Below are 72,089 nucleotides of genomic sequence, written 5' to 3' on the forward strand. Positions count from 1 at the left end.
GGACCTAATGCAACTCAAAACTAACATGTAATTCATAAAATTTATAAAATAAATGTTATTGTTACTCTTTGTTGTATGCTACTATTGTATATGCGTAGTTAATAATTCAAGGCAATCATAACTAAAAAGAGTTAAGGGCTCAAAGGGGCTTTTTGGTTTTCAAACCTAGGCCTATGCCAAATGGCATCAAGAAGTTAAAAAAGACATTCTGATGCTACGTACGTTTGCCATCTCTGTCACCGCTGCCGAACCCGCCGCCGTTACTCGCACTGTTTTAATTTTTCATAGCCTTGATGCTATTTAATGTAAAAATATATCACTATTAAGTATCAAATTTTAAAATTTATAACCATGGACGAATGAATATACTTGTAATCAGATTAGGAAAGAAATATTTATAACAAGAGATGGAAATATACTGCAAAATTAAAGATTTAGATTATTTTATATTCCTTTAAGAATAGATCGGAAATAAAAATTCCACTGAGACTATGATATAAGTTTTAATTCAATCGCAGAAATGACATTTATTGTTGCATATCGATGATTAATATTCGGAGGCTGTTCTAATGAAATTTAATGATATTTCGTGTCCAGTAATAACGAAATAATTTATATTGATAAGTTTCCTGCTGGTTTTGACAGTTTTCCGTACAAACACAATTTGTTGAATATTAAGGAAAGGTCATCCATGTTATTAGTACCAGGCTAATATGAAGATGTAGGGAGGTTTGACAGGACTTCGATGGAATAGATTCATTTATGAATAAACGTATGTGTCCAAGAATAATATCAGTTTTTACATTTATCGTCAACTTAATTTTCCGTACAGGAAATTGTTTCATGTACTTTGAAAAAGATTAGTGTAAACAACACTTTATAATAGTAATTCGCCATATAAATGTTCAAACTTTCAACCTATATCGTTGATTGTAACATTCTCTTGGGAAATAAGAAAATATTATGAATGAATAGTAAATGTCTTGGGTGGAATATATTTATTTTTAAATAACAAATATGTATGTAGTGTAGAAGTATATACTGGAATAGCATTTATGAATTTGATTATAAAAGAACTAATAAATTTAATTAAGTTGGCTGCTCTTGATTGTATAGTAAACGTTTCATAACGTCAATCATGCTATATTTCTGGGAAAGTTATGTTTTAATATAATTTACTTTTGGTCTATGTGAATGATTTTTGCAATGGTAGGCTAAAATAATCGTGAAATTGCAGCATTTTCAGACGATACAGCCCTTTGCTATGTATGCGATTCAAGGGGAAAATCTGAAAAAAAAATCTTTTGTCTGATCTGTTAGTTTTAAAATGGTACCAATAAAAACACTGTTCCTAAATTATCAAACGAAACTTGCATCAACTTTATTGTAAGAGGTTATGTTGACTATGGAAATAAAATAACATATCAATTCTTTTTTAGGCAAGCAAAACTGCTCTAAAATTGACAAAATATCTAGGTATAATTTTGAACAACGGACCTAGTTGTTATATTCATGTCATGTCCCAGTCTCATATTCTCAAAATTAAAGCAAATCTCTTGTCAGGAATTGGATTATTCTATTATTTATGGAACATATGCCCTCTCAAGGTCATGTTATCTTTATTCTGCGTTAGTAAATAGTATGCTAGAATATGCAATTGTCTTGGGTCGGGGTGTATATTATAAAACCGAAAATGATTCTTTAGAAAATGATTCTAAAGCGGTACATTAGAACTATGTTAAACAAGTTTACGTGATCCAACAAAACCAGTAAAACGTATTTATGTGTCCTATATAGCTAATTTGGTTTTATATGTATATATGTGGACTATGGAACGCATGTGACTTTAGAGTCCCTGAAACATATTTAACCTTTTATACAAAGACATTTAATTATATGGCACCTAAAGTATACAAAAACTTAGCAATGCATTAAATATATTAAACAATTAGTAATATTCCTTTAACATATTAAATATAATTTTTTTAGTATGTAAAGAGATAGTTTACGTTGGAAAACACTCTCTTAGCAATGTAAATTTTTTCCTTTCCTCCCCCAAAACCTAAGAACCACAAAAACCTTACTAAGAATGAACTCTGGACTGTATGAATTCTCACGAAATATTATACTGTAAAAACCTTAGATGACGGCAAAAGTAAGTATACTTTACTTTTTTGTTTCATCAGTACCCGAACGCTACATTTAGCAAGATTCTTCACCATCAAGAACGAAATATATTCATTTTGCTTATTTTAGCTTAGAGAACGTATGCATTTAGACATGGCCAATGCATTCTTCTTTAAATATTTCCTTATTCTCATAAGGCTTTGAATCAAACACACTTACGCACACACACACACCTCCTATTAAGCCAACAGTCTCTGTTAACTATGTACTGGACTTTACATTAGTCCTCGGACCTGTAGAAAGATTTTACTGCGCTTGTACTCCCATTGTTAAGAATAGATCGGAGGTACTGCACGTTTGTATGTGAAGTGGTATATGGGATGAATTTCTATGGTTATATTATTAGAGTCAGGTACAGCTATAGAGTATAACAGTACAGAATACGAGTGTACAGGAGACAACAACAACGTTGTTATCAGACTAAACAATGGGCTACTTGGTAGCATCAAATCGTTACATAATCAATAGCAATGTGAATCACGGTTATAAGATTTGTCTGAACCGTTTTATTCTGAGGATATCTACATTTAGCGCTTGGACCACTATCGTTAGTGAAAACTATACGGATATCATAAATAACTTTGAAAACTAAAGTTTTAACTTTATTTGTAACTGTTTATTACATATTTGAATACAATGATTGAGACATTTTCTGGGTACTGTGACATTACAAAATGGTATTTTCAATGCAATTTGTTTTGCTTGAGAAGCAATAAAAATAGATTACTGATATTATCACGGGAATAAAGGTCGTAACCCTTGTAAAGTTCAACTACTCTGGCACCACCTCGTGTGATCAAGTTCCCAGGGTGACAAAGTGACACTTCCCACCTTGCCATTAAAAAATAATTAATGTTCGTTATCATCTTGCAGATAATGTACTAACGGTTAGTTAATTCTTTAAGGAGAACTCAACTGAGCACCATGCATGAGAATATAATGTGATTATGAAAATTTAATCGGCCCCTTTCTTCAAAACACAAAGTTTTATTAAACAATTTCGTATATAACATCTTCCAACAATACACTTATTTCCCTTTTATTATATGTTTACTAATTATTAATCACTTTCTTATAATAAAGAGCTGTTGGCAATGTGGCGTGTGAAACATACTAATTAGCTTATCTCATCTAATATAATTGATAATAAATTCCAATCAAATTGAATCCAACGAATTTGAATTGATGGTTTTAATTCATTATCCCTCGGAGTAATATTAATAATGTTACAATGATTATCATGTACCCATTTGGTACTAAATTTCTCATATTTACCCAAATAATTACTCTCAGATCCCACTAAAGTATTTACACACTAATTAAAACACGAACAATATGAATGTACAAATGATCCAAACCGTTAATAACCGGCAAATAATTAATAACTGATCTTTTCTTTGATAACATAGCTATAGCCTATTTTATGTGGTAATATGAGTTGGAATATTTTTTTAAAAATTACTATTTCAACCCCACTGTTTTTAAGCACGGACCGTTTTAAAATAAAAAATGTATTACCCACCAAAATTTTGATAACGTTGAAATCCTCGTGTAATTCACACGTTAATAATAGGTACATTTAAATGTCCACAGCAAGCCTTTATCCCTGTATTTATATATGTATTTTTATTCAAAACCTAGAATAATCTATTATGGACTACGTAAAATCTATCAGTGCTTCTTCGCGGTCAGTATGTTTTACAAATCAGTGTGTCAGGCCTGAGAGTAGTAAAAGTTTAATTGATGACCTCACATACTGAAACATGTATTCCGCATATGGTCAGGGTGTTTTCTGAAAAATTATTTCCGTGAAAAAGAGCTATACATTTTTATTTTCTTATAATTGATTACTTCTTATTTTTCTCATTCTAATGGCCTTAATAATTTGCTCATAAATATATGGAAATTGTCACATGGTTTGTAAAATGTAATAACTTGATGATAGTTTATTTTTAGACTTCGGGGGGAGGTGGATGAGTGAATAGGATGAGTGATCCTTCGCTCCTGGATGCAGTTTTGATTTCATAACCATAATATGTTGGTTGTAAGATTAAAAGATTATTTCAATCTGTCCCAGCTCCATTAATTTCATAAATGTTCTAAGCTTTATTCCTGTGAACTATTATCAAGCCGACTTATGGTCTGACATCGGTGCACTTGTGAGTAGAGACAGGGGTCATCATCCTATTGAGATCTCTATTTACTGTGTCAGATGCATGAGGAATTATATTAACTTAGAATATTGCAACTATCCACCAGGTAATCCTTTGGATTTATATTACCAGTTTTTATCTTATAAATAAACTAATATCTTTCATGTCGTTTTAATCAACATTATAGTTAAGGCTCATCGTTTATTAATTGTATGATTAATGAAATATCCATATAATAAATTATTAATATTTTCTCTGAAAGGTTTGAATTTTCTTTTATTGATGTACATAAAAGAAAATTGTCCCTTGTACTTCAGTATATACTGGGTGAGGCAGACAACCCGTGCAGTATGTATATCGGGAGAACGGTTTGGTGTATTGACATAAAACAAAGTTTTAGCTTTCCCCATAACACGCTCATGGGGAGTCTATTGAAAATATTTCAATCAGAAGCTATCTACAGGGTGTTCCAAAGCAAGAATCAAGTGTTAGAATCAAAACAGTTTTTAATGCGATCATAGGGCACACTTTATTTTCTTATCTATTTGAGGTTTGTTTATTCTCCATGTTCTTGCTCATAAGAAACTCACTTTCATTATGATATGCAACACTACTGTTAAGAGAATTTGAGTGTAGACCTCCCCCCACTCAAATTTTGAAATATTCAAAATTCATTTAAGACAAAATTTGTAAATAGCAACATGCACAATGCTCCTGAGAATATAAAGCCGCTGCCGCTGCTTGGAGGGGTACGCTTTTCAAACATTGTAGAAAAGACAGTGTCTAGTCTTGATCAGATCAGATAAGGGGTCTCAAGCTTCCCATCAGCACACAGGCCTCACTGGCTATTAATGGCAAGTTGGATTGACATGCTGGAGGCATTAGAGAAACATTTCAGGATGCGTAACTGCTCAGCATATTAGAAAAATACTATACAGACCGGCAGGTGGTCTTTAGGACATCAGATGGAGAACGCAGGAGGGAGGTCACAAGTGTGACTGCTCAGTGTCTTGTCTTGTGCGAATTTTGGAACGTTTTCTACGATTAAATTTTGCTTTTATAGATGCCCGCGCAGGTTTTTCTGGTGGTATATGTATATGACATCAGTTGAATGAATGAAAATGGTTTATTTCTCAAAAATAGTACAATACAAACACATATACCTGTACATATATATCTAAATACGTATTGCAACAAACGTAAGCACATACATACAATGTTATCCCTTGTTTAAACAACTAAAAATCTTGCCATTGAGGTATATGTACGCTTTTAAGGTACTGAAAATATTCTTTATGAGAAGTAAACATTTCAAGCTAACGAATGAATATAAATTGAGATTACGAAATTCAGAAGACTTACCTGTGCCAAAGCCATCAAATACTTTTATTACCAAAATGTTTTTTTATTTGGCACCACGAATGTTCAATGTATTGCCTTCGAACGTAAGGAATCAAAATTCAACCGAAGTTTTCTCAAAATACCTGAAGGATTGGCTTTTTTCAATAGAAAATATAGAAAATATGCTGTTTAAGTTTAACGACTAAAGGAAAGAATTGTTATTACTATGTTTGTTATTGCTTGCTATTGATACGTTTGTTATTGTGTGTTATTATTAGGTTTTGTTATTACTTGTTATTGTTATTACTTGTAAGTTTAAGTTTTGTTATTACTTGATATTATATTGTTATGTGTTATTAGTTTTGTGTACACAGTACTATATGTATTTATAGATATATTGTTCACCATTCAGTTATGTATATGAGATTGTGAGAGTGAGTGGTATTTAATTGTTTAAAAAACGACTTGCTCATTTAATTTGCTAATTTGTTTGTACAGATGCGATGTAAACATAAAATCAGTTTTGATTCGGAATATTAAGGGAATGGCTCCAAAGTGCAACATTTAATGTATCAACTTTAATTGTAGTATGTATTGTGGTAATCTGTAGGGAAAGGATTCAACACGCGGAGATTTACATCTAAATATATAAAAGTGTATTTAAATTATATAAATCCCTTTCTGTATTTAATTATGTACAGTTTGAAAAGCCGTTTTTATTCAGAAATTTACAATAAATATATCTCCAAACAGGCGATGCCTTGGAGGTTTTATTTGTTTCTCCTAAATGTTTTAGCAGATAATGACATTAGTGAAAATAGTGTGTACCAAGTATCAGGTCAAGCCCGTGCATCCGAGACTCTCAATAGTGTTTACTTATGTTTAATATTATGTAGTAATATATTGTTAAAATTTTTGTTGGTAATGCTGGTGTAAATGTAGTTGGAGAAATAAAGTTTCTTCCTTTCTTTTTTATGTCTGAAACCATGTATCAGAGCGCAACAATACGGTACTAATACATAGTTATTGTTTATTATATTAAACTTGTAGTAATTATATTTAATGCCTCTAAAATTCGAAAAAAGAGTGATATAATTGGGAAGAGCCTACACGGGCCGAGGGCCTGTGCGAAGTCTCTGGTCGTAAATATTGGAACTCAAAATTTATGATAGGTCGAATGTCATTATAAGTAAAAGAAAATAACTGTAGTTTTGTAATTTTTGAGATTATTATAGGGTTATAGAATTTATTTTTAACCCAACTGGATGGAAATTATAACGGTGAGCACCCTGGCAATTGATAAGTCACATTCATAATGATACACAAACGAGTGTAAATCTAGCTTTGCTGTACTGACGTATAAAGTATTAATTATGGTAATTATAGTGAAGGACAGACCGAATAACAATAAAAGTGAAGAAGGGTTAGAAGTTCAGCGATAACAAGGGACAATTAGTCTACTTCTTCGCCATCTAACGAATGCAACCAATCCTTCACGCGTTTTTTAAACCAGTTAAGATTAGGTAATTGAAACACATCATCGAAAGTTTCAAAAACTTTTCCCCACATATAGCTCTATCCAGACTTATTATACAATAAAAGAAATAAAAGTGGCATTACCAAGAGGTTCATCTTCCTTTTTCTAGATAATCTTTACTTTTTGAAGAAATTTTGGTTTCAGAACCTACATCTAACGAAGAACTTTAAGGAAGAACTAAGGAAATGAACGACCCAGTGAACTTAAAATAAATAATGTTCTGCTTGCATTACGCCACAAATATTTTCCTTGTATGGATAGTTTGGGAAGTGTAATTTATTTTACAAGTTTATTTTGTTTTGAAATTAATCTAATCATCACTTAAATGAGATGTTTCTATTTTGTACTGTGTGGAAAAATACTGTAGTATTATAATTAAACTTAACTTTAGGTTATTCAAAATAATTTATTTATATTTATACTTATTTGACATTGGTTGAATAACCTGATGAAGAGAAAAGATGTCAGTATTTTTTAATATGAGCGTTTATAACATTTATTAATGAAAAATAGTGTTACATATAATCTGAGCATCAAAATCAAAAATAACTTTCAAGTACAAAAGCATATGTGCTTAAAATAAGCTTGAATCTGAGCTTATTTTATACATTAAACTATACACATAATGAATATACAGACAGAATTTATATACTATGAAGAGAACAGGATAGCTTTTTGGCAACAAGGAACAGATTTCCTTGGCAAGTAGTAATATTTCTGGATGTCTGGAAATGTTTCCCTGGCAATGTCCAACCCCTTCTCTATGCACGACTTGCTTTCACGGAACCTGCTGGATACAACGATGACATCAGCTCTGGTGAAATCAGTGAGACACCCTGAACAAAAGACATAATGTTAGTATGTTTTATCAGTAAATGCTTAAGCATATGGGACATATGATGCCAGGCAACAACTCACTAATCACACAAGATTGCTGTAATTAAACATTTTATGTTAACCCCACTCCGTAAGGCTGCACAGTAACTTTGACGAAGCAGTTGAATTTGATAGTAAATATGGGACATTTACTGTTCTAAGGTATTTATAGAGTATTCGTTTCAGTGGCAGTTTTTATTGAAGGACTAATTGATTCACATAAAAAATCCCTCAATCTCAGTGCATGACAAATTTTAATAATTTTTCACATTAATTTAATAAAAGAAATCTGTACACATTCCTCAACATTTTGTGGGGAAATGTGATTTTAAATATGTGTGTTAACAATTTGATTTTATATAGTGCTATTAATTGGTTTTTGTTCACCTAACATTAGATAATTCTTTTGCATTTTTATATATCCAATTGTTCAATAATAAGGTAAAATTTGTATCGGTCAACCTATGTACTGAAATATTATATTTAAAGTCTCTTAGTTCAAACAGTAGGTTACTTTAATAATATTTTCCCATGTATGAAATTTTGAGTTTCTGTAAAATTTGTAAAGTATTCGTGAATTAAAAGCTGTGCTAAATACGTTTGTCTAACACGTCTACAGTGCTAATTATCAAATGCAATGGGATAATTCCATAAATAAAAAATCTTGGACATGTCTTAAAAACGAAGTTATAAATAAAAAAAAGGTAATGGTTAGGGTATTAGGAATAAGTCAAAGAAACTCAACATAAAACGCCTATTCGTTGTTCCAAATTAAAAAAATGTTCCGTACAATAAAAAATATTAATGTTATTTTTATGTTTTCAATGCCTTATCTGTATTTTTAGTTTAATTACCTAAATGTGTAACGGGGTTTTTGGGCTGTTAATACATTTACAACCTGTCAAAACCTGGTTGCGCAAGCCGAGCTATTCCAGTGTCCTATGTAAAGTAGCTATAAAAATTAACCACTATAGGTCTACAGGTAAAACAAAAAATTATCCAAAAGACCTTCAGTTTATCATAGCCACTTACCTACGTACCTAAATGCTTGAGGACTAATTGTGTATTCATAAATGCCCAATCTGGCCCTGTTCGTGTACGCTATCCGAGTAGCACATTTATCTAGATTAAACTACCGCAAACCATAAATATCACCGTTGAGGCTCACCATCCCAAAACTCAGTGTACAGTGCCGTTTCTATAAAATCCAAAACTTAGGGCCTTATTCTTCTGCTGAACGCCTTATGGGACTAATAAACAAATAAGGAACGTGTAAGTTTCAGAGTATGTCTCTATTAACAAACCTCAGTGGTCCCAGAACTAAACTGTCATAGAATTACTCTCTTTGTAAATATTGGTGGGTAAATCCGTTCCTAGCTCTCTATCATAGTATTAATCTTTTTGCAACTATCAGTTTAGTACACCAATATTAGTACTGAAAGTGTTGCGAGAAACTGTTATTTTGGCTACGTGATAAAAACGAATAATCCATTAATTTCGTTGCTACCAACAAACAATCTTTTTTATTATTTCTTTCTAATTAACTATTTTAATACGTACTGCAAATCCATACTGATAGTTTTTAATTGTGTCATTATTTCTCAACGATAAAATTATGTGAATGATTAACCAGCCATATAACATAACCATAGATGACAGATTTATAACATTTTTCAATATTTTATTGGTCCAATAATATTAAGTGTTAAAAATATTATTTTACCCTAAATAATTATAATCATGAAGATTTGTAAAATAATGTGACATTAATTTTAAAATTTTTTATACTTTTAGCTGTCTCAAAATAAATTATAGTAACGATAATAAGTAGATTTAAAGACTAACATTTAAATAAATCATAATAGTAACAAATTCCGTGTTTTTATTGTAATTCCGCGTAATTTATTGTAGATTCTATTAGCAACAGTCACTGTAAAACGTTGCCCAAAGAACGTTGTGCAATGCACAGTCGGCAACAGTTACTGAAATAACACGTTACCGCAACCTGTTGTCGGCAAGCATAATAATGTCGCAACGCGTTTCCGCTTAAAAAAGACAATCCCATCTCTAATCCTGGTGAGCCAGGCTCTGTCCTCCCTTCACCCCTCAGGATCTTCTCCATAGTGAGGTAGGAGTCCCAGCGCCGGCCGTCACCAGCGACCGACATACGAGTATAGCTGCCCGTTATTGGTAGATAATAGAACATTCTATTATACATCGATGCTGGCCGCACACTTATTGACGCATGTACTTTAATGTACGTGCTCGGTCGTTTTGCCGTCTCATCAACAACATCCTCCAAAATTCTAAATAACATATTTTTTTGGGAAAATAAATTTATGTGTTCCTTTTATCTATTAACAACTAAAAAGTAGGATTAATATTAAAAAACTCTTCAAAAATTGTCATTGTATATTTTTAACAGTTACAAATGTTTCGAAATAAAAGAAATTTTGGATTCTTCTTACTGAAACAACAACTTGATACTGAAGTAAAAATAAAATGAAATTATTGGCAAAGTTCAAAGGTATAATATTAGAAAAGCACATCAGGTCTCGTATATTTAGCGTAAACAATATAATGTGAACATTGCAAACTAGTTTTAGCATACTTTGGCTTAGATAAACTTCAATATTTAAATCAAAAATATTTATCATAAAATATCATTATTTAAGCCAATTCTTATTTTTAAGGGCTTAAAAAGCACTAATAACAATTAAACGAGAACATAAAGGTCCATTTTTACTTGATATAAAATAACCAGTACACTTACTGCCAGTCTGGACGCAGCGATATATGACATATGTTTGTGGACAGGGATTTCCGATGATGAAATCTTTATATGTACGTGCAGGACCTGTGGAACAAATATATACTCGGTTATCAAATTTGTATCTTTTTTCCTGGAAAATAAATATACACGAGTATGCTGCACTTTATATGAAAAGCCATACTGGTCGTGGTCATTATACAGTGATTCTTATATTTATTTTATATATTCGATTGTGAAACGTATAAAATTTGAAATACAAACTAAACATTTAACAATATTTACCAGCGATGAGAAACTGCCCTGGTTCGATTGGTTTCTGTATGCTTGCTCTCTGAACAACTGTCGAATTAGAACTGTAAATACAGTAAAGGAAAATTAATGGTTTGAACACATGTATTGAAAGTTTCCATTCTAAAAATCTCAACTCCAAACAATATTAAGAAATCAAGATGTACAACAATATCTCATTCTATAAAATAGTTTGTAAAATTATGTTATTGTATTTAAAATACTGGTTTTATTACATTGTATTATTACACATAAAATACTGATTGTATTTTCACTGTTACTAAGTAATAAATATAACTAATTGCAATTCTTTTATGAAAATCGGAATATTATCTCATATTAAGACAACCTTTTCCTTAAAATATGTCCATGTAGAAGAGATTTCTGAAAGCGGTTTATATCCTACACTCTCCGTATAATTATGAAGGGAAAATAAATGAAAAAAGAACGTTCAAATAAGAAACTTAGTTGTCAGGTAGTTGTTACAAATAAACAAAGGAAATGTAGGAAAACAGAAAAAAAAAATATATATCTACAGGACATCATGTGAAAAGAAACGCACTTGTTTTGTTCATAATATGGGACTAGCTATCTTCTTAGATTTTGGATGAGGAATAATGTAAAAAAACAGAAAATAAGGTGTTAATTAGCAAATTATCGTATAGGGACTACCGTAACTTTTATACTGGACAAACTGCCTCCTCATTTGAGGAAACCTAGAACAATATCCTAAACAATAACAAAGTCACATTTATAATAAAAATAAATAATATTTATTTTAGACAGAAATAACAGTTCATCTAAAAGGCAAAACTCCAAAGAAACCATTACATTTATAATAAAAATAAATAATATTTATTTTAGACAGAAATAACAGTTCATCTAAAAGGCAAAATTCCAAAGAAACCATTTTATTCCTGGAACATCATAATATGAATTCATCGTCAAAGTTATCTAGATAAAATATTGGTATTGATAAAAAGAGTCATATGTTTTAATGTTATTTTCTAAGGCCGTTACTTTGCTCTACTTTTCAACACTACAAATTTAAATTTAATGCTGGTTAAATACTAATATGATAAATAAATTAAAGTTACATAATATATTTATATTAATATCCACTTACTAAATGATAACCATCTCCACAAGGGCGTTGTCAGGGGTATTGACAGCTGTTAGAGTAATACAGATGGAGTTGAGATTGGTGACGTTGGAAGCAGCTTGTGAGTATAATGGACTGTCTCTTATTAGCTAAAACATAACATGTAATTATTTTATCGATTGATACTTATGGTTCATTTCTATAATATAATTAATATTTATATAGTCCTATAAATCTAAAAAATTGCATCTAATGGAGCATATATATTAGATGTAATTTTTCCTTTATACTGCCGAGAAGAATGCAGTATTTTTGCAGTAAGAATGCAGAATGATTAGTATTTTTTTTTTTGCAGTACGAGTTTTTCTTATTACTTCCAACGGAATAAGTAATTTTACATTGATAAATAACAATATATCAGTTAACAAATAACAACCAATACGTAAAATATATAAACAATGAGATAATGTAACAAAACAATACATATACAGTGGTAATGTATAGTGTACGAGTATTTCTAGAGATGGTGCAGATTAGCATTCTGTTTGTGTGTGTGTGTGTGTGTGTGTGTGTGTGTGTGTGTGTGTGTGTGTGTGTGTGTGTGTGTGTGTGTGCGCGTGTGCGTGTGGGAATACGCATGTAATGATTAACTTGTAGTCAAGAAAGGTGAATCAGGTGGCGCAGAGTAAATAAATAAAAAGGCCTTTATTTATGAGCGATTTTCAACATTGATGTTGTTTTACAAAATAACTCGGGTCATGTATAAACTAAACATACAGTATACAACCAAACAATAAAAATAACTTCACAACATCCCTTAAACTAACATTTTTTTAAATTTGTCTTTAAACGCCCTCATACTTAATTATTTCATTTCAGGCGGCAGGCCGTTGTACCGCTGGGGACCGAAGTGAGAAAAGCCCTTTTTCCCTCTTTCAAGGCGCACGCGCGGCACCGCCAGCAGGGCATCCTGTCTCGTCTTACGCTCCTTAATTATTGACCGGCCAACTAATTTATTTTTTAGATATGTTGGCCTATTGGTTGTCAGTACCTTGTGGACAAGAGACACAGTTTGAATTTTGCAAGTGTCCTGTATTGATGGAATTTGAGCCAATTTACGATAAGAACTGATATGGTCATATTTCCTCAAACCATACACAAATCTTTTGGCTCTGTTTTCTAACTTTGTTAAAATTAATAATTTTTCTTTGGTCAAACTATTTCCAAATGCAGGGAGAGCATAATATATTAAAGGTAATATCAATGACTTGACAATCTGGAGCTTAGCTGACACCGGCAGGAACGACCTCAGCCTGCAAACAATCCTCAATCTACAAATGACCTTCTGATATATATATTTTACATGACTTGTAAACTCTAGTTGTGAGTCTATTTTAACACCCAGGATCTTAACAGTTTTACTGAGAGACAGGGGCGAGTTGTTCAACATGACGTCACCGGGAAGAGATTGGCCTGCATTATTAAATCTCAGATTTAAAATTGTACATTTATCTGGGTTTAACTCCAACCCATTACTTTCCGACCACATAAGCACTTTTGACAAATCATTGTTAATTTTTGTTAGTGCCGTTTTTGCTAAAATTGCTAAAATGGAAGAGTACGATGTTACATCTTGAAGGAGTGGAGGAGAGAGTTGAAGAAGTCAATGCAGCTGCATAAAAGATTTCCAGAGCGCTGCAGACAGAGGAACATGCTTGAGAAACCACAGAGTGTGTAGAACAGTCTCCTGCCAAAGAGTTCAGAAGATCTGGTGCTCCGAGGAACCCTTCGATCCACTTCGGCAAGCAACTCAAGACATTCGATGAATCCATTGATGATCTTGAAAAGGAAAGTTACAACCATGTCTCTCCTTCTTGATTCAAGAATGAATAATCCCAAGATCTGCACCTCACTTACAGAAACGGAAGAATAACACTGAAACCCAGCCGAATTCCAATAAATCTAACGAATTTGCGTTGGGATCTTTCCAAGGCCTCGCAGAGGTTCCTCTAGTATAAAGACCGCACAACAGACGCAACAGACCGCACTCCAAATGTTATCTAACATTTGAGGTGTGAAGTGTCTTGATCCCTACACAAGAAGTAAGAAATTTGTTTCATTGCGATCAGCCAGAAATATAACACCCCACATATTTCTATAGGAGAAGATTGATAATTGATAATTAAGATAGACTCTCCTTTCCCATTACTTTTGGGTTTGAAATGAATTATGTTGGTGTTTCAGTATTGAAATATATAATTTAAAGATAACCATGAACTGATAATTTTCCAAGTTAAAGATAGGTCATTTTTTAAGAATGTCAGATGATTCCACTAGGATAACGACGCTAGTTTTGTCAGCGTATTGAACTAAGAGACACTTAATTGAATTTTTCAAGTCATTTACGTATACGATAAGAAAAACAGCTTCAAATATTGAACCTTGGAGAACACCAACCAGGACAGGTAAACAGCTAGATTTATTGTTTCACTGTCAATATTTACAAAATGAGAACGACCTGCAAGATAAGAATTGAAATTTAAATGAGAGTACAGTTCAATTTTTGTATGAGTGGTTTGGACTGGTTTTAATAAAACCAAAGGTGATAGTGAAAAGGTTTTCCCAGAAGAATTCTGTCATGGAATAATCGCTCAAATATTCAAATTTTTTGCTTAACATAAGAAGTATTGAAATAGGTAAATATTTTCTAATTAAAATCTGTCTCATATCTTAAAGACTGCAGAATATTTGGAAAATTTTAAATTTAAGTAAAAATACATTAAGAGATTTAGTTATTGTAAAAAATTGGTGAAGTGTAAGAGATAATGATAAATTAGAAGCTGAGCTACCTTTTATAAACTGCAGTTTTAATTCTTACCCCAAGTGGAGAGGCTATAGCGAGAATAAAACTAGAGGTGCAAACAATTTCGGAGAGAGAAGATACGGATGATCTTGTGCTCTGGGGTTTACTTGATTACATACACCTTCAAGCTATATGATATGGCTCAGACAAAACAAAACCATTACATTCCAATCCTTCTATATATTTATTACTCTTATTCTGACCTGAATAATCAACAACAACTATGCCAAACTTCTTTTCTAGTGTTGCTGTTCTTTTCAACATTAGAAATCACCCCTAAATTATTTCCAAATAAAATTACCTATCTATACTCAATTTTCTTGTTTATATACTAGTCTTTGTACAAAGGTGACGAAAAATCTAGCTGAAGCAAATATAGCAACCGTTCCTTCTCAATGATAGTTTTCGAGCCACCGTGTTCTAGATCCACATACTTCTATACTTTTAAAAAGGAGGCATACAGCTTTTTTAAAAGAAAAGCTCAGTTGGCTATTGATAAAAATGTTCATGATAAAAGAAAATTGTTTATAAATAACCCCCGCACTTGAATAGATAGCCTGGTCCGAATAAATATATTGTAGGCGCTCAGAGAAATTATAAAAATATGAGTAATTGATAAACTGGCCCCATTAATCCTGTAGTCGATTATCCCATTATCATATAATATTGAAGATAACGGTCCCTCGTGGTTAGAAAAAAACAGCAGAAAGTGTTTCAGAGGATATACTATATTTAGTTATAATACCTCTTGAAAGGTAATTAATAATTAATAACATTTCTCATGGAGGTGTGTAAATCGATAGTATTACCTAATAGAGTACCGATCACAATCAGAGTGAACTCTAAATGCAGTTCACTGTTACGAGGAGAAACAAACTGACGTTTATTAACTAGATGAGAAAAGTTCTCTGTACAAGAGTACATACACAAGCCCTTGCAACTTTCGGTCTGAAATGTACAGTATCTACTCAATATCCTTGGCCACACAGGCCAGACCTAGTTACGGGCTATTTCCGCCTCACTACTATGAAGAACTGCTTCAAATAGGCCCAATGTTTTAATTAATGGACTGTTTAATTTAATAAATCATTTTTAGGACATTAGTACTAAAATTGCCAGATAAGTCTTGGCAAATTCATAAAAAACAGCCTGAAAACGGCTCTCTTCAGCCTGGACAACAGCTGCGTATTAAAAGCCCAACCATGCAAATGCGTGCACAGTAATCTTGTACCAAAAACATTCATGTATTACTTTTATATTGTTATTAAACTTTCCAAAGAAATATTGATCATTATAAATTATAGTATACGACTGACTGTGTGTTACAAAATAAAATAGCACAATTTTATTTATCCCTATTCGATTGATCTTTAGTTTTCTCTGGACTTGACGAATATGTCACAGCGTAATTTTTGAATTTTTATCTGGAGCACGTACCACTAGAAGATGCTTGCTCTATAATTTTCTTGTAAGTGGCTGACGGACTGTTGAATTCTTCAGCAGCAAACAGCAGATTACCATTCTTCTTGAACAGTTTGGTAAGTGTGACGTTTCTCATGCAGAATGCTGCTGATGTGGTATCGCATTCTGCGAAAGCGAGGACGAGCAGAATGTCTTAGCCAAACTTCTGTAACTCAGCGGTAGAATACTGACTGGTTGACACCTCCACTTGGTCCCGTGTCATCATTATGATGTTTTTGTATTTGTTGGTTAGGGAAATCAGGAGACCACGTGGGTTCTCAGAAGAATCAGAATTGGCTCCTCCTCACAAAAGCTCTATGACAATGTCAAACGCCGTGATTACTCCGGACGTGAGTACTTCCAAGCTATGTTGTCACGTATTTTTCACTTCATTTTATCTTCACACTCATTTGTGACTTTTTATACTTACCCTTCATTTAGATTTTCCTTCTTTCTCCCCAAACCTCAAAAACCTAACCAACAATCACCCTTTTCTGATTATGATCAAATATAAGTACTATTATGTAAATGACGTTGAAAGAGTGTAAACAATATTTTTCACTTAGTGCTAGTTCCTGCAGAAATCGATCATTCCAGAAAAGTATCTTTGGAACTAATTTTTTATTACATACATATAAAACACATAAACATAAAAGCAAAAACTCATGTTTAGTTATATTTAATCCTTTAAAACTCACCTTTTGACAATCTTTCTGCAGAATGATAACTTGAAGTACTAGAGACAGAAGTTGAAATATTTGATGCCATAGGGGGTTTTCCGAAAACTGCCAATTTGTGAAAGATTAATTGTCATTTCGGTAAAAGATAACAAAAAAACTATTTAAAAAGATGTAAAATTTTATCACATACAATTTTTTATACATGTAAATTTACTGTCAAACCCACCCCAATAAGATATACTCGTAGGTGGAAAATAAAAACGGACCTTTGAACCCTTCCCTTCCCTCATCCAAAATCCCTAAGGTCCTGAGGACCTATAATATGTTATACTACCAGGTACCCCGATAAAGTCTCATAATTGGGTTTTCCGCTTATTGATTTTACTTCTACAATCAATCGTTGACTGGGCTACAGTATTTGTGGTACCATCCAGGAGAATCAGGGTCCCGCTCCTGTACCTCAGACTGTTATGAGAGAATCTAACTCATGCGTGTTGGGAGCACGAGAGTAACGTTATGAATTTATGATTGGGCAAACATCTATTATTTTATTTTTAACTTTTTGAAGCAATTGGGATGATCTTATGTGAATCCTTTAACACTCCTAATTTGTTATGAGGTGATAAGGTTGATGAATTATGTTATTTGAATAATTTTTGAGTTTTATAATTAATTGTGTTTTCCTGTTTTATGTTTGTTCTAAGTGTATCCTTTTTAGATATAGGGTGTTTCAATATGCACTTTCATCAAAAAATTCATATAAATTCATTAACAAAAGTATAGTGTTTTCCATTGTTTTCTGATAGCTTCGAGTTTAGAACTGTAGTACCGTGGCTGGGACCTACCGTGTTTATAAGTCAATATCCGCAGTGAACAACCGTCTGATGGTTTTTTGTTTTGTTTAAAAATAAACTTATAAAACCTTAAAACTTACTAATTTTCAATTCATAACACTTACAATCTCAAAGATTGAGACCGGTTAGGGAGTTCATATTAAATTATTTCTGGTTAATAATAGTAATAAATACTAGACTCCAGTGAGTTTCTTCAGTTTAAACATAATTTATGATCCATTATAGTATTGTTTTGTAAATCAACGTGTGATCAAATGTTATAACGAGGCATTGGGTAGGACTATCACACATTAACAGTTAATTTCGCTAAGCCCCATCCCCTCCCCCTCACCAGAGAGCTTATGTTTATTACGTTTCAAATTGCTAATATAACCACCAAAATCATCATCAATCAACTGAAAAACACTTTTACTGATGATGGTGTACCCGTAATGGTGTTTCTACAGCGGTCAACTCATTCTAAGCGTAAACATCGCTCCCATGTGCAACACTGCCATTTGAAGGGCAAAAATCCTTTTTAGAACGTTCGATTAACAAGCAACCTTCACTTTAGTCTAATCCACTCAGAGGCCTACACAAGGAAGCAACAGTTGTAGATTTTAGTTCAACACGTTAAGCCCCCAGCTTGCTCCATCAAGTTCTAAGATTAAAAACTTGATCTTATCAACTAAGGATGATTGTTTTCAAATCAGCGTGTAGGAGTGCCTAGCGTGTGTCTTAAATATGACATGACATGTTATGTGTGTGTGTGTGTGTGTGTGTGTGTGTGTGTGTGTGTGTGTGTGTGTGTGTGTGTGTGTGTGTGTGTGTGTGTGTGTGTGTGTGCGCGCGCGCGCGTGTGGGAATACGCATGTAATGATTAACTTGTAGTCAAGAAAGGTGAATCAGGTTGCGCAGAGTACGATGTTACATCTTGAAGGAGTGGAGGAGAGAGTTAAAGAAGTCAATGCAGTTGCATAAAAGATTTCCAGAGCGTTGCAGACAGAGGAACATGCTTGAGAAACCACAGAGTGTGTAGAACAGTCTCCTGCCAAACAGTTCAGAAGATCTGGTGCTCCGAGGAACCCTTCGATCCACTTCGGTGTGTGTGTGTGTGATCCCCGGTATGCTATACATTCAGCGAGGGGGGTTAGTGGCGAGGGGATACGATTGACAATGGCCATCGTTGCTGGGTGGCTGTCTGTGTGAATATCTTGGTGTCGGTAAATTTGTCATTTGCTCATTAGTTCTGACTGACGAGCCACAATTACTTGCGAGACAAAGCGATGTAACAACTCCATTCTTTGCGATGTATACCTCCCTTTACTTCTATCTTCCAAGCAATATACAAGGGTTTCCTCTATTAGGGTTTTCAAGTACAAAAACCGTCGTTCAAAAATAAGCCTCAATATAATATTTAAAGAAGAAATACATGTTGATGTAGTACAGAATGAACACCCACAAACACAAAGCCATGCTCATCTTTTTCATTCTTATATCCATCCCATATATCCTTATTCATCCTACATTAATTTAAAAGTCTTCTTTCAGCAGATAATTATTGTTCATTACTAAGTGAAGTAATCATTTTAATACCTTTTGTATTTATTACACATATACATAATAATAATAAGTAATAAGTAAGTAATAGTAAGTAGTAATAGTAAGTATATAATAATTATGAGGTTTCCAACACACTTTGGAAGCCAACAGAAAATCTATGTAATATATATTTTTTATCTCCATAAATGAATTTATGTTAATCAACAGAAAATCTTACTGTTTAGTAATAATTTTGATAAATTTATTAAAGTAATATTACATAATGCATGTAAAATTTGTAAAAATTTAATGCTATATATATTAAAAAACAAACGTAAAATCCATAACAAAATGTAAAATATGTAAAAACTTAAAGTATAATCTTAAAAACTGGCACAAATAGCCTAAATGAAAATTCTTTATATATAAAATAAAACTTAGTCATTGCGTTAAAATTTAAACAAGATCGTTTCAAAACAAAAAGTACACAAAAACTAATGGTAATTCTTCGTTGAAAAAAATTATCTTAACATTTCTTTGTAACGACCTTTAAATCCGGAAATTCTGTGGAACCCTAAGTCTCGAATAGCTTTCTAGCAAACTGTAAAAATCATATCACGTATGTAAGGAATATTTTTCTTTTGTTTCCTATACATAAATACACACACACACACACACACACACACACACACACACACACATGTATATATATATATATATATATATATATATATATATATATATATATTTAAGTAAATAATATAATGACACTCGTAGTCCGCTTCCGGCGTCATTAACAATTCAAATATACATGTTGACTAAAACACTATATAGAAACATGGTCTGTATACACAACTCTAAAATACAGAACAAGGATCTATAAGAAATTTGATCGTTAATACCACATTATAACTGTTAAAAAATTCAAAATGTAATATACGTAAGATTTATATACTTTTACAGCTTAATCAACTGTATTGTAAATGCGGTTTGAATGTGGTTGAATTTTTACTCAACCACGTATAAAGAAGCATTGTAAATGCACATATAATTATTAATAAACACAAATTGTATACAACATTTTTAACAAGATATTTTGAGACCAAATTATTCTAATTGAATAGCATTTTTGTTTTTCTTACTTGGTTTCTGAACGCCATAATTTAAATGATGAAGTATATATATATATAACATACGAGGAAACAGAAATCGTAAAATTCAATTAATTAGTTAAACATGTCCACATATGCTTTGCATGAGCCGTTTACATGTACCTATTCTCCTAAAAACAATATACACACTTTTTTCAAATTACAAGTTTTACCTTGAATTGAAAAATTAAAATAATCGAGAAAAAATGTGTTTATTCGAATCTTAGACAGAATGGAAACACTCGTTCGTACTTTAGTCGTGTCACGCACAGACATGCAGCGTCAACCGTGAAGAAAAAGTCATGTCGGATCGATTATTTATATTGTTATGTTCTAGTACGAACGTCTTTATTTTGATTAAAATTTGAATACATACCAAGCGACACTTTATACGCAAACCTTAAATGAAAATTCATAGGATTTTAACATAACACTCAAAATGCACCTTTTAAGGCGCATGCGATTACTTAATGCATATACTACTTGTTTGGTCATTGCAACCTACTTAGTTAATTAAATATTAATACTCTTAGGCAGCTAATTTACTAGTCCTCTTCATACACAAGCAGCAAACTATAGATGAGTATAAATTAATAAAAATATCACATTGTAAAAACAAATGTATAAAACAGATACGTACGGCTACATTACATCAAACAATTAACCACAAAACACATCAGTCTAGTCCAGATAGTAAAAATATCATACAAACTAATATTATGATAACATAATTTAACATCTGTTAAAGTTGAATCTACTCCGTCAGTTCCACATTCTTAGCCTGTTACATTCTATTTTGTATAACGATTATTCCCCTTCCTATCTGTCTGAACGCTTTTCTTTCATTTCTGAAACAAGCAATTGGAATACTCGCCGTGGAGCCTCTCTGTTATCTATTCCTGTTCATAAATCCTCTATTTACAGTAAATCATTCACAGTCTCTGCTTGCCGACTCTGGAATAATCTCCCGGATCATATCAGAGGTATTTGTAGTCGGGAACGGTTTCGGGGGGTGCTTAGGGACCATCTGTTTTGGGCCTCGTCGGGTTGACGATATCGTTGCACAGGATATGGGACGATGGCTTCGTATGAATGGTGATGGATGAATGTCTGTTAATTTCCTTGAAAGTTTTATTTTATTTATTTATTTTTAGTTTCATAGAGAATCTTTAGTTCATTTTATTACTTTATATAAATAGAGATTATAATTTTTTAATGTAAAATAGTAATGTAAACTGTATTGTGGCTCTTGTTTTACAGTAATAGTATAGTTTATTAATTTATGGTTAGGTGTAAGAGAGGACTTAATAGAATGTCAATTGAATATGTTTTACGTTGTATTCAATAAAGACATTTTTCATTTCATTTCATACGTTCTATTGATACCAAGATAATAATCTAAGTAAATCATACCAGAGCGTTGTACACGCATAAGTAAGGAACCACAACAAACGTAATGTGTGTCAACTAATGTATACTATCTCTAAAATAGGCACTTGATAAAAACAAAACACTAATTAACTAAATAATACAGGTCTGAAATGATCGACCTAGCACTGAAAACTGACCAGAGGCGAATAGTAAATTGATCATATCGTCAGAAAAAAAAAATTATATTCAATTTTGGCTTTTTCTGTCAGCCCCTTTTTCATGTTTTCTTCATATCTCTTATATAAAATTTAGTTATCTTCTTGTATTGATTATGTAACCTCTATTAAAATTATATTTAAGGGGAGTTCACTGGCAAAAACACTAAAAATCAACATTTTATAAATTTATTTTTTTCTTATTCTCCGTGTTTTTACGAACACGGTGATGTATAATACATGACCAAAAACATTTTTTTTCTACTCATAATAAAATAATTAGTGCGGCACTACACCGCTAAATTTTGCCACTTTGAGCGTTACCTCTAGTGCCTCGCGAAGGCAACTCCCAATTTATTAGATAACATGCATTTATGGTGAGTACATGACTTATAGTATGTATTCTATAATTCTTTTGTAAATTATTTATACTAATAGAATCGTTGGGATATGATTTCTGCAAGTCTGCCTGCAGACAGTTGTGATGTGTCTTCTGCAAGATCAACAAGTGATTCATACTACCATCTGATTGTATTTACAAAACAGTTTTGTTATTAGTTCTCATAAACAACATTACAGTGATCTGTGTGTATTGCAATAACATTTAGTGATTATTCAGTTTTATTTATTGCTTATTTAGTTTCATTCGTTCTAGTAAGTGTTGGTTTCGTGTATTGGTTAGTAAGTATTGTAGAGTAGCCAAACTAGGCTAGTTTCAGCTGGAAAATGCCTCGAATGAAAAATAGTTTCAAAAGTGAAATAAGATAGAGCTAGGTTAGCTTATTCAAAAGAGATGGGAATTGGACAAAAATCTAGAATCAAAAAATGAAATCCTGAGTGGGGATATTCTAAGTGGCAATAGTTCAATAGGCAGTCCAAATATGCCTGAGCCTATTCCTAACATAGAGCAAATAAGTCTAATACCTAGGACCAAGTATGTCTACTCAACCTAATGTACCAGAACCAAATGAATATAGATGATTTGTACACGAACGTCAGAAAAAAGGACTTTGTAGACAGTGACATCCAGGTAGGCCTACAAGATTTAGACGCTGCGCCTGAATATTTGTTCGTGGACAAAAAAGTGTTCTGAGCAATTTGGTGACAAATTTGTTATGCCCCGATTGTTTTTTAGGTCAAGCCTGAAGCTATCTATTACAAATAGAGTAGGGTTTAACGCTCAGCTTTCTGTGGAATGTAGTGATTGTGTGCCCGGAAACATAATGTCCATGTCTAGTTCAAGGCAAATAGAATCCGAAAACTGAGTACGACATAAACAAAAGAGTTGCTAAAGCTTTTAGTACTATAAGCAAGGGATATGCCGCTATAGAGCAGTTATTGCTTTAGTAATGAACATGAACATTATGAGCAAGGGATATTATAGCAAGTGTATGAAAAGCGTAAAACAAATCCACAAAAATGGCCGGTATTGCTAGTCTTTCAAAAGCACGAGCACGTGTGCGTGAACATTGTCAAAAAGAAAACAGCGCCTTAGAAGCTAATAGTGCCATAGACTTAGCGGTCAGTTTCGATGGATCGTGGCACAAAAGGGGTTTACGTCAAACTATGGAGTAGGCTCTATTATTCATATAGATACGGGACTAGTAATTGACTATTGCGTTCTCTCCGAAATTTTGTCGCAACTGTGCCTCAGCAGAACATGATTTGGGGAGAGGAAGCCCAGAGTTTGACATTTGGTATGCAGGCCATGCTATAGATTGCGATAAGAATTATGAAGGATCTCTCCAGGTATGGAAGTCCGCCGCCGCTGAAATTCTTTGGAAACGCTCACTAAGCTACAAATTTCGCTACACAACATTAGTGAGCGATGGAGATTCAAAGGTGTTCACTCATTTAAAAGACCTCAACATCTATGTGAGAAGATGTTTTAAAAAAAGAGGCGTGTATAAATCACGTTTCTAAAAGACTGGGCACTGCTCTCCGCAACCAAGTAAAAGTGTGCAAAGCTCAAAAAAATCACTCTTGGAGGAAAATCCCATGGCAGTCTAAAGGACTCAACCATCAAAAAGCTTACCAGGTATTACCACAATGCTGTATTTAGTAGTATCAACAAAGATGCACCCACTGTTAGAAACTCTATCTTAGCTACTCTTCACCACTGCACATCGACCGATGAAAAACCTAGTCATACCAAGTGTCCAACCGATACAAATTCATGGTGTTTTTACAACCGTGCGATTGCTAATAATGAAATTCCTGGAAGCCATAGTGACAACATAAAAACACCTCTCAATCCAACTGTTCTCAAACATATTGCTCCAATATATAAGAGACTCACAGAAACTAGCCTGTTAGAAAGATGTCTCAAAGGTCAAACTCAGAATGCCAATGAAAGCTTACATAGCTTCATTTGGCGGAAATGTGACAAAGCGAGAAGTGTATCAAGAAGGATAGTTGAAGCTGCTGTAGCTGAGGGTGTGAGTGAATTTAACTTTGGAATGCCTCAGCTATCAACATTCTTCAAAGAACAAAATTTCACCTGGAAAAAAAAAGCATCATGATTGCAAGAGTGCGAGATCGACGTCGAAAACTTAAAATCCATCGAGCGAAGTCGGAGAGAGTCAAAAGAAGAAGGAACTATTTGAGAATGAAAAAAAAATCTGCAAGAAGAGGAAAAGAGGAAGGAGCTAGAGGGCATAATGTATGGTGCTGGAGAATTTTAATAAAAGGTAGGCCTATTCATCAACTAGTCTATTTTTTCCTTACTATTTTTAGTTTTTTTTACGTTTTTCCGAAAGTTTGTTTTTATATAACAAACATTTGAATAACTCAGGTTGTAAAAGAGATAGAGCCCTAATTTTTTTTTTTTTTATTTTGTTTCATAATTAAATTGTCTACAAAGTGGAGTAATGGATTTGCTGTTAAAATAATGAGAAGTGTTTAAAAATCATTTTTTTAACTAAAAAAGTTGGTTTTATTTATTTCTGAGTTTGAAAAAAAAGTTTTCTCTACCTAATTTTTAATACTAAGTACAAACCCCATAACTCCACATTTTAAAAGACCAGTATTCATGACAAAATAAAAAAAAAAAATAGCTGAAAATGTTTATTAGTTTTTGAGCCTTAGTAATTTTACTAAACAGCTAAAATTCGGCAAAAACCCTCCCCCCTAGAGGGGGGGGAGAATTTTCAAGGTTTAAAAAATACAATTTCTTTCTTAAACTGTCCTCTATCCAATTAAAAGGGTTTGAAAACATAATAATAAACAAATAAAAAAATTGTCCTTTTTCATGAACTCCCCCCTTAATACTGCAAAACACTGTTCTTGAAATCCTGTGTGCCATTGTTTGATTTTACGTCTTTGTCAAGAAATTGCTTGGGTTTCAAACGCAATTCTAATGTACTTTATACCTACTATTTTAGTTATCTCCGATAATAATGGCTCACAAAGGGTTGAAATAAATAGAAATTTATCATTATTCCGATTTACGCAGTTAGGAATCATTCTTATGTTTAGTTTGCTCTTGTTTGTTACTAACTGATGATATCCACTCAGTCTAAGATCGGATTTAACACTTTCTTGATTTTTTTACTTTTTCATTCGAATTAAATTTTAAATTGAAGTATCTAAAGGTTAGGCAGTTATATATGATAAGCATCGCCCATAATATTAAATTTTAATAACTAGACATTAATTTCATTTCCAGTTAGACTGAATAGCTTGAAACTGAATTGTATTATTTTGTACTAAAAGTTTGTTCGTTCAGTTGGTAATACTATTTCAATTACCAGCAATAATTAACTGCCAATAGAAAAAAGCTTTGTTAAATCTTTCCCCAAGACAAGACTTGAAATAGAGAAAACGTGTGTATACGTGTTTTTCGGGGAATTATATTGAATAAATTAATGCTTTTAGTACAGGATTTTCAATTTCTGTTTCCGAGTATATTATATAACGTTACGTTTTCATATGTACGTTTGTATGTAAATATTTACTACTTCATAATTTAAGTTTCAACGTTAACTAAGTAAGAAAAGAAAAATAGTAGTCAGTTTTATGACATTAATCAGAAAATATTATATTATAATTTATAATTATATTTAATATTATAATTATGATTACTACAATTTTTTATACGATTTCTGTGTAAATAATTAACTCTACATATATTTAGAATGCAATTTTACACGTAGTTTAGTACAAGTGTAAGCATATGCTGACATAATAGACAATGCAGTTGATTCCCTTGGTAAAATACATATAAACCATATGTATACGTAGTTTTAATGGCTATTTTAATATGATATTATAATATTCTTTCCTATAGAGCCTACTTCTGTATTTCAGAGTTATGTATTGATTAAACGTCACTATCGAGGGTAACACGTATTCTAGGTTTCTGAGAAGTATGTTATAACCGTTTATTTGAGGAAAATACAGTTGGTATTCAGTTTTCACAAACCTTTTTACACAAATCTTATATTTTCGTATACCATTTTCATTTGTTTGAACCCAGTATTCATATTATTGAAAAAAATGTTATTATTCCCTTATTAGGTGGTGTAAGTTTTCTGATTCCTGCATACTAATTCAATCATAATGAAGTGCAAACAATATTTTAATAAAAGTAAGTCGCAAGTTCATATTTTTGTGGTTAAACCTTCATCTGCATTTGTTGAATATTTTTCCTCTACCGTGGCCATTACAAACCATGCCTTATTCCGTTTTTTTAAGGAGAAGCTTATCCGCGTTTAGGCCTTATTCTGCCTATCAAGCACCACTTTTATACCATCCTGGACTGTCTGTGCCAAGATGTTATAAAACAGAATAAAAAGAGAGTCGATACATCACAGGGTCAAAAATAGTAATAAGAAGTGCTACGGTCAAATAAAGGATTTGAACCTGCAATATATATATAACTCAGATAATCTATAAATCAGATAGTATCTCCAAGATAGTCGATGTACCCTACAGTACTTGTAGCATTTCATAGCAACTGCTGTTTTATATTATATATAGAACAAGTTGATATGAACATATGTCCTATCACGCATCGTTTAGTGTCTGTTTGTTCGCATGTGTCTTTTATTTTTTAAATCGTATCTCAGAAGCCGTTGGTGCAAATAAACTTGAAACTTTTTAGCAGTTATGTAAAGCTAATGAAAAAAATTAAACAGTTAAATACCTATTATTACTTTCCGTTTCAAAAGGACGGTATTTAAGTTGCGTTGATATCTCAAAAACTGTAAATCATACGTAAACATTGCAAGAATAATTATTTATTGAAACTTTAATAAAAATAATATTAATACGAAATCTGTGAGAAAGAAAACACTTATATCTATTTTTAATGGTAAATGTTCATGCTTTCTTAGATGTGGAACGTATATTCTTAAGTACAACTCCTAATTGTTTTTTATTTATCAGTCTTTGCATTACAACAGTTTTTTTTAATAAAATAAATCATGTATATGAATAAGAAGTTTTATTTTTACATATAATTTACATTAAGATTTAAAGCTAGAAATTCAGCTCTATGTATGCTTCAGGTCGGCGGTTTAAGGAATTTATTGCTCTTTCAAAGATTCCAGGAGTAGGCTTGATGCTGTTACATCCTCCTTGCACATGGAGCAATATTCTTGTATATCAGGAATCTTTGTTTCGTTCCTCTTTGTTAGTAATTGAGTGTACCTATGATTAAATAATGTAGCATTAATTTGTAAAATAATAGTTTATAAATTACTTTTGAAATACCATTTTTTAAATATTTGATTTTAATATGTATATATATATATATGTGTGTGTGTGTGTGTGTGTGTGTGTGTGTGTGTGTGTGTTCAGGTTATAAAAAAGTCAAGCACGGGCTTGATAATTACCGAACGATTACAGGTAAAGCAATAAAATTTGCTACATCATTACTGCATCTATAAATATACTTTTTTAAGTAACTGCCATTGTTTTCATATCAGGGGGTGGCCTGCAGGGGATCGGAAGAAAATCTTAAATAATTGCATGGGTCGAGTAGTGCATCAAATTAAAGATCTCTAATTAGTACAATATAATGCCGTAAATCCGACCTAAAAAGGATCAATCTTTAAAATACTATGGTGATTTAAAGTTTGAAACATATACAATGTAAGCAATGTTCTAGATGGTTTAATATTTTTTTTATTCCCTCAAGTTGTGAAAGTTAATATTGTTTTAATATTTGACTTAAGAAACAGTTTTTTTTAAGTAGTAATTTGACTCTTCACATTCTTATGGAGGGTTGCCTACAATCTGCCGAGTTCTGCAAAAAATTTTAATATACGCATATCCCAATATGTACGTTATTTTAAAAGAACAATATTTGCATCTATAAGTGTTTGATCATGCAACAGAAAACACTTATTTTTATTTGGAAACCTTTACAACTAGGCGTAAAATTCATATATCTCTAGAAAGATACGGCAATTCAGTTTCACTGCTCTAGATATATTATTCAAAGCAATCTCTGCATAGGCTCTTATTTTTTATTTGCTTGTTTGAGCCTTGTTATACACTGTAAAATAAACTATCTAAATCATTGTTTAACCGTTATAATATGGTTCATATCGTATTGGAACATAGATATGACAAAAATTGTATTATATATGTAAATGAATACAAATGTTATTTTGGCAAACTGAGTTTCAGATACAACCACGTTAACTAGTTATTGTATTGTTTGTCCACTAATAATCGGAAAAGTACTATCAAGACTGTGTCCTGAAAAGTTTCCTCCTCTGTTATCTTCTGTTCTGTGTAACTACTCCAACAAAGTTAACTGCTATCAAGGATTACATACTAATTTATTCATATAGTTAATTTTTAAATCATACAGGAATATTTTTCCAGCACGATTAATACAATCTATCCCATTATAAATTCAATTCGGCTATTGTAATTTATACAAATTTAATAATAAGTAAATAAGTTATTTTGACAGGTATTTGGTCTTCCGATCATATGTTGGTTTGGTTATTTAAACGCATATGTGACAGATACGGCTAAATACAAAATAATTGAATCGTAAAAGGTAAGGGCTCTGTGGTGTAATGTAGCACATTCACCCGGCAAGTGAGAGATCCGGGTTCGAGTCCCGGCGGAGCAAGTACTTTTTGTGATTCAATGTTTATTGGAATTAAATTCGGCTATCCCATTATAATTTAGGTTCATAGTTTTTAGTGTTAGTGATTAGTCTTAGTTTGGTACTTGCATTGAATTATGACCTCAAATACAAATGGGCCTAGTACAGACAAAATATATGTTTGTTTACGATCCGGATATCAAGTTTATGACTTCTTTCAAAATTTCCATCACTATTTTTATGTTTTACCTACTTAGATTTATTCACTACCTATGTATATTTATGTTTATATACATAATACAAATATGTTTCCATTTTAATTTTTGCTATTTGCTGGTTCGTTGAGGTTTGGCTAAAGCTGACAGCAAATTTAGTAACCTTCTGACCAGTCTTACTGACAGATAACTGTTTTTTTTCAAATATGATTAAATACATAGAAACAAAGTATTTTATAAAAATTAAAATATAATCAAAACCTAAAAATTTAGTTATTTATATTTGCATACCAACAACTATCACACATACCGAAGTAACATAGTTGTTAGACTAACGGGTGGTTTAAAGACAACAATTATATATAAAAACGACAATGCTACTCTACTAGCTCAACACGGTAGAGGGAATATTTTAAAATTGTTAAAAAGTGTGTTTTGGAAATAAAAAAGTAGTACATATATGGAAAATATATGATCAGTTAAATTGTCATTGTTGTGCAATTTCAAATTTTCTATCGACTTTAGACTGAATGATATTATTTTGAACTTAGTAAAGTATAGATTGGCTATTGCCGAAAACATATAATTTTGAACTACGCCATAAACTACCCTATAAAAATTCAAATATTCTCACAGATAAATGGCCAATATAAAATTATAAATTCTAGTATTATATGATAATAGGAGAGGATGAAGTAGAATATATTAACATAGTTTTCTTATGAAGGTAAGTTGAACTGTGTATACAAACTAAACCACTAAAAATACTCTGGCTGCATTATATTGAGAAAGCTTAACTAATGTTATGGGAAAATATTTTTTTATGAAAATACACGTATTTGCAAAGATACATTTTCTTCATTCAGCTATACATACCCAAAATTGGAATAAATTAAAAACATGTCTGCTCAGAATCGATGTAATTAGTAATCCACATAAAGCGAAAATTCTGATACAAAGGGTTATTAATAAAAAGGACTTATGAAAAATATTGTTGACTTCTTAAGCATATATTTGCAATTAATAATCTAAAAAGTAACTTATGGTAATGTCCAAAATAGACCATAATTAAAAAGTTCCTAGGAGAGACCTTGTGATAAAAAATCTAGAACCGATTTAAACTAAAAGACCTGTCATGCCAGCGAGTTAAAAATTGTTATCCTACGAAACATGCACGTAGTTACGTATCACACAACTGTGACTTTTAACAAATACCGAAAACATCTGTAAAATTATGAAGATTGTAGATTAAATCCATAAACTGGGCATATGAGATGTGCTTAGATTCACATTCTAAGCAGGGCCCTACACTCATATTATGTTGTTTGTCATATAAATAAGTAAATATTAATAATAATTGTATTGTTACAATTTAGGACGTTGAATATAGTAAAAGTTTTTATTTCTTCTATAATTATGAAACACTTTCATTTATTCATTTCGGAAAACATGAACCAAGAATAAATAAATAATAACAATTATAGTAACTATTTACTCACATCATTCAAATCCGTATTAGTTGTTTTAACAGGGAAGCAATCACAGCCATCTTGTGCAACACAACTACTAACCCAGCTTAAGAACAATACAAAAGCACAAACCCGCATTATTGAGGAAATTACTTGTATCGCTGCTTGCTCGCCAGATGTCGTTCTCTCGTTGGCAAGCACAAAGGAAATGGTAACATTATATTATCTTTGTCTCCCACTACTTCATTTACAACCTGGTGCTGCTGTTTGATTAGTTCTTGTAACCTAACATTTGTTTCACAATCACAATGTACCTGACAAACACATGCACTACTTCGTAATCATAACTTGAACTTATCTTTTTATACTTGTCTCATTTTAAGTATTGTATTTACATTAATTTTTTAACTTATTGTTTAGTATTATTATTTCACTACATAGTCTAGTTATAATACAGTTAGAATATTCATGGTATAATTTGTAGAATATATTGCATATATGTATTTCTGCATGTATTTGTAATTTTCACTTTTCAAAGTAATTTAGACTGAAAAGTCCAAACAACATTTATATACTTACATATTCTCAATTGCTTAACTTTATCTTAAGGTTTAGGCCTTGACACCCACTGAAAGTGTTAATATATAAAAACGGTATAGGTTCAGTGTTAAAAACAATTTATACTGAACAGTGCAAAAATAAAGTATAATCATGATACTGCAAGCAAAATTTGCCTGAAAAATATTTCCTACTAAGAGACTATCCTGCTGTTGAAGGCCTCCAAGAACTCTTATGGCACGTTTTTGTTTTAGTGTGACGTCTTCTTTCACAGTGGGCTACGAACTCCTTGCTGCTGTACACGGGGTCTTCTAGCAGCCAGCTCTGAAGTCTACTCTTGAGTGTCCTCTGATTGCCTTATTTAATGTCTAATGGATGAAAGTAAAAAAGATGCCTTCAGCATAATTCTTAGAAAATCTGGAGGTTCTGTGGACAGGGAGATTGAAATTAGGACGGTTTGTGGCGTTGTGTTCATATAGATTTAAATGTCTTAGCAGGATTAGTTTATTTAAAAAGGCAACGAGCTCAGGGATGTAAATTAATGGGAGGATTTTAAGAGTTTTTAAGACGTCCCCGCAACTATTTTGCTGTTGAAGGCCCCTAAGAGCATGTCATTGAAGAACAAAAACTCGCTGAGTGTTTTCCTTTTAAACATTTCCTCATAAGATTATCCTGTACCTGAGGTTGGATTCAACGAGAGCATGGTATGCTTGGAAGTTATGATCCTGGATTATTCCAAGTTGTTTAGTTTATACTTAGTAGCTTAAATGCCTAGAGGACAGGTGATGCCATTCTTAACACTTTCCAATGGATACCTGCTGAAATTTACTCTCGTTGAAATCCAGGTCAATTTATGTCACTTGATCGTAACATGTTGACATGTATGACCAAAATTAGTTTCAAATGTGTTACTTAAGTGCTCTCACAAGAAGTAATTCTTCTTATTTTCAAGTATCGTACAATACTAGAATCAAATTTCAATAATCAAATTTGAATATATGTTAGTACAATTATATACTTACTATCCAGACCAATACGTTTAATTTCATATTATTAAATACCTTCACAATATGTGTTATTTATTTATAGAGATTACAGTTTGTTAGGTTGGTACTAAGAAGCAAATAATATGGAATGAATTTTTAATAAGCAGTGTAATATAGATTACACTTTGCAAGTATGACATACAGATTCCAGAAAATTTTATAGCTGAGAAAGACACATTTAGCCTCTTCATGACATTTTTGTTATCGCTCATGACATAGATAAGATAAATCTATTGTTTGATAATAACATTAATTATGCTCTTTTAGATAGATCTAAATAATTGACGTAACAATAATAATTTTCTTATAGCTTCAAAAACAACCGTGCCATTTGCAATAAATATGTGAATATATATATATATATATATATATATATATATATATATATATTATATATATATATATATATAAAACTTTTAAAAATGATACTAAACTTCGTTCATCATTTTGTGTCTCCCTGGTTTCAAACGTTAAACAAGTGCCGGGTATCAAGTGTCAGAACTCGTATCAATCGTAGTAAATCTGCTGGCAATAAAAAAGCTATAAAGTGACATGTTACTTACCAGGATTCCTGGATGCATTGTGTGCAACATCTAACAGTCCTGTTTACACTGTATAATAAACTTTAGTTTATGTACCATTCCAAGGTTAGTAACAGTGTCATTAATAAAAAGTTAGAATTGGATATAATGTAAAATAAACATAACCTCCCCACTCAAAGAATGTATTATATATAATTGGTGTTTCAAGTGGAGAGTATTATTTTAATGAATGGTGGTAAATACTTGGTTCTTCGAGGACATTAAACTACTTTATATCAGACATGCTGACATCAGTCATACAAGTAAGTTAGATACATTACAAAGTAAGTATGATTGCTTTGATCTGTAAGTTTTCAATTTAAATAGTAATAAGTTTAAATTCATTGAGGACTCTGAAGAGGCAATAAATATTTATATTTTTTTAACCTGACTGATATTTATGTTTCGAAATTGGAATCGGAATTAAGCATACAGTAATAAAACAGAAAATGATAAGTCAATATATTGATCATTTGATTTAAGCAATTCAGAGGATAATAAAAGCGGATAATGCTTGAAAATGCATTTATTTGGACTCACTAACGTTCACAATGAAAGGCTTTTCCTCATATGCAGTGGTGCCATTCTCTTGATCGCAAAATTTCCGTTATTGTTCTGGAAAATTAAATTAAACTAAAAATTACTTTATTTTAGGCGGGGTTACGGCTGTTTCAGCTCTCTCTTCCACTGGACCTCGCCTGGGGTTTGGTCGCAATGTCTGGGGTTTGTTGAACGTGGTACTGAACCATGGATAGTTAACTCCATAGGATGGCTCTGTGCTTCTAGTCAGAACCCTACTAAATACTATTTTATGTCCATGCTGAAATCATATGATAGGACCGCAGAGTATTTTCTATGATTATTCCTGCTATCAGTACCCCAGAACCCTTGAGAAAATTAAATATCAACATTTAACACAAAAGTACTTTGAGTAAACTGTTTTGTGTTGCAATACCTGGTATCTTGTTGAGTAGTTATTTAGTGTGCCGAATTGAAGAATGACAAGTGTGCACTTTATAGCTACTACAGTTTAGTTACAGTAGTTTGTAGCAGTTACTTGCAGTACAAGAGTACTCTCAGTATGTAACAATGAAAATATTTTTTTAAGAACTTTTTGAGTTCGTTAATTTCATAAAATCCCTTTGATTGTACATAAATCTTCCTAAAATATAAGGTAGTGGATAAATAACTAAAGGACAACGAGTATATTCCCAAGCAGGATATATGAGGAGGAGTACAATGGCGATATTGAGAGTTAATGTGGTTTAGAGACATCAAAGGTGACCTCTAGTTTAATCCTGAGCCCGCATCTGTTTGATCTTACATATAGAGCTTTGTACATTAGATACAACATAATTTTCATTACTCTATAAAGACAAGTCTTCATCATAATGCATTATTCCAATTTACTCCTGAATAAATATTAATGTAGCAGTCCATCCTATTATAGATGTACTTCACTAAAAAGCATCCCATTTCAGTGAGTCAAATAATTTAAAGACTAATATAAAAACTTCCTGTCTAAATCTCATTATACGTTGAAGAAAACATTCACTCAAGCCTAAATAATAATGAATTTAAGTTTAAGATTGCCTTTTTAAGCATTTCCAAACAAAACAAATAATTTAATCCATATAATATACATGTACCCAATTTTATGAAAGATTAAGTTGGCACTATAATTGAAACAATAAACTGTATTACATCAAATAAAGCACCTGGTTGGTTGGCTCTGTGTTTTACAGCTTTAACAAAACTCTGTCCAATGTTTTCTGCTATTTGGAATACATGAAATAATTGATTACTTAAGATTATCATAATAATATTAATATTATTCGGCATTTACTAGATTAAGTTTTACTATTCAAATTGTCCATTACTACTTTTTTACTAGCATATTTACTATTATAAACGGAAATAGTTAGATACATACATTTTAAACTTTTCACTACTGCTCAATTCAAATATCATTATATGCATTTTTCAAGCAAATCAATGATACAATTACGGCATACTGTTTTGCTGATATAAAAAATACAAGTTACTAGATAAGAGGCAGAGATTCGAACCTTGACTTATTACAAATAGAACTTATAAACACAATAAAATAATTAAGAAGAACAATAAATTAACATGTGGATTATTCTTAAATACTCAGATTAATTTTTAATCACAGTTATATCTTTAACAACACCTTTTATGTTTAATTTTTATCAAACAGAAACAAAATAATCATGTTTAAATACCTAATTTAATTGATTAAAGTCTTCTGTCTTAAATAAATATTTATAACTTAAAATATTTTAAGTTTTAAAATGTATTGCTTAAGCAAGAATTTTCGTAAAATTAATTCACTGAAGGCTATACTAGTATAATAGATTTGGAAAAGAAATATAGTTCCTAATTCATACAAAACGATGAAAGAAGGAAGCAAAATAGTTATAAAATAAAAAAATTTGAAAAGTTGCTTTACATCTTCATATTAAAAATGTAAAACTCCTCAACGAGTAAGAGGGTTGAAACACCATATCTTGCACACAGCACCAAGTTTCAAATAAAATTATCCAGTCACTAAAATATCAGAAAACAAGTCTTTGTTCTGAATTCTAACAGTCACCAACAGAGTTAATCCTGTCATATCAGATTAGGCAATATCTGGAAAAGCCAAGCCCCTAAATGGTACTGGTCCACTTCAAGCATGCTCTGCAGAAGATACAATATTTGTTGGAGTGATCAGACCAAAAATTCCCAATTAAAATAAATACAGGTAACTTGACCACTTATAAAGAATGGTTAATTGCTAATCACAGTTGTTAATACAGATTTATAATAAATGTAGATAAACATTGTTTTGAATAATTTTTGGTTGCATTTTATTACAAGAAGGGACTTTATTTTTTAGAGATTGTCAGACTCTTTATTTTGTGTATTGTGTGTGAGTTGATTTCATATTAAAAAAAATTGTAAACACTTTGTATCTTTCGTTTTCTAATAAGTCTGAACATAGAATAACTGTACGTGTTTTCAAGTAACTTAAAAGTTTATCTCTTTCAACCATTGGACATCAATAAAATACTTTTTAGTTCATTTCAAATTACAGTTAATTGTAATTACTTAATAATACAGTAAATAAATGCACAATCATACAATAATACAATCAAATAAATGCTTGTGGTTTTGATACTCTGGAATGTGTAATGCACGTAGTATTTTGAGCAGGCCTCTTCAAGAACATTCTTTTAAAAGGAATTTCGCAATAATTTTGTATTACCACCAGTTTTGTATGGACACGTTTACATGAGTATATTTGACATGTGGTGCATAAATATTGAATATCGACTAATATTAAGTATTGAAGAAAGTCCTAATATTAATAATTCCTCAAGGAAACATTAATTTACCACACGTCGAATTATTCTGAATAAAGAATTATTTTGGAAATTGGAAGAAGAGGTGTAATAATCGATAACATCAATGTAATAGTATACTAGAGAAAAGATTTCAGATCATTACCCAAATGTAAAGGTTAATGGAGAATTTGGAAAAGCCTGCACAAGAGCTCAAAGACATGGGTATTGGTATGGAGTATTGTCAATTGGGTTATAAGGCCTTAATGAATTTTAAAGAATGGAGTAAAATGTAAGTATGAACATCTAACCTTGCGAGTAAAAGTTTTGGAGTTTTACAAATGGAAGGGATCTTCTGCTACTTTAATTTCAAATATGCAAACCACCTTGAATGGTTTTAAGGTAAAAATTCAAAGTTAGTGGAGGTAGAATAAGTTCCGCTAGAGCAAATCTTTATGAATACAATTGTGGAGGAAGAAGCCTCCGAGGTTCGGATGGCAAATTTATCTTCAACCAGATTAAATGAATTAGTTGGGGTGTCAGGTTTTCCCTGAAAGTGTCAACTTTTGCAAAGATTCCAAACCAAGTAGAACAGTACCTATAACTGTCCAGGCCTACCTACATATGGAATGAAGGGAGGTGAATTGTTTAGATATTTGGATGTTATGATGAAAATGATGGATAAGACTGCATTGAGCTTGGGTAAAATTGTACAATTAAATTCATTGGTTGAAATTTCAATCCAATTTAAAATATAGAATACACATAAATGAAATGTGTAACTTTGCAGTGTTGTAACTTTTATTCATATAATAACCATTTTATTCATATTATTTGTTATAGTCAAATCACGACTACTGGTTCAATCTGCTGTAATGTAATATTTATCGTTCATGATTTCACCGAATTGGAAATTATTTTCACTGAACTACGCACTTGACTTTTGAATGTGGATACAATAAAAGTGTAATGATTTATCAACAAACATGTTTTGCAATCAAATATTTTTCAGGTGAGTAAATATTACAACTGCGTTAGTTAAAACATTTTATGTTACATTTTATGATTTATCGTGTCAACAGTTGTGTTTAATGACAACAGTTATCTACCTAAGTGGTCTATTTATTGTAAACTGTATTGTAATGGAATGTCCGTTGGTAAATAAATACAATGTGAGTTCTTTTACATATATACAAAAGTAAAAACCAAGTTTTTCTAAATTTAATTTTATGAAACTCTCAATAGCCCTGACGCGATTTGACTGTAGAACATATTTTGGTATCATATTGCTACTCTGAAAGTTACTAACTAATATCTAACACAATTTTGGATTTTCTGTTCATTAGACCGTTGACACAGACAAATAATGGTGTTGTAATTAGCTCTAATTTTGAGTAAACTCTTGTTAATATTTTCTACCTTAGCAATACGATGTACAAGTGCAATGGAAGTATCACTATAAATAAAAAAAGTTCAGGTAGTAACACTAATGTACAGCCAGGTCAGTTTTGCAGTCAGAAAGTAGGATCGGTAGTCCACGGGTTGTCACCGTGGACACACTGCCCCATGCTGTGAAAATGTATCGACAGTAACCTCGTCAAAATTAGGTATGGACCTACAGTCCTACAATCTTTGGACAGACAGGCAGGTAAAAATTAATGCGACAGACCTTTAGGATAGGCCGTCAAAGTTCAGGTGAACTTTTCAATGAGAAATCTCTTTCAAAAGGGATATAGCAAAACATGTTTTCGATTACTTTACAGGAATCATAGACCTTTAAATTAGAAAATGTAGGCAATTGTGCTGCAAATTCGTTTTTTTAGGATGAATGGGAATTAAACCTTAGATTGTATTTCACAGTATGTATTTTGGGTTTTACACTCAAGGAGGAAAGTAGAACTCAGGGTAGATCCTCGAAACATTGTCGTCGATTTTTGTAAAATATGACGATTGCAGAACCCCAAAATTGTATTATCATTTTTAGTCATCCACTTCCAATAGACAAACTTTAAACAAAGAATAGCAATGTGGGTATAGGCCTAAAAATAAAGTACGTTTGCACTGCCTAAGATGTGGTATCATTGATTTGAGTTCATCGGGAAAACCGAGGGGCTGCATGGTAAGAACATTGCATCCAGTAGTTCAAAAATTACATCTTCCTTCAATTATTTAGAGGTAAAAGATGAATAAATGAATAGGTTTCCAGTCTTGTGATGTGGCTTTCTAAGAACTCAGATTCTTTTGTAATAAGAAAATCTTTCGACTTCAAAGAACACGGATTAAATAAGTTGTCTTAATTGTGGCAGTGTAATTATTGAAAGTCCCACTAAAGATTTGTATAACACAAATTTTAAAATAACATGCAGGAAATCTTATCTGATTACAGAAATGATGGCTCGTTCACACGCACAGACAGGTTTACCCAACTAAAAGTATTTACAATTTTGTTGTAATGAATTACTTTTAAAACATATCTTTATTTTTATAAATCAAATACTTCTTTTGATTGTACATGATATCACATATAATAAATAGTTTTTATATGATAGATTTTACGTTCTTATCCAATAATTACATTATCAACGTGGCATTATCTTTTCAATATTACGTGTTTCACAATGTAAAGCTTTCTCTAACAAATAAAATTATTTAGTTTTTATTAAAATAATGTTCAGAGTTCTCGTGTGCATCCTTAATTTCCTCCCAAGGAAGAAATTTTTCGAGAAAATAATATTAACAAACTTTAATATCAGTTACCTTACATGAATTCAAAATATTACTACGTATATGTTTAGAATGGTATTGCTTCATTTTACATTTATGATATTAACGAAAATGTCGTGTCATAAAAAATTTCAGGTAATAAATACTAAGCTGACTAAACTAAATATGAATAATGAATACACAAAATTACGTTTAAGCATTAATTAAATATCGGGGAAGTTCCGGGAATTGTAATAAACGCTATCCATTTCTTTTAAGTAATGCGTTTTATTAAATCCGAACGAGCTAAAACGGTGTAATTCAAAGAAACCAACCACCATTTACAGTATCAGCAAGTGCTTAGCAATTTAACATTAATATTTTAATTAGTGTAAGTCACTGTATTTCTATAAAACATGATTTTATTTTAACGAGAATTTATCCATTAAATATTCTTATGTTTCATAAATATGTATCACTAACGTTAAAGAACAGGTACAGTAGAACCTCGGTTAACCGAGGTAATTGGGACCGAGGGTACCTCGGATACGGCGAACCTCGGATAACACGGAACGTAACCTAAAAATCGTTACCGGGGCTAAAAATAGCTCAAGATATACTAAAAACATGAACAAAAGTTATTAACTGAACTGTTGTTTAGTTTATTATAGTACAAGAAATTGTTATTAGTACGCAATAAAACGTGAGAGGAAACGGTAACACTCACAATACTAAACACTGTTTTAATATAACACTCAATTTATTGCACAACTGAATACTTATGATATAGGCTACACAATGTACAGAAGTTTAGTTACAGTACAGTATTCCTGTTTACAAAATTAAATCAAAGAAATGAAAATTAATTTACTGTACATTGTACAAAATAAACAAAGTAAGCTAATCTTTTTTCCCAAAGAAATCAGTTATTGTTTTTTTGACTTAGATTAGAGGAATCTATAGGCTAGCCGCCCTGTTGCGCCAGCGTCGCAGCCAAACTAAATCGTTTGTTGTTGCGGTTTCTTGTTGTTCAATGTATGCCAGTGCTCCCTCGATCGTTCTTAGACCTTCTGTATGTGATATTTTCTCAGTCGCCCCATCAGGTTCATCGCTGTAAAAAAAAACTTTTGTTTTTACGTAACCGTAACGCAATCAAAAGGCAGCAGTTTTGGAATTGGAGTATGAAATTAGTTTTTGGATTGATGACATGGGCAACATTTAACTAAAGTGTAACAAATATACTGTAGTTGTGTTAAAAAATTGATGTTGGATTATGTTTTTATGTTAAAATTTTGCATAAATAAAAAATCAAAAACTTACTTGTCATCATCTTCTGGTTGGTTGAGCATCTGGATAATCACGTCATCAGTTAGGGCCTGATCCTCATCTCCATTGATCCATTCACTGATGTCCTCTGCACTGATGGGCTCAGCCACTGGAAGGTGGTTACAAAGATTCACAAGCTCTTCATTTTCAGGAGGACATGCTCTTGGCTGGTTTTCAGGAGCAGCAGCTGTCTCTTGGCGGCTTGCCTTTTCAATTCCGAAAAGTTTGCGCCATGACCTTCTTATAGTGTCCTCCCTAACGTTTATCCCAAGCTTCTGACACCCAGTAGACAACATCTTTCATTGTGATTAACTTGAGAGCATCAGTGACACCCACCCGTCCTCTAGCTTCTCCAGTAGATTTCTAAGCAGCCTCTTTTTGTAGTTTCGCTTAAAAGTTTCTAGAACTCCCCTGGTCTAGAGGCTGGATGAGGGCAGTAACGTTTGGAGGCAAAAATAAGGCTCTAATGCCATCGCTGACTAGCTCATCAGCATCTGGATGGGACGAAGCGTTGTCAAGAATAAGAAGGGGCCTTGCGAGGGAGTTTTTTTGTTCTCCAAGAAAGCTTCAACGACTGGAACGAATTCCTCAAAAAACCATTGTTTGAAAATCCGCGAGTCCATCCATGCGTTTTTCTGGTTTGTGTATGTGCTGGGAAATGTGTCCACATTAGTATTTTTAAAAGCACGTGGCTTTTTATACTTGCCTATTACAACTGTTTGAGTTTCAAACTTCCTGCAGCATTGGCACATCCTAAAACTGTAACTCGATCTTTAGATTTCTTATACCCAGGAGCTGATGTTTCCTGCTGACTGGCTAAAGTTTTTGAGGGCAACATTCTGAAGTTAAGGCCTGTCTCATCACAGTTTGAATATTTGATCGGATGTAAGACCCCTCACTCAAAATCAATTTTCTTATTTTTTCTTCAAAAACTGTCACATCAGTTTCATTACCTGAAAGTTTTTCCCCAGATATATTAAGTTGCCGCACTCCATAACGGTTCTTCCATCGCATTAACCACCCGGAACTAGCGGTAAAAGGTTCATCGCCATCGCCAAAAGATTTATGGAAATCTAGCGCTTTTGCCTGCAAAATAGGCCCACTTATTGGACTTCCCCTTGCTCTCATTTCCGAAAACCATAAGAATAAAGCCTCGGAAGTTTTTTCATACTCACACTTTTTAAACGTTTTTTTCTCTCTGAATTGCAATTGGAATTTAAGCTCTGAGCACCCCATTTTTCTAACTCAGCCCTCTTCCTCCTCCAATCTCCGACGGTAACCTCACCAACACCCAAGTCTTTAGCGACTGTTTCTTATTGACTCACCATTGTCCAGACGACGAATCGCATTTAGTTTAGTCTCTAAGGACACAACGACACGTTTGCGTTTAGCACTCATTTACACCTACTGTAACTGCACTGCACTTAAACACACAATAAAAAAAACAGTGATAGACACTTGACTTGTAAAAGTAAACAAAGGACTGCCACTGAGACGAAATGGCGTCTTCGGGCAGACCGATGATTGCACGAACACATCCGAGCTGAAGCTGTACACCAGGACAGCCCACTAGATGCGCAAATAAGCTACGGAGTCGAATCGGGGTGGGTGGGGGAAGAGCGAGTGGCTCAGTCGCGTCTCGGCATTGAAACAGTTCGCATTGGTCCGGCGGCGAGCGGTGTCGGGTTACAACACCTGCAGCTGCTCTGGCGAGCGGTGTCGGGTGACAGTGCCGTATGCATTCGGCAAAGATAAGCGCTAAGCTACGCAAAATATTTGGCCGAGGAACACAACAGTTGCCAACAATTTACTGTACAGTAGTTTTAAACGCATTGCAGGCTAGCGTGCGTATTGCGATAAAAGGAGCACCCAAACGCTCATTACTGTACGTAGTTTGTGCGTGTTTCTTTTGCTTTTTAAATAAAAAAAATCGTCCGAGGACGGCCCTCGTTAACCCGGAGTCTCGGTTAAGCGAGGCTCGGTTAACCGAGGTTCTACTGTAATATGCAATTGTTTAAGTGGTTACAATTCCTAATGTATAAGGAAGTTTATTAAACAATTATTAAGTCCTTTCTCGTTTAATCACAAAGTAACAGTATTATCATGATTATACTAACTGACAATATTGCCCAATGGTATTAAGTCGCAGTATCGTTCTTGGGTTCACTAGAAAACTATACATTGGTACTGTGCTTTATATAAATATAATCACCAAGCCATGAGAACAAGACATTGGCTTCCATGCCATTTTCGTTTGACTTAAGGGTTAACTACATTATACGTTAGTTTAGAGATGTTTTAATATTATTATAAAACATATAAATATGAATATCTATATAAATATATATCTAAAATGTTGTAAAGCTATTATAGTTTTTTTAGGTATTCCATGCATAACAATTCTAATTAAATCCGTTTAACAATTTGTCTAATATCATACTTATTTGCAACCAAATTATTCTCGGTAAAATCTAAACAAAACTCTTAGTTTAAAACTGTTATAAACATTTATACAAGGGAAAACTGATACAATCAAAAATATTCAAACAGTAAACGTAGTCACCGAAGACTCCTGAAAGAATTACCGAATGTAATAATTCCACCGACAATAATTATTGAAAGTAATTTCAATGTTATGTGATCTATACTTGTATATATACTTTGAAACAATGCAAACTACCATTAGCTCAACAAGAACAGAATTGGTGCTTCATTACATGTTTTTCCAACCATTTTTTAGTAAAGAATTTTTTGTACGTATAAAAACACTTATTATTGAAATCTGTGAAAACAGTGGTATTCGTTACGCTTCTTTCCAAATGTAAATTTTTAAAACCTGTTAACTAGAAAGCTTAGTTGTTCCTTCTCCTCGAATGTTTTTGTTCTCAGTAAACATCGATAATAGTTTACGTTGTTAAAAACAACAAATTATATAGGACACACGAGATGTGCTGTAGTTAAAATATATCTTTAAGATTCGTTAAGTACCTAACGAATTTTAAAGCTGATTATAAGATACTGTTAGTTGGTAATTGTAAATAATGGCATTACTTTATATTTATTTTGTTTTTGGAGAAGGGAATCCCTCTATTATCTAATAGTTTTATTATACATTGTGTTAATAAAGTCCAGCACGGGCTTGATACTTCCTGAAAGATTACAGATCAAGCAATAAAACTTGGTGCATCATTAGCGCTCCAAAAAACGATCATAATGGCTCCCACTAAGTGCAATGAGAAGTTTCTTCAGCTTCTTACCTTAAGTGAATAATCTTTTTACATAAGTATATGCTGGGAACAATGTGCCGCATACGGTTCTGCCAAGGTGTTATTTAAAACAGATGGTACAAGATAAAGCAAACTTTCTTGCATCTCACAATAGTCACCAAACCAGAAATAAAATAATAAAACAGTTTTTCTTGTTACTAAGATTTAATTTATATTTTTTAAATTTTTACATACACTAAAAAATTACAAACCTTCGATATGAGCGCCTTTAGTTAATCTGCAAATATGTAGGCGATATTGAAAAATGGTGCATTTTTAATACTGTGTTCTAAAAATATAAAAACATTTGAAAATCCAATATTAATAGGTTGTTTAATTGAGAGGGGCAATGCTATCTGCTCAACTACATTCTATTGTGTATACATGTAAAATTACATTACAGGGAATGCAGCTGTGTACCTCGTAACTTCCTGCCAGGCCACAATGTATTGTCAAATGACAGTGTACGTTATTCAAATAGTTACAACGTAGTAATGTGCCTAGCTATTAACAGCATGTTGGTCAGTTAACTGTCCATCGGCATTTAGGCCCCATAAATATAATGTGTTGTTAAACTACAATACAGGTAATTTAATTTGTTCCAGCAGACCACTGTAATTTTAATATACAGAGTGCATTGATATTTCACTGCTTATGCATGTTGTAAAGCTATAAATATGCATTGTAAATTCAGTGCAGGATATTCAACTGGATGTAGCATGACGATCTGTTTAACCGTACCATGGATACACTATATTGATGGGCTAGTTAATGTATGCCAATAGTTTATTGGTATTGCAACCTAATAAACATAAGATTTTGTTAGGTCAAATTATACTCTTAAGTTGGATTATCAAATAATGCGATCATTTGTGTGACAATAAAACCTATTCTATATAAGCAATGAAACATAGAAATGATAAAATACGAGAGATTTCACTACCATAATATGCAATATGGTGTGAATATAACGTATGCAATATAACGTATTATTCTTACGAATCCCAAAATATAACATATAATATCCGACTTCAATTGACCAATTACGGTAATGGGTTTTCAACTGACTGTAAAAAGGGGCTCTGCCGAGTAGATACTTTAAACTGGAATGTATATAAGCCAATGACATGGTTAGATTAAACATTACGGCTAATTGATAATACAGTCTGATAAACATTAAATATTACCAATTTTAAGTACAAACTATTCAACGTTGTACAGTGCATCTTCCAGTCAGCTCACGTGAAAACAGGACTTAAATTCTGAAATTATCTTGAAGAAAAATGGTTATAATCATTATAAAGATGGGAAAATACTTTCCATTTTAAACTCTATACGTTATGTTTGTGCATGTTGAATGCATGTGACATAAAAACCAACAAATTTACTATATTTGTTCCCAAAACATAAAATTAGTCATAAAACTCAAACCAAACAATTATTTAACAATCTAAACTGTTCCGAAATGAAACGCTAATAAAACGCTGTGAATTTGTTGAAGGAAGGATCCTTATCAGATCTCTGTTTGAGGACTACCAAAAATGCTTACGAACATGATTGATTCCTTGTTTACTATTTATTTCCGTGGTCTACAACCCACACAGTTACTGTTAACATATTGCGTGATAAGTACTGTCCAACTTGGATCTATTGTAATGAACAATATTTTGAAAGAAATAACAATCTCTTTGACCGTTGGAGGTAGTATGGTAGATTTTAGTTCTTAAATCTTTCATATAACTTTATTCCTGAAAATAATGAAAAAATATATATGTCTGCAGAGTTTCGTAAAGCATGCATGGCTTGTCGTGGAAATTAATCCGTATATCTCCACATCTGTTTTGATATCAGTCATTTTCAAAAGAACCATGATTAGTAAGAATAATAATTAATTGACATATCCTGCATCATAACATATTTGCCCAGAGCTATTAAAACCTTATTTGGAAAAAGGTTTCAGAACGTTCCTAATGCTTTATTAAATTGTAATGTTTACAGTGATATTGAATTTTATTTGTAAAGAGCCAGTAATTTCAGCTCGGTTGATGTTTTGTTTTAATATAACATTAAAAAGGAATCAAAGATCCTTTGCTTAATTAAAAACATATATGCTTGGAAAACCAAACAGATTTACAAAATCAAGAAATAGAGTTTAACACTTTACATCCACGTTCTGATAAATATAAACCTAAGCGTAGATATACCTCGTGTTTAATAAGGAGTAAGACCTAAACCTCGTTGAGGAGTTGATATAATATTTGCTGGAACTGTAACCCTTCTAGTGTATTGCTGGCCATACTAGGTAAAAGCTCCATTATACGTCACAGTTTCATGACGAGTCAGTCATATTTATGCTGTAACATATTTTAGATATTTACTTTGTTTAAAATAAACCTGAAATACCATTATGCTGTCAAAGAAAATTTTTATATTTCATTTCTAATAATATTATAATAATGGGAGTGTGTGTAGGAAAGTATGGAAAAGAAGTATTCTTAAATTTGTTTTTGTATTTTGGCTCAGAAAACATTGCCTTTGTGACACAATTTACATGATAAGTTTTCATTATTTGTATTTGTATAGGTCGAATAGTAATTTATACTCTCTTCAAGTATTTTTAGTATAAAGTATAAGTATTTTTCAATATAGGTCAACATGACAAGCATCAGTTCCATAGTTAACTAATATTGTTTCTGGTTTGTACCGTCACTGACTAGTCACTCATTGTTACCCTCACTGGCACCACAAACTTATATAGACCGAACTAAACTAGGAGACAATTTACTTACATTAACCGGAAAGACTTTTTTAATTATACATGTGTATAATCTTGCTAATAAATTGTATAAAGTTATAAATACTTTGCTATAAAATTCTACAAGGGTCCTGAAAATTAGTAAAAATATAATATACTAAATCCGTGGATATCATTAGATTTAATTCTTTCGATACGAAACAGAGATAAATTTAGTTAATTAATGAAAAATAAACCAATTCATGATGTAATAAGAGCAAATTATTTATCATGTAGATATATCTCACAAAAAACAAGCAAAAGTTTATTATTATAAATCTAAATCTATTGACTCAAAGGTAATTTGTTATACCGTCAACTTTCACTATCGTTTTGGATCATATATTCAGAATAATTGATATTCGTATCAGTATTTAGCTGTAAGCACATTATGTAAATAAATAGTATTTATAAGCATTTTTTATATACGAACTTCTGTTGAATGCACAGTAAGATAGTTTGGTTAACTACGAACAGTAACTTCCGATCATCCAACAAGCCCTAAAAAGTTAGTTTAATACAATTTGTATAATGCGATTTTTATAAATACATTCGTACCTTATATAACCAATACCGTAAGTGTCAACGGTGAGGGTGGAGCGCATTGCTAATCTTGCTCTTGGCGTTGAGCTAACTAAATGGCCCTGTCAAAACACGCTCTGACACCTAACGGACACAACTAAAACTACAACAATTCGCCTCTAAGAGTCCCCAGACGATGGCAGGATAGTTCACTGACAAAAATAAGTAGATGGTAACACATGCGCTTACACAGATTTAAGATGATTACGAAAACGTAACAGTGTCGTCGTTACAGCGGTGGCTTTTAGTGTGGCTACGTCACTGCTTTATAGTTACTGTGCAAAGGGTTAATCAAGCATTGCCAATCAGCTGATCTCAACATACGTTTTAGACCTTGAATCTGGCTGGCAGGTCAGTCATTGTTGAAAACGTTTCGTTATAGTGCATGGCCCGTGACACACTCTCTTGTCGTAATACTCAATACTCAGTTTAAATACTTGGCACAATTCAAAAACACGTGTTTGGCATACAACATTATATTGTAGCTGAAATCAATACTTAAGTCCCCTACAGTTAAGATATTATTATAAATTGGTAAAAAATCGGACATTATAGTTCAGAAAACTTCTTGAATATATAGCCATTACCCTCTCTCCTTATCATCTCTATCGTGCAAAATAGTACAGTAGCCTTGTAATTAATAAGGATGGGAAAATATTTCTGGTTTCAAGAAACTTTTATCCTAACACCTATTATGTCATGCAAATTATATTTAAAGTTCTCATATGTCCTAAATAAAGTTAACATTTGGGACTTTTAAAAACTTGGTTAAACTAGCTCGTCCATGACTATTATCAATAACAACAGTTTGACATTGTTGAAAATAATAATTTATAAATCATGTGTAGGGAAAATACCAAAACTATTACAAATACTTTCAAGAAACAAAACAGGTTGAATTATAATATTATCATAATACTTAAACAAAAATAATAAACATATTCATGTTAGAGATTTGATAGTTGGAGATATTTTTCAAAAATGAAATAATAAGGTTTAATTCCATACTAGTACACAATGTTAGCAATAATGCAAATAACATTACTCGTTGACAATACATCTTCAGGTCAGTTTATTTATATCCTCATAACTGTCAATGATAACAATACAATCACCCAGACTTTTCCTCATATAGATACGCCCATTCCATATTCACAAGTAGGTGTAATGATTTCCTCTCTTAGCTTCCTCTCTTCTGTGCGGACCGCTTTATTACATCTTGTGTCAAGCTCTCATTGAAGTAACTGACCAACGAATTCCCATCCATAAAGTCAAAGAGGCAGACAGATAGAGAGAGAAAGAAAGAGAGAGAGAGAGAGACCGACCGACCTATGCATATGAGTGTGTACCACTGGAGATTTTCGTTGAAGATCCAATATATTGGCTTGTTCGTTTCTCTTTAATCTTTATTTTCATATTTTTTTACTTCTTTATATCAATTAGACAAAAACATATTTAATTTTTTATGTTATTGTACAGTATGTGTACTGTAGACACAGATATAAGAACATTGGCACGATTATTGTTCGTCCTTATCTTGTTGTCCTTAGGGCAATGTTGAAATATAATTTGTTCTTAAAGAAAATATTTTATACTCAGTAATACTCCTTTTATAACGGTTTCTCGATTCCACCATGTTGCATTGTAACAGTATCAAAGCCATACTTAAAAAACATAAACATGGTGATACAAGTCACCCGTCCTCAATGTACAGCTTATGAACCGACAAACTTATCGTCCTCATTTTAACGAACACCCCCTTATTCTTATCCCAAATAATTCAGGAAAATTGTGTTTAATACCCGAGAATACCCCTAAATTCCACTTAAGAGGACGATTATTTTTTAAATATTTTCACATTAAAAGATAGATCAAGACGTTCTTCATATTAAAGACAACGGACTCCATCCATTCACTGATAATTTTGAAAAATGTTTTTATTTACCTTGTTTCTTGTATACGGGGTAGTCCAAAATGTAAAGTTTATGTGGTTTCACTGTTTTCTTTTACAGTTAAATCGTTAAATGTCTAAGCAACTCCAGTATTTGTCCAAGGTTAATAAAGAAGTATTCTTTCTCAAATATGTTATAACTTCACAAAATTCTAATAGTAAGGTACGATCATTATTACACACATCGATAGGTTTTTTAAAACTAAACTTTCTGTATTTAAAGTTTGGCTTTGTCCTAGATGGTTGAGAAATGGTGCCAAAATTCTAATTTTTACGACTTTTTGTTGCATCGAAGCGTTTTGACCTTTTATATTTTCCATAGTTTCTTCTATGCTGTAGTTTAAGTAATTGTTATTCCTATGCCATATATGAAAGAAAACAATACACATCTTCACGGATACGGCACCGATTGATTAACTAAAAGACATAAAATATAAAAAAAAAAACATTAATATTATATCTTATAATTTCTCCCAACTTTTTTCGAAAAGGTTCGAAGAGGTCAGTAGTGTTTGGAGATTAACTTGCCTATAACGGTAGAAGGTAGCTGAAAGTTAGTTTTAATTTAATTAAAAAAATTACAATTCATTTCTATAATGGTTTCATTATATTGTGTTATTAGCATAGTTATTAGGCTAGTAATTAAAACAAAATTGAACTTTTAAAATACAATATACGAGTAGAATAGAAAATATTTATTTATGATAATCTGAAATACAGAGATTACGTTTGCAATGAATGGTCGTAGTAAACAATACTGATATAATAAGTATTTTAATGTGGTTCCGGAAATTAATATCATATTTTGAATTCTATAAATTGTTATTGTATTGAGTGAGATTTTAATTTACATGTACATAAACCAGTTATCCACCAAACATGAAGACAAATATCTCTATACAGTTCGTTAAGGCGCGTTATGTGTAAAAAACGCCTCTCACAGGAAAGTGCCCCTGTATTTAAATGTTTGTACGGGGGCTTAACGAAATATTCTGGCTTAACGAAAGTTATTTTACTAAATATGTTGAAACGTAATGTCAATTCCAATGCTTATAATGAGTTTAAAATTTAAAGTTAAAACAAATATTATTCGCATATCTATGTATTATATTATGTTTGTATATTATTAACGTTATTAATGTTATGTATATTATAAGTATCAAAAAGCAAAAAAAAAGGATCCAAATTAGTAAGATCTATTTCGTATATATTTTAAGTTATCAAAGAAAATTGTATACATTGGTTAAAAAGAATTTACAGTAGTTATTTGGTCGACATATGACATACATAAAAAATCTAAAACTTGTGTTAGGCATAAATTTAATTTTGAAAATACAATAATAACCAGTAAAAACGTTAAAATAATAACTGTAGGGTGCGGCAAAATGATCTGACGGTTTTCGCCACCGTGCTGTAGAGCGAGTAAGTGGTGGTGGGTGGGGGGATAAGCGCGTTCGGGAGCCCACCTTTTCAGTAGCCATGAAGCAGTGGTCGGCTGATTATCGTGCGTTCGTTGTCGAGGCGTTTTTTCAAAGTGGCGATTCCTGCGTTGCTGTTCCGTACACGTTTTAATGTTGGTCCCAGAGAAAGAGTCCCAACTCGTAACACGATTATGTTATGGTTGAGTAACTTCAGAGCTACCGGTTCAGCCTTAAACGTAAGTCGACTGGACGTCCAAAGTCAGCCCGGACACCAGAGAATATCGATCGAGTGAGAGAAACGGTGGAAGCCAGTCCTCGGCGACCGGCCCTTTACGGCTGCTGCTTTACGCATGTCTGACCGCTCGGTACGACGAATATTGCGTTTTGATCTGCATTTCCACCCATACAAGATGGCTATCGTCCAGCAGTTTAAGCCTACTGACTATGCAACTCGGCAAGCGTTTGCGGAGACAATGACTGATTTGACGACTGATGACAAAATTGTCATGATGAGCGACGAGGCACATTTTCATCTGGATGGTTATGTCAATAAACAGAACTTTCGTTATTGGTCGCCTACAAATCCTGAAGAACTGCATGAACGTCCTCTGCATTGTCCTAAGGTTACTGTGTGGTGTGGTGTAACTAAAAGTTGTGTGATTGGACCATACTTCTTTGAGGAGGGTGGTCGAACCGTTACGGTCAATTCGCAACGCTACCTCCTGATGCTGAAAAACGTTCTTCTCCCTGAACTCCAGAGAAATCGTTTAGTGCGCCGGAGGATGTGGTTCCAGCAGGATGGGGCAACTTCACATACAGCCAATGAGGTGATGGACTTCTTGAGAAGTAAGTTTCGTGGCCGAGTCATATCGCGTTTTGGGGACATTGCATGGCCGGCTCGCTCCCCAGACCTTAGCATTATTGTGATTTTCCTGTGGGGGTTCCTTAAAGCAAGAGTATACAAAAACAAACCCCGCACACTGGTCGAACTAAAAGAAGCTATAAGCCAAGAAATTGCAAACCTGCCTCCTGCAATGTTAGAGAAGGTGTTCGACAGCTTCAGTGCAAGACTTGAAGAATGCTTGGCCAAAGAAGGACGTTATCTTCAGGTCTTAAATGTGTGAAATAAGTTGTACTGATGTTATGGAAATGGTAGGGGCAGTCAAAATGCAGGCGTCGTGGCGGCGACGCGTCGAGGGTAATCCCGCTCCGCGTAGTTGGCGGTTCTTGTTCGTAGTGCGCATGCGCGAACTTCCTGGCGGACGACGTGACCCTGTGCTGTTCTTATCAGTTTGCAATGTCAAGGTTAGAGAGTCACTAATAAACTAAGATAAAAACTCACTTCGCTCCAGTTATTAACTTGTAATCGTACTTCGCTCTGGGCCGATAGTTACGCAAGGGATCACAACAGGTTTAAACTTGTTCAGTGATTAGGATAAGTTGTTTTGAATAAAATATACGGAACACTATAATTTTGCTTGCATCTGTAGAGGCCCAGGTCTACCACCCTCTTTACAAAAATACAATGATTATAATTATCTTGCTAATATTTAAAATACTTCATATTCTCACATAACTATTGAAAGTTTAAAAAATTTTGAATTTGCTTTTTAAATTTAAATAGTGCAGCAGCGGCATGATTTAAGATTTAAATTAAAAATACTATTTGAAGGTAAAACAATTTCGCTACATGGTAGTAAGACCGCCTGAAGGAGAACTTGTTACCTAGAGGATATTTGCCAGCAGAGCTATCTGGGATAAGCAATCACTGGTAGATATCACGAGGCTCACACAAGACAGTACATTATGTTTGTCTAGAGCTAATGTATTGTAAAGCCTGTAGTTAATTGTGGGACGTACATGAAGTCCTCTACGTTCTCTTGAGGGCAAGCGTGGCCTTACGCTACGCCACTGCAAGACGTAAATTTTGGAAAAAATATATATGAAATCATTGTTCAAATAATGTTTATATTCGAGTATAAAACTAAAGGGTTGATATTTATTTGCAACCCGTTTAAATTATTTATATATTGAACATTAATACGATAGAACCAGTAAAATTAAACTATTAAATGGTACAATGGCTTTATAAATAGAAACCCCCAAAATGTTAACTCATGATAATATAGAAATAGTTCCATTCATAAATGAGATTATCCAAATTCAATAATGGAAATTAACAACTAAAACAACACCTAATTATCTAAAGCGCAAATTTTCATGGATAAATACCAATGGAACACTAACATAAGAGTAGCTTCAATCAATTAGTGCTTAATATAGCCTTGTAATTTGCATTATGTATAAACCATAATTTCATCTCATGCAAAATGTGCTTCATAATGATGTTTTAACATTTATTTTTAAAACGAGATAACTAGCCTTCGTGATTGGAGACAATTACAGCTCAGCCAATACAGAATTTTGCTAAGAAAGAAATTCAGATGAGACAGGTTTCATTACCGCATACTGCATTCCGTTAACCATCCCCCCCACAAAGTGGCTTGGCCTCGTTTTTGAAATACAATATATATTTTTCCAATGGCACTCAATATGATATCTGTCTAAACGCGTTTTGAATATTTTAATTTCTGTATGCGTAGTATTGTTTATGAAAATAATCTAATGTTTTCGCATGTCTTGCTGTGCTAATAATGTGTAAGTTATGGGTGTAAACATAAACTCATATTCACGAAGAAAGAAACAGCGAATGACCAAACACATATGGGGCATTAAAATCACTACCATGGAACGAGATTTGTCACTTAGTCAACAAATACAATTATACATTTAGAATAAATCTCCAAAACCAGATATAAAAGCTGTACAAAATAAACATACGGATATTTCTGTTATTAAGATAACACGTGTATTTAATAGTTCCTATCAAATAAAAAGTTTGGAAATTCATTTCAAACTGAAGGTTAGGTAAAAAAGACGAATTATACAAAAAAGTGACTGATTGTTGCACCATCTTGCCTCTCCGGTTGATCCCTCCCACAAACCAACAAATCAGTTGCATCATACTTAAGAAGAACAGAATGCGCCAAAAAACCAAAATTCTACCTAGCAAACTGCAGAGGAGGAACAACTTGACACATTAAACGTAACAGAATATTTATTACAAGGCACCCTTTAAAAAATAGATATATACGAGAAATCAAAGCAGGCGATGAAATACTAAAAAATAGCTTGTTAGCAAATGAGAAAATGCACATCTTTAATCAACATATAAAAATCTTGCAAGAGCCTTGCAACATGTGTATAACACTACCAAAGAAGCTAATGCTATTGTATAAGGAATATGTATGTGCGTGTATATATATATATATATATATATATTTATATATTTTAATTTTTAAACAAAGTTCTGATCAGCCCTTTAAAAAAACATTTTCTAAAAATGGATATGTTTTATGAGGGATTAAGCTTACCTCGATATTCACATTGAATTTATACTAGGGTCCATCCTCCCACCAGAGCTACGTTATGTGTAAAAAGCTCGGTTGCTCCTCCGTGCTTTGATACCGTGTGTAAAACATCGCAGTACACTCAATTGTGCACCTGATGAGACAATGAGATTATATCCTTACCTGCTCTTATCTGTACCGCATTGCATAGGTGCTGGATAACCGTACTGAGCTCCTTTGTAGCCTGGGTCTCTCTGATGTGGAAGCCATCTAAGGAGTTAAGTTTGAACCTCTTCTTCGACGACTTTTTATGGTTATATTCATATAGACGAATTGTCTAGAACCAGCCATAAAAGTTTGTTAGAAATTATAAATTTTGTTGTTTTAGATGTAGTAATACCAGTTTTAGGTGTAATTTTGTGTGTGTTTTATAAGTAATACAACATTAAGTATTTAAACCATAATTTTCTAGCGGAATTTTTATTTAATTCATTATTTAATTTAAACAATATATATATACTATATTTTTATACTGTAAACTCATAAAAAAGAGTTTTAATATTCTGCTAGTTTGAGCCTAAGGTCATCTTCGATTACAAATTAAACTTTAAAAACATTCCAAATACATCTAACTTTTTGTTCCTGTATGTAATCAGAAGGTTTTTTTTTAGAGGCATAAATTTATTGCGTTCAGATAAAAAGGCTTCAGAAAACTGTATGCTTATGGCATATAACGTAATAGATATAACATTTTTTAAATTATCAGTTCACGAACAATGTGTTTTCAGTCATTCAGATAGAGTAATAATCCAATAACCCTGTGTACTATGTTTATAATGAGTTGAAGATATGGATTATATACCAGTCAGACTCTCAGTCTAACATGGCGGGACCTCATTTAAAAAATATTAAACATCAGATGGCTATCATGTAACAGAAAAGTTTATTGGTTTAGTAGATTTGGTTGTATAATATTGTATTTTAATATTAATGTAATTCGTAGTTTCTTAGTTATAAAATACGTTATTTTCGTCGACCTATTATGCATTTGTATAGTAGTAATAAAATTTACAGGAAGGACAGTGCATAAAAAATGTTCTACCTAATTAATACGTAACCGACGGGAAACATGAATAAAACATAGGCGATATAATGAATAAACTATTATAGTTTATATTATACAGTTTATACGGTCTTATAAAGTATTTGCATACTTGTTTGCTACTTCAAGCAATGTTATGATCAAATATGGGAGAGAAATGCGATTTTATTTGCAGGTAGAGTGAGGGATGGTTCTTTAAGTGGCTGTGAAGGTGAACGTGTCTGAGGAGATTTAAGAGATAAACCCTCAGGCACTGATATGACGACCCGTTGCACCCATATCTTCTTTGATGTATCTTTCTATGTTTTTTTGGAACATTGCTAAGATGATATATTGGAGCCTACATTATTGATTAGAAATTAGTATATACAATGAGTTTAGCTAAATAACACATAATTTAATGGCATTTTTAAAAGCAGTATAAATATAAAAACTAGACTCCCAGAAATAGGGTTAATGGACAAATATTAAACATTAAATAAATGTACATTAACATTATTACAAATTTCTAGCAGTATTTAAACACCTCCTCAGGAATAGGTTTAAAATATAAAATAAAACTATGAATATTTCACATTATTGTTATAATTATGGGATATTACACTTTATTAATAATCATCAGAAATACGAAAAGGTAGAAATAAAACATATTTTACACATGAAACAAGAAATTACTCTTTTATCTCATATTCCACCTATTCCACAGTGAATAGTCTTAAATCAGTTGTCTACTTGATTATTAATATTAATGATAGTCCACATATGAGGTTCTCATACCTCCTTACGGGATTACATATGTTATTCTCTTAAGCATAACAATTTTTATAACCATCTTTCTATTCAAGTACAGTTACACAAGTGGTATAATCACGTTCAATCATTACATATTTAGTTTTTTACACTTCTAGTATTTTTCAGTTCTAAAAAAACTGAAAAGGGATACAGACTACAAACTGAACAATGGTGTGGAAATTAAATAAACAGGATAAGTGACAGGTCGGTAAAACACTAGGAGAAAATTAATATCTCCAAGGTTCAGATGGCGTGGCCGACAGCTCATCCGATTCGATGGCGATTGTGTTAGTCTCATACCTCTATGTGTCTCTCTGAATTGTTATTCCCATATCCTAGCCGTATTTAAATCACGTTTGCAGGAACAACCAAAAAATAAGTGTTGCTTAGCCGTTACAAAACTGTCCACAACTACAGTTTTCATTTATGGTACGCCTCCTTAATATTGTACTGCCTCACTAACTGATGGCATTTCCAATTTTTATACTAATAAACACAGGTAGTTTTGTACGTCAGTATAAGAGTGAAATAAAAAAATTATAATACAAAAAATGGTCGGTAAACGCTTCCCTGTTTCACGCTCACATATATTATATACCCCCATACGCCACGCCCAGTAATACAATATATTTTAGATTACAGGTATTAGGAAGTGAAGTTAATTATAAAGTAGCAGTTATTTGCACACACGACATCTGAGTAATCCTGTTCCTTGAACCACCCTACCATTTCGGCCATCTTCTGTTAAGGATGGAGATTTTGGAAGGGTAAGATTCAATGTAGGTAGGAAAGGAGGTCAAGGTACCTAGGGTCCCCGTGTCGTAGGTACAGCCCTATTAGTAGACTGATGGTGTGAGCAGATAGGCACTCATTGTTACGGCGGGAACTTGACACTTAACCGCGAGCTATCCTGTACTCTACTATTCAAGGCGGCTTATTAGACACAATGGCGCGCTCACAATACTTCACAGTGCCCTTGTATTCTTAAATGTCTATTGTATTTTATAACCTTTGCATATTTCACACTTTAGATGTTAAAATTATATCTTATTGTGCTATTTAAAACTTAAAATCAATGATATTATTGGTACAAATATTTTGTAAGCAAACAGCTATAAAAGTAAAACCTAGTTGTCATAGTATTATTAGTACACATTCAATAATTTAAAACATTAATATAAAGTTACATAATGCAAACCTAAATAAAAATGCAAACGTAGTTTGAAGCCTGAACGAATCAATATTTTTCTTTCTTGAATTTGAATCGTATTTGTTTGCACATAACAAACCTCATATAATCCTAGACTCGTAAAACTTTTGTTATTAAATATAAAATATTGAGTACGTTTTATTTAGGTTTTAATTGTAGTAGTTATAAGTTACTTAACACAATACAGGCATGAATGTTTTATTCAATGGAAATGCTATGTTTAGCTCCAATTACACCTTCCGTTTAGTGAGGCGTTCAATACTTGACACTGGAACCGCATATTTGAATCCTGGAATATGGAATCCGCGTCCGTCTGAATGTATCCAGCAAGACTGAAGCAGTAGAGTACCTTGGAAATACTACTTAGTATCTATCATGATATCAGTATTCTTGAACGCACCAGTTTCACCAGGGTAATGGGATAGGGAGCAAACCAACCGGCTGCACTAAGCAGAAGATTAAAGCAACGTAAATCAACATTTATATAAGTAACTATTTGTGTGGTTGACTTTTTGACACAAACACCAATTAAAATAAATATATCAGAATGAACAAAATGCTTTGTTCGCTAAATCAAATACGTACACAGTTAAATATTATACTAAGCTATTCAGCATATTGATTAATATTTTCTTACTTGTTTGCACATAACAAACCTTACAAAATCCTAGACACACAAAACTTTTGTTATTAGATATAAAGTATTACCAATTTTTATTTTAATAAAAGTGTAAAAATCAATGATCCTAATGGAAGTATTAAAATGGAGGGTTATAACTTTGATCGTCGATACTACTAAATTAATAAATCTTAAGACTATTTAATTTCGCAACACTTAAAAGAGAAACCCATGAAGTTCGCCATCTGCTATTTCGTAACGTTAACAATGCATTTGTATCATGGCTAACCTGACAGAAAATAAAGCGTTTTGTGTGTTAGGTTTTCACATCGAACATTTATTTCTAAGTTTTCAATATAATTGTAGATGAAATTTAATGAAAGTCCTCCCAGTAAAAATAGTCCTTGATTTTCGAGACAAAGAGATGCTTTAATATGGAAAAATAAATTGGTATGCCGTCAGTATACGTTGTAAAAAGTTGTGGCACGTAGTTTACAGAAAGATATCGTTAAGCGTGGCAGATAGCTTGGAATATCTCAGAAAACAGTATGAAACTTTTTTTTAAACGTGTTAGGTTTAAGCCTTATAAAATTCAGTTTCTTCAAGTACTAAATCCAAACAACAAAGCTCTAAGATTTTCTTTTCGTAGCTGTGTGCAGACCTTGAAGGTAAATTAAAACTTTGTGGTTTTCTAATTTTCGGGTTAAGTGAGAAGACGTAATGTCAGTATATGGGGCTCGAAGTTGTAAAATATCAATGTTAAATTGGTGTATCTGAGTTCAACAACTGGGAATTCAGAAATATGTGAACTTATGTACCAATTCTTGTCAAAGAAAATGCTGACTTAAAAATATTAGTTCATGACGGAAGCATGTGTTAATCCACATAGCTGTTACTGTTATCATCTGTTCAGATTCCATCCAAGGATATTCCATTCTGTACGTGAGGATATTTTATTTCTTGGAAAGTTAACTTTTGCAGTGAAAGGTTCTTTTGGAACTACTGTGAACAATGGCGGTACTAAAGAGGTATTTAAGCCTAAGCATGTGACAACTGAGATTGTGATCCAATAATCAGATTCTGGTTCAGTGATAAGATCGATACAATTATCCACAGTGCTGTTTTTTTTATAATGTTTAACTAGTTGAGTCTTAGGTGAGTGAATCAAGCATCTTCAAAGGGTTTGAAGAGGAGATCATCAGACTAGAAAGTAATACTTGCAGCAAAAATAATCCTTCCCCCTTGTCAGTAGGTGAGACTGGGTGTTACAAAATAATTGCACAATTTATCGGCCCCGTCTGTTACTTTATAAAGCGTAACCGGCTTCCACTTTTAGTGTAGGCTAGTCACTCCACACTGAACGACTCAGTTGTAGCAGCTGGTCACGTCCCACTATGAATTTAAAATAAGATGAAGGCACAAAGGGTAGGGTTTTGGTGGTAATTATCGAGGACATTAGGATGAGCTCAACGAGAAACGTAAAAATCCCCCTGTCTCCAGACACGCTAACTTGTTCGAGACATTATAACTATGACTAAAAATCAGATAAAAGTTAGCAGGACGTAATGAGATAAACTGAGAATGTAAGTATTACCAAGGAAACAATGATTATAGTTTATATCAAGATGCCCCGCGACTCTCGATTAATTTTGGGACAAACTTTAGGTCTTCCCCCGAAAATCATCACCCCTCTAATAAAGTTGGCGTTGCTTTCCAGTTATTTATGTAAATAATAATTTCTTTACGATAAACCTATCTTTGAAGCTGACATTTTGACATATTTAAGATATACCAAAAATGCTGAAGCTTGTAACCTCATTAATCGGCCTAAAGCAATACAAGTACAGAAGATTAGGTAGTTAATAATATCCAGAATGTATAACTAGCTACCCCAGTCTGGCTTTGATTATAGTGGGCGCTAACTCCTGGCTGTAAACCAAACCAGGTTAATCTTCCGGCTAGGGCAGGTGCTGATTTCCCTACTCTTGTGTTGATTATAGTGAGCGTCCACGCCAGGATGTAAACTAATTCATTATAATCCACCGGTTACGTGAGGTACTGGATTCCCCATTCTCACATTGATTATACTAGGCGCTAATGCGGCTGTAAACCAATCCAAGATAATGATCCGGTTAGGGTAGGCACTTATAATTGATTTATTGCTTCCGTTTGTCTACCATCGCCTCTCCGTGCTGCAGTATCCTTGCAGTGAGGACCTGTTTTACTTCCGCTAGACTCGCTGACTGAGTGAGTTCAATAATCATTCACAATTTCTCGTTACTTAATTAACGACTAAATAGTTAGCATCCTACTTGTTCTAGATTCTACAAAAGCAGTTTCAGAGGAAATACCTAAATAACGACTAAGTTAAAAATCACTTTCCCAGATTCTCACAAGGTGAAGTTAAAGAAGTAAACTAATAGCATTATCTAATTAAAATCCATAAATTAAAACGAAGTAGAATAAGGTACATACTCACCAATAAATTGCATCAATCCTTTTGAAATTAAATAATTATTTAACCATAAAACCATAGTGATATATTATTAAGCGTTTTAGGGTTATCCTGATCTATGAATTTTACTTCAAATATATTGCAAATTTCACTATATATACTAAACCTAATTACACTGAACTCCAAATCCAAAACGACTTTAGACGGAACCTATGGAATATTCTCATTAAATCACCACTTAAATTTAAGCTTACGTAACACTTACATACCTGCGCTAAAATTAGAGAAGCCACTTGTCCATGAAAGTTTAATAGGATTATGAAATTTACCATCGTTATAACGCCTTTTTTAATTTTTAAACAGAACGGTGGCAAATGCTTACTAATAAAAATAAATATCACTGCTTCAAATCATCCATTATTAGTAATAAACTTTTATTTTTATCGCACCGTTCGGCGGCGATCCTAGAACTACGTGTACACGGCTCTACTTGCACCATCTAAGTAGAAGTTTATTATTTTTATTTCGTTATTATTACGTTATTACGTTTATTATTTTATTCCGTCGTAAATTTTTGTCCTATTACAAAACATACTGTTGATGCTATTTACTTTTAACGCTGTTTTCAATACATGATTGGGAATCGCCTAGTTCCAGAATTGAAATTGCACAGGCTTTATTAGTAGTAGTACATACGCCTTTAACAAGCATCTCTGTTTTAGGCACAATATAATATATTAAAAATGTATCCACTGATCTACCTCTGGTATTTGAAATTACACCACAGTCATTTTTAATGCAACATAATCCCTTTCAAACGTTCTTTTATGCCATCTTGATGAAATGAGTATTTTAGATTTAGTTTTTAAAAGTTTTGAAATAAGAATTTATTTCCATTATATAGTATTATTTTAAATTTCAGTACTATTATACATATTTAATCGTTTAGACGTGGTTGAATATTTAATAAGAATGATTAATGGTTAGTTTTAAGTAAACAAAAAATGAATTGTCAGGAACAGCACATCACAGGCAGCAAATGTCGAAATATTGGGGTAAATGGTTTGGTCGGTACTGCTGGTTTACTCCATAAGATGCTTATTGCGGTGGATAAGGTTCCTTAGTGTCAAAGTATTTGGAAGGCTAAACATGAGGGAGTACCTACCACATGAAGCACTTTGACTGGTTGAGGGTGGAACAGAACTGCCTACACTTCTTCAAAGGTGATATGAGTGATACACCTCACAGTTTTCCCTTAAAAGCCTCAAAAGCAGGCAACTTCTACCCCTAACCTTATCCATCTTCATAATCCTGTCAGTTTAGAAGTAGCGTAAAAGTCCTTTTAGGACTAAATGCTTTCAGAGGTTTTCTCAGGGTATTGTATTAATCAAACAAAATTGTAAACGACAATAAATTATAAGAAACGATTTAAAGACTTTAGCTCACAATACTTAAGTAAAAAAATTTACAAAAATTAGTAGAAGAAATTTAATTATGCATATTAGCAGTTTGAAGCAAAACCATTGAATTAAATATAGCATTACCAGAGATTTCACAATTTAATCTATTTGCATTTTAACCAGCTACATATAGAAAAGAAATAACATTAAACTTATGCAATAAATTTGGATGTTGCTGATCAGTACACACAAACACACACAGCTAGTAAAAATATTACTTGTGTTGTAAGAGTAATAACAGCAATAATATGTGTCAAGTTGTATGTCAAGAATAGCGATAAGGCTTTGAGATATGTATTAATTAATTTCCCCTACGTTGTTAAATCTCGTTTGCCGTAAAGTGTTGATTTATGAACGCTCACAACATTTTTATCTTGTTTCCTTTAGTTTCATGAGTTTCTCCCTGTCTGTTTAGTTAAATGTATCGCTCCGTATGATTTTAAAATCTTCCACTTTTAATTCATATTTATTTGTTGGCAAATCTTTTGTTTTATATCCCGAATTATTTATTCACACTAGTATTAACAAAATTGTATAGTATGTAACATTAACTTTACTAGGATGCCTTGAAAACTTTTAACAATGCACAGTGTAATCCTATAAAAATATAATTACATTTTCCCTTTATATATATGGAAAGTAATAAAATCTTCCTTATCTGTCACATAGCAATAAATTTAAAGGTTTTGGTTGAAGTTTATAGTGGTGAAATTATCCAACAGTTTTCAATATTTGATATAATTAATTTATTCTGACAGACAAATTATAAATATAAAAAGAAAAAAAAAAGAAAGAAAATATTTATTTCCCAAAAATAAAACATAGTTAATACATAATAAACAATAACAGATATGTATACAATAAAGTCCTTGACCTGCCAGGAGTATAAATCCATATTAATGTGAAATTTGTATTAAGTTATAGAATTTCCTGAGTTTCTATATTTTTTTAAGTTTTATGTTATATATTTATCCACGGATATTACTGCGTTTCTTAAGTCCACAAATATTCTGTTTCACTTCAAACCTAGCTTCACCGCCTAGCCCATAGATGTTCCCCTTTATTTAATCTTTCATTACTGCAATCCGAAAATGTTCTGATTCACTAGAACTTGCTTATAAAACTGTCGTCAACTACCCTTTTCTGCCATTCATAAGATAAAAAAGATAAGAAAGACAGGGAAAGTTTAGCCAATTCTCCTAACATTATATAGTCCGCACAATTGCTCATGATTTGGAGGCTTGTAACAGTATTTATGCATATACAATGATGACGATAAAAACCGAAAAATCAAGAAGAAAATTAATGTGGCAACGGTATCCCGAGTCAGCGAAACTAGACTTCACCGGAAGTCTCCTCAACCGCAACAGGAGGTCTCGGAAGCGCGCCCCTCCCAAACTCGGAGCAAAGCATAAAAAAAAACAACCACACGCCACTAGTGGGAAGAGAGACAAAGAGAGACAAAATTTCCAGTACATGATATAATTAATTAGATGGCAAACATTTTCATACAAAATACAATTAACTGCATCACCACGGTGCACCACGTAACTTACAAACTAAATAACAAAAATAAATAGAATTCCAATATTGACAATAACATAATAAATAGAAATTTGACATATAAATAACGTAATAAATAGAAATTTGACATATAAATAGCATAATAAATAGAAATTTGACATATAAATAACATAATAAATAGAAATTTGACATATAAATAACATAGTTTCAGGTACGGCATGTAGTAAATATAAAATTTTGAACTGGTAATTATTATGAACTGAGGGGAGGGAAAAGGTTGTACAATTTCTTGGCCCAATATTTGAAAAAAGTAATTTTGTTTCAAGTTTGTAGCCAAAATTAAAAAAAAAATATTTAAAGCCGATTTTCGAAGGAGGCGGGGGCTTAGTTGCCTCCACGAATCCGAATTAAAGATGAAATCCTCCCCTACGGATCATGTCACTAAACTAAATAAATACTATGGTAACTTAACACTGGCCCTCCTCCAGATATAATATTTGGCAGCGCTCCATAAAACCCGATCCTGTCAAGTCCAGTAAAAGAAGAAAGAAAAACATTTTAGCTCCAACCTTGTTCAAGATGAATTGAAGCACAGACAGTTCAGTTGGAGGACGGTACAGTAGCGCTGGCAGGGCGCGGGCATTCAATGTTGGTTTACCAGTGTTGTTTCCATTGGGCAGACTCGCCGCACCAGTCATGTTGACGGCACTCACAGGGACCCTATTGAATCCCAACATAACCAGTAAATATTCAGAAAAGTTTTACTATAACCCGAGAAATAATAAAAACTTAATTATGTTTGGCACAAAGTATATATAAAATATTTAAATTTAACAATTAAAAATAACCATCTGTAGCTAACAGTACCTTTTAAGTATCGAAAAACTGTTTCCCGAAAATAACTCAAGACACCAAGTATTATAAGATACACTACTTGGTGACAATATTAAATATTACATACAAAACAAATTTTCAAATATTTAAACATTTACTTATAGGCTAGAACAGCCATACTAAATTATTCAGCTTGGTAACATTCACTTGTAAAAATAATTCATTGTATTTTATTTATTCTTTAATATTAATTATAATGTAAATTATATAATTTACAAATAATAACAGTACATTATTTCCCAAATAACAATAATTAAATTATAATCCAAAACTATAACGCTACTATAAAGCAATTAATTAATTAAACTATTAACTATTATTTCTATTAATTAAATTAAAATTAATTAATTAATTAATAGAAATCATGAATGTTGCCACCCAAATTTTTGCACGCAACACAAAACACGAGGAAACAAAATTTGCAAAGTCTGTAACGTCTCGCTTACACTAAATAAAGACAAAGAGATTACTAAATAAATACTTTCCGTTCGCTGAACGGATCAATTAGAAAGCACTAGCGCAAAATATAATAAATGTTGACTGGCATAGATAAAAAATTAACAAATTAGAACGTTACGAAAGACAGGATAGAACACTTTGCGACAAGAAAACGTACACAAGGAACACAAATTACAAAAATAATGAATAAACTACTTTTAACTAATCAACGGAAATATATGTCTGCGTGGGAGAGAAAAAGCACCAACTAAGTTAAGAGAGATAAAAATAAAAACAATTACCTGCCGAAAGTCGGAGAACTAGCCAGCCATGGGCATCAGGACGACCAGTAGACAGCACGAGATTCACGTCGCCTCTGCCGAACGTGTCCGACCGCACCGATCAGTAGCCGCTGTAGGCAATCAGATGGTCGGGTTTTTTTTTTTTTTTTTTTTTTTTTTTTTTTTTTTTTTTTTTTTTATTATTATCTTGTTGGTGCCCCTTGGCACAGGCTAGGTTTGACCCAGTAAGCCTCTTGTAACACTGATTATTTTATCTCGCATACGGAATTTTACGTTTTTATTATCATAATCTCTTTGTGGTTACCTTGGTTCATTAGTCACATCTGTACAGATTTTTCAATTACATCTTAGTGGTTAGTAACATATAAAACATACACAATTATTAGGATTGCATTTCTTTAAGGGATCCCATGTAAATACAGTTTTTTTTTTTTTTTTTTTTTTTTTTTCTTGTGAACCTAACCGTGTTTGTTAGTAATAGTTTAGGATTTTCTAATTAACATGGGATATAAATTGGAAGGTTAGGTTTAGGGTTAATCTTCCTGCCAGGGGCCCGTCAGGCTTAGCCTATCCCGAAAAGGTGTGGACCACGGGAGACAGAACCCATGACCAGGATACATTCAATTTTCTCTAAGATTTGTTTGTGTGTGTCTTGTTATAGTTTTCTGTAACAATGTGAAATAAATAAATTGATTTCCTTATAAATCTCTATATCCTCTAAGGCCAAAATATCTCTTAATGTGTAATTTTTTTGCCTGATTAGTCTATTTATTTTCTTAAAACACTGTTGTCTTATATGGTAATTACTGGGGCATTGTAGTAGGAAGTGTTCTATTGTTTCTATTTGTCCTGATGTGCATTTCAGACACAAAGGTGTGAAATACTTTTTAAGTCTATGTAAATTGTAATTGACATTTGCATGTCCCATCCGTAACCTTATAATGTTAATAATGTCACATCTACTCATGTTTGTTGCATTGAACCAGGGTTGATTAGTGTATTTATTATTAATTTTTTTATACCAATTTGCTTTGGGCGAATCCTGTGTTTCTTTGATGAATTTGGCAATATAGGTTTTCCTTTGGATAGCTTTCAACTCCTGCATATCAACAAAAAATTCCTCTTCTCTGTCTCCATCTTCTATAGCTTCTTTGGCCAGTTTGTCTGCCATTTCATTACCTTCTATATTTGTGTGACCTGGTACCCACTGAAATGTTATATTTATATTCCCATCGACAATAATTTTTAAAATTTTCATGATTAGTCCATCTAGATTGTTTCCTGTAGTTGCATTTTCAAAAGCCACTATTGCTGCTTGCGAGTCAGAACATACTACATACTTTTCAAAATTGAGGGTATTAATGTATTGAGTAGCTTTATATATTGCATATAGTTCGGCTGAATAGTTGGAAATATGTTTGTTCAGTAAGTATTTTTTCTTGATGTTCAACTGTGGTATGAAGAAGGCAGCTCCTGTGCCTCTGGTATCTTTGGATCCATCTGTGTAAATAATCATGTGATTTTTATAGGTTATGTTCAGACATCTTATAAATGATTGTTTCAGCAACGATTTGTGTTGTGTTTTTTTAAGCATTTCATCATTTATAGTGCTATTGCATTTAACCATTATTTGACTCAAATATAGGGGTCTCGTAAATTCCCAGTGATTTATTAAAGCCGTTTTCCCTTGCGCAAGGTTTGGGTTAACCTCTTCCAGGGTATTAAGTGCTGTTATAAAAATTGGGATTGTCTTCTTTTGCCAGTATGGGTTTATACTACACATCATATTCATGTACATTATTCTCTCATATGCAGGATGATTTGTGTCCGAAACAATTTTGTGTATTAATCGTTCTGTTATAATGTGGCGTCTAAGGTTTAATGGTAATGTGGCAGTTTCCATCTGTAGTGCTAGTATTGGTGCGGTTTTGTGTGCTCCAGTGCTAATTCTCAGAGCCTGATTCTGTATTATGTCTAATTTCTTTAACACATTCTGCGTTACATGACCAAACAAATGGCAACCATACTCAATTTTTGATCTGATCAATCCTCTGTACACTTGTAAAACTATCTTTGGGTGGGCCCCTTTTCTCCAGTAAGAGATAATTTTTAATAAATTTAGGTCCTTTTGGCATTGAGTTAGCAGGTTGTTTATATGTGGTTTGAAGGTGAGTTTATTATCAATTAATATTCCTAACAGCCTAAATTCTTTTACTATCGGTATTTTCTTTACCATTAAGACAATATTGCCTATTGTTTACATCAAGGGATCTCTTTCTTTTAAATATTATAATTTTGGTTTTTGACAGGTTTAAATTGAGGTTTAATTTCGAACAGGTACTTTCTATAATTTCCAGTGCATTTTGCATTCTATCATGTGTAATATCATAATTTTTATTAGATGTATAGAGAATAACGTCATCTGCATATTGCAATGAATAGACTGCATTAGGTAGGTTTTTGATTATACCACTGATGTATATGGAAAATAGGATTGGGCTCAGTACACTTCCTTGGGGCAAGCCTCTACTAGTCCTCCTGGTTATTGTGTAGTCAGCATATGAGAGTGTCACTACTCTATCCGATAACCATCTACTACAATGCGATATGAATTTAGCAGGAATCCCAAGAATATACATTTTGTTATATAAAGTTGGTAAATGTACATGGTCGTATGCGCTTGCAATATCGAGGGATGCCGTTACTATAACTTCATTAAATGTCAGTGCATTGTAAAGTTCCGAAACAAAACCAGTTAAATAGTCTGCGCAACCTCGCTTTCTCCTAAAGCCATATTGTGATGTTGGAATGATCTTGTGTTTCTCAACCAGCCATTCTAATCTATTTTTTATCATTGTATTCATTACCTTGATGAAACATGGGATCAGTGATATTGGCCTATATGCTGATTCCTCTTCTTTGTTTTTACCAGGTTTCAATAGGGCTATGATTTTAAAATTTTTCCATGTAGAAGGAATATTTAATTTTCCATTCCAGATGTCATTATATATGTTTAATAACATTGTCATACCATTTACAGGGAGGTGTTTAATTAGGTTATAAGTAATATTATCCACTCCAGGAGTTGTATTTTTTTTTTGTCAGTATAGCTAGATGTAATTCTTTTTCCGTAAAATTATTTTCAAGAAAATGATTAGTTTCTAAAATTACTGGTGAATTTAGCTCTTTTACATGTGAAACATAATCTGGGATTATATTTTTAAGAAACTTTTCTCCAAGTATTTCATTTGTTTGAATACAACTGTCCGATCCATTAATGAATTGTTTTTGTTTTTTAATTTATTTATAATATTCCATGCATGTGTGGTAGAATTGGAAGATGCCATCTTATGACACAATTCCTCCCATCCTCTCTTTTTTGCTATTCTAATAACCTCCCTAGCTTCTAACTGTGCGTTTTGAAATATTTTATAGTTACTAGGAGTCATAGCTAGCCTAAATTTTTTTAAAGCTAATCTTCTTTTTGCTACTGCATGTGAGCATTCCTGTGTCCACCATGCTTTAGGTGTAAATGATGCATTCATTACTGGTTTTATATAGGGAATATTTTCCTCCGCAGCTTGGTATATTATATCATACAGTTTATCGATAGTAGGTTGTGTTCCATATGTTTCTAATTTGGTTAGATTTCCTTTAATACTTTTAGTATATCCTTTCCAATTAGCTTTTTTATAATTTCTTTTGTTAATGAATTTAATTTGTTGATTTTTTACATTAGACATAGGAAGCCTAGTAGGGCTGTTTTTAGACTGTACTTTAAATTTAATATAAATTGGAAAATGGTCACTTCCCATAGGATCTTTTCCCACTTCCCATAGTAAAAGTTGAGCGTATAATTCCGGAGTTATGAAGGTTAAATCTATTGTAGTTGGTTTACTAAATACTTTTGGTACAGTTGTGTGATTGTGATTATTAATCAAAGTAAAATTGGAGTTACTATATTCCTTAAAAATAGTATTACCCCTACTGTCAGCTTTATAACAATTCCAGTAAGGGTGGTGTGCATTTAAATCACCCCCAATTAGTGTATGCCCCTTATCATTTGCAAATAATTCATTATACCAGAAAGATGGATTTATTTGCTTATTAGTACAATATATGTTATATAAATTGATAGGTTGACTTATATTGTTAATTCTTATTGCTAATAATTGTAATATATTATTATTGTACTCTTTTATCACATTACAATTTATACTATTATGTACAATAAAAGCAACTCCTCCATACGAGTCACTCCTATCTAATCTAATTAACTTAAAATTTACATCGGTTAGATTGTCATCATTATTCAGCCATGTTTCTTGCACAAGTGCAATATGTATATGTTTTTGTGTTAGTGTGTAATTAACTCCGGCCATTTAAATTTGAGTGATCTTGTATTCCATTGAACAATATTGAGTTAGATGGTCGGTATTCAGTCAAGATCAACCACCTGACCTCGACCAATCAATCCATCCAGACAGAAAATAATCAATACGGTGACGGAACCACTCCCCCACCGACTGACAAAAGTGGCCGAGGTGGCAAAAATAATAGACAAAACTATCCAAACTGAGCCCCGGCTCAACGGTATTGCCCTGTTCCATGAACATAAATAGCTGTACACGTTCACTGAGAATTCTTAGTAGATATTCTTTAAAGCAATCCCGAAAAGGAGCCCCGGGAAGTAAAAATATCTCATACGGGTTTTAATTCTGTATAATTTCCACTACCCGAAATCCCGAAGGATTGAAATATATTGATGCTCAAACTATTTCCGGTGGCAATCCTCTGAGAACGCTGACGGCATATTGCCATCTTCAAACTTGTAAAATGCAAGGAAAACCTATCGGTTTATTTTTCGTCCTACAATATGCTCTCTTCCACACATATCAGTCACTTGTACAGCTAATGTCGAGGCATCTCTTACGGAATAATAAATTACCTCTGACGACCAGTTCTGGTATCTTAATGTGCGTGGAAACCAAATTTCTAGCGTCAAAATTGCAAGGCGGCACAATTAAGTTAGGTTTTTGTGTATCTTCATTGACGGCCTAATCTGTCGTTACCAAGTAAGTGCCCTATCCTAACACAGGAAAGCTTTTTTAAGAGTACCATTTCCTGTTGTGAAGATGCAAACATATATAAATAATTAAAATCTGTAGTATAAATTACCAAATAAACTTAATCTATAAATACTTCTTTTATTGTTCAAGTTACATTGTAAATTAAATTAATTTACTTAACAATCCATTAGAATGAAAAATAATGAAGATATTATTATGTAACAATATTTAAATTTTCCTTCAATTTCGAAATACCAAATTGTAATGTTTTAAATGTAATTAATCTAAACGGTTATAAATATGCTCTACATTTTTCATCCAACTCTTCTGTTTTTTTTATATAATACCTTATATTCTTTGTTATGTTTACGCGCTATATAAGAAACGTTCGCAAGAATGTACCTTCAGGAATTGTCTGTAATCACCTTTAATTAAGTGTAAATAGTATCATAAGTGCAGAGTTATATTTTTAAATACGAAATAAGTTTTTTAATCATATTTATCTTACTTTATATAAGTATTTTTTATACTTTTGGATTTTTCCAGAGTGTTTTTTTTTTTATTTTATAGAATGCATATAAAGGGAGAACAATACAAATAAAAATGAGTGCTGAATGTGTAAATATATATCTTGGGTTTACAATTCAGATCTTAACTTAAACTATCTGCAGTATATAATAGTGTAGCTCGCATTAAAATTGATTATTAAAATATATTATAAAAAAGACAAAGAGAATAGTTCTTAAAAGTCGAAACTTGAAACTGACAACTGTATATTCCATTGAACATACAATATATAATAACCGATCTTGCTTGTTAAACGCTGACTAATATAAATATGTAAAATAACACTACAAATTGTTTTAAAACTCCCCAAGCGATATATGATGTTTTACTCGACAATGTTACTGGAATCTGCAGTTTTATGAGCCTGGGCATAGAATAATTTCTACTAGTAAGAGCTACATACAGTTTCGTCGCTGTATTTAACTTGAATATGGTAGAAGTTTATAACAACGTTAAACCTGATCAAAGAGATTCGCAGCTCAATGGTTACAGTTAACGTATTGTAATACAAAGGTTGAGGTGGCAAAGGTTTCACAGCTGTTTCACAAAGCTTGCCTCCTTTAATGATAACAATTATTATTATCTGTTGTGCGTGTAGTGAATTGAATGTAGGCATATGGAGATTTTCAAACTCTTTGCCTAGGTACATACAACCAACCAATCTTCTCCGATACGGACCTCTAGTATTAAGTTTTTCATGCAAAGTAATAATTCTTTATTTAAAATTTAAAAAGAGTTGTTATTGTTAACTGATGTTTCGAAATGCGAGTCTTCCTAAGCAGGGATTTACAACTTCAAGGAGTGTTATACTAAAAAACTAGAATTAAAAAGATTTCTCTGTATTTGGAACACCCTTATCAAAAGGTGAAACATGAAGATTACGAAGATCGTATTGTCTGAAGACTACAAGTGACACAGTTTTACGGTAGCCATGACAACCAGACATTGACGGCACTTCAATTTCTGGCAACGCAGATACGATTTTATTGTACGTATGTTATAGCTGAGAACTGCCACAAAATATAGTCTTGTTCAAGGCCATTCTCTTTCTCTAACGCACAAAATAGAGAAATAGAGAGAGGGAGAAAGATATAGAGTTATGAACCTACTCACAGTTTAAGCCTCTTTCCATTCGTTTCTTCAATCTTGTTATTCTATGTTATTACGTTAGCCTCTGTAAGAGAATAATATAGTTGTTAACCTACAATTTCACTAGAGCAGCCAATAGGCAGTGCCGTTTATGTAACCACTACCTTGGTTTGACACATGAATAGTTTGCTAACTGTATGGAAACATTACCTTCAAACATGTGACCATTTTTATTCGTCCAACTTTAATCGAGCATACATCTATTCTCTGAAACAAATCAGTGGATGAAAAATTTACGCACATAAATAAAATGCCCACAGTATTACTTATGAAATGTTAGGTATCTCACTTTCGCTTGTGCTGGTGGCAGGTGTATTTTTGCTATTGAATTCTCATGGTCACGACTTGTGCTTGTGACTTGCATTCTGTGCAGTTATAACGCCTAGGTTAATTTTCT

The 72,089-nt window shown here is 32.5% G+C and overlaps 3 protein-coding genes across 3 annotated transcripts; 1 reads left to right on the forward strand and 2 right to left on the reverse strand.

Moving 5' to 3' along the window:
• Positions 1-5,447: 5,447 nt before the first annotated feature.
• LOC124369744 lies at positions 5,448-31,372 on the reverse strand. The gene is made up of 5 exons (XM_046827814.1): positions 31,157-31,372; positions 12,282-12,406; positions 11,150-11,220; positions 10,868-10,951; positions 5,448-8,054 (listed from the first exon to the last, which is right to left on the reverse strand). The coding sequence occupies exons 1-5, from the start codon at positions 31,262-31,264 to the stop codon at positions 7,870-7,872; spliced, it is 573 nt and encodes a 190-aa protein (XP_046683770.1). The 5' UTR covers positions 31,265-31,372; the 3' UTR covers positions 5,448-7,869.
• An 8,946-nt stretch (positions 31,373-40,318) lies between these two features.
• Positions 40,319-40,983, reverse strand: LOC124369533. The gene is made up of 2 exons (XM_046827556.1): positions 40,682-40,983; positions 40,319-40,472 (listed from the first exon to the last, which is right to left on the reverse strand). The coding sequence occupies exons 1-2, from the start codon at positions 40,981-40,983 to the stop codon at positions 40,319-40,321; spliced, it is 456 nt and encodes a 151-aa protein (XP_046683512.1).
• Positions 40,984-51,111: 10,128 nt separating this feature from the next.
• LOC124369534 lies at positions 51,112-51,825 on the forward strand. Its single transcript, XM_046827557.1, has one exon. It carries the CDS (start codon positions 51,112-51,114, stop codon positions 51,823-51,825), a length of 714 nt encoding a protein of 237 aa, XP_046683513.1.
• The last annotated feature ends 20,264 nt before the right edge of the window (positions 51,826-72,089 follow it).

Source organism: Homalodisca vitripennis, chromosome X, assembly GCF_021130785.1.
Source record: "Homalodisca vitripennis isolate AUS2020 chromosome X, UT_GWSS_2.1, whole genome shotgun sequence".
Lineage (NCBI taxonomy): Eukaryota > Metazoa > Arthropoda > Insecta > Hemiptera > Cicadellidae > Homalodisca > Homalodisca vitripennis.

What these genes read in the sequence shown, in the direction of transcription:
- LOC124369744 (XM_046827814.1), bottom strand. Translation starts at nt 31,264, where the DNA reads ATGCGGGTTTGTGCTTTTGTATTGTTCTTAAGCTGGGTTAGTAGTTGT. An exon ending in CTAATACGGATTTGAATGAT is followed by an intron (nt 12,407 to 31,156) that starts GTGAGTAAATAG and finishes GTTATGTTTTAG; the next exon opens with CTAATAAGAGACAGTCCATT. An exon ending in TCGCTGCGTCCAGACTGGCA is followed by an intron (nt 8,055 to 10,867) that starts GTAAGTGTACTG and finishes TCTTTTGTTCAG; the next exon opens with GGTGTCTCACTGATTTCACC.
- LOC124369533 (XM_046827556.1), bottom strand. Translation starts at nt 40,983, where the DNA reads ATGTTGTCTACTGGGTGTCAGAAGCTTGGGATAAACGTTAGGGAGGAC. An exon ending in CAACCAGAAGATGATGACAA is followed by an intron (nt 40,473 to 40,681) that starts GTAAGTTTTTGA and finishes TTTTTTTTACAG; the next exon opens with CGATGAACCTGATGGGGCGA.
- LOC124369534 (XM_046827557.1), top strand. Translation starts at nt 51,112, where the DNA reads ATGGCTATCGTCCAGCAGTTTAAGCCTACTGACTATGCAACTCGGCAA.